This window comes from Piliocolobus tephrosceles, chromosome 17, assembly GCF_002776525.5.
Source record: "Piliocolobus tephrosceles isolate RC106 chromosome 17, ASM277652v3, whole genome shotgun sequence".
NCBI lineage: Eukaryota > Metazoa > Chordata > Mammalia > Primates > Cercopithecidae > Piliocolobus > Piliocolobus tephrosceles.
The window spans coordinates 23001608-23063314 of NC_045450.1; the positions used below are offsets into that span (position 1 = coordinate 23001608).

Below are 61707 nucleotides of genomic sequence, written 5' to 3' on the forward strand. Positions count from 1 at the left end.
TTTTTTTTTTTTTTTTTTTTTTTTTTTTTTTTTTTTTTTTTTTTGAGGCGGAGTCTCGCTCTGTCGCCCGGACTGGAGTGCAGTGGCCGGATCTCAGCTCACTGCAAGCTCTGCCTCCCGGGTTTATGCCATTCTCCTGCCTCAGCCTCCGGAGTAGCTGGGACTACAGGCGCCCGCCACCTCGCCCGGCTAGTTTTTTTGTATTTTTTTAGTAGAGACGGGGTTTCACCGTGTTAGCCAGGATGGTCTCGATCTCCTGACCTCGTGATCCACCCGTCTCGGCCTCCCAAAGTGCTGGGATTACAGGCTTGAGCCACCGCGCCCGGCCTAAGGTATCTATTAAGGTAAGATAAAATATCTCTCTCTCTTTTTTTTTTAGACGAAGTCTCACTTTGTTGCCCAGCATGGAGTGCAGTGGCGTGGTCTCAGCTCACTGCAACCTGTGCCACCCAGTTCCAGGTATTCTCATGTCGGCCTCCCGAGTAGCTGGGATTACAAACGTGCACCACCACACCTGGCTAATTTTTATATCTTTATTAAAGACGTGGTTTCGCCTTGTTGCCCAGGCTGGTCTCTTGAACTCCTGGCCTCAAGTGATCCTTCCCGCTTCAGCCACCCAAAGTGCTAGGATTACAGGCGTGAGCCACTGGGCCAGACCAAGTTTATCTTTTTTATCACCATATATGCCCAGTGCCTAGAACAGTGTGATCATTCGATCAATAAATTTCAAAATTGGGCCGGGCACAGTGGTTCAGGCCTGTAATCCCAGTACTTTGGGTGGTTTGCTTGAGCTCAGGAGTTCAAGGCCAGCCTAGACTACATGGTGAAACCCCATCTCTACAAAAAAATACAAAACAGATAGCCAGGCATGGTGGTGCACGCCTGTAGTCCCGGCTACTTGGGAGGCTGAGGCAGCTGGATCCTTTAAGCCCAGGAGGCAGAGGTTGCAGTGAGCCGAGATCACACCACTACACTCCAGCCTGGGTGACATAGAGAGACCCTGTCTCAAATAAATAAATAAATGCACATTGAATATACCAGATTCTCTTAAGCATTTCACACACCTTAAATACTGTAATATGCAAAATCTACACATTATCACTAGGACTATAAAAACGAATTGCTGAACTTAATACAAAAATATTAATACCACAGGTATGACTTATTTGCCCATCATCTCTATACTTGTTTTTACACTTTTCTGTATTTGTCACATCGCTTCCCTACTAAGAAAACAGAACTGGTATCCCAGGTCAGCTGAGGTTACAAGTCCAGGAACTTCATTTGGGGATTCCAGATTGCAACAAGGGATCCAGAATGTGCTCTCCAGGGTAGGGTAGTATCAGCCCCCACCTTACCAATCTTAGCCCTTTCTCGTGGTTCAGTGGCACCTGGCCTGTCTATGGAGGACGTCAAGCCTGTGTCTTTCCCTAGAATTTAATGTAAATTTCACAACCTAAGCATCATGTACATTTCACATTTAGCAAGCTGGAAAAAAATCTTATTCTCCATACACTGTTTTCTTTCTTCATTTGTTTTGCTGCTGTTGAGACAGGGTCTTGCTATGTTGCCCAGGTTGGTCTTGAACTCCTGCCTCAGCCTCCCAGAGCACTGGGATTACAGGAGTGAGTCACCTTTCTTCCATCCTTCCTTCCTTCCTTCCTTTCTTTCTTTCTTTTTCTTTCTTTTTTCTTTTTCTTTCTTTTTTCTTTTTCTTTCTTTCTTTTTTTCTTTCTTTCTCTCTCTCTTCTTTCTTTCCTTCTTTCCTTCCTTCCTTCTTTCCTTCTTTCTTTCTTTCCTTCTTTTTTTCTTTCTTTGTAATGCCGGAACTCTGTACCCTTCACCTAGATTGTTTTACTTCTTATTCATAAGATTCTGCACCTTTATTTATTTATTTACTTATATATTTATTTGTTTATTTTTGGAGACCTGTCACCCAGGCTTGAGTGCAGTGGCTCGATCTTGGCTCATTGCAACCTCTGCCTCCCGGGTTCAAGTCATTCTCCTGCTCAGCCTCTCAAGTAGCTGGGATTACAGGAGCCCACCACCATGCCCAGCTAACTTTTGTATTTTTAGTAGAGACAGGGTTTCACCATGTTGGCCAGGCTGGTCTCGAATTCCTGACAGCAAGTAATCCGCCTGCCTTAGCCTCCCAAAGTGCTGGGATTACAGGCACGAGCCACCATACCCAGCCAGATTCTGCACCTTTTAAAAATATTTTACTTTCTCAATTGTCTCAGCTCCCAAGATAAACATCACATTTGTTGGTATTCAGGGAAAACAATTACCATTTGTGTATCTGTAAACTTCCAGAACTCTTTTATTATTTTTGAGAGTTTTTTGCATAATTCTCTGAGGTTTTGACACAAAGAAAGATGATGTTTGCCACCTTATTGCCAGTAGCTGTACCTTATATTTTTGTCTCCATGGTTTTTTGTTTTATTTTTGCCTGAGCTTCCAGAAACATCATCAAATGATAGCGGTACCTCACATCCTGGATTTTATTTCTGACTTTAAAGAGACAACGCTGGTGTTTTATTGTTAAGGATGATGCCGTTGATCTGAGATTCTTTTATCATCCATTCCTTAATTCGTTACATATTTATTGGTACCCATCCAAGTGCATTGGATTTGGCAGTATGTAGGGCACTGATCGCCTTGGGGAAAGCAGTTTCAATGGCAGGGTGCCAGCAAAAGCCAGATTGCAGTGGTTTGCAGGGAGGCATGTGACGGAAACCTTCTTCTTTACTGACTGCCAAGGATTTTCATCAGGAATGGGTGCTGGATTCTTTCTTAATGCCTTTTCAGCATTTATTAGTAACATTGTGGGTTTTTTTTTTAACACTTGACCTATTGGGATGATTTAACATATTAATATATTTTCATTCATTCATTCGAGAAATAACTTAAGTGCCTATGATAAGTCAGACACTCTTCTATTATTGTAATGTTAGATTTGTGATTTTATAAAATATGTAGGACTTTGTGTTTTTTTTTTTTTTTTTTTTTTTTTTTTGAGACAGGATCTCGCTTTGTCACTCAGGCTGGATTGCAGTGGTGTGATCACAGCTCACTGCAGCCTCAAACTCCTGGGCTTAAGAGATCCTCCCATCTCATGCTCTTGAATAGTTAGGACTACAGGCACATGCCATTGCACCTAGTTTATTTTTTAACTTTTTTTTTGACAGGGTCTCACTACATTGTCCAGGGTGGTCTTGAACTCCTGGCCTCAAGTGATCTTCTCACCTCAGCTGAGATTACAGGTGGAGCCACTAAGCCTGACTCTTTGTTTTATTTTTACATCAATTTGTAAATATTGAACTGTTTTGACACTAGTAAGATAAATTTGACTCAATTATGGCATTTTGTTCCTCAATTTTTAATTACTAAATCAATGGATGCTTATTATTAAAAATTCAAAAGATGCAAAAGCATATAAATCCAGAAAGTTCAGATATTCCCTATTAGTAGATATTTCTTAACCTTTTTACCTTTTAATTGTCATAGCTTGAAAAAGTTATTTGTAAGCATTTTATGTAGAATTTTCACATCTAATTCATGGTTGTGGCATAGATACTACAGTAACAGAGCCATACCTGGCACCCCATCAGATTGGCCTCTCCTGCTAAATGACATTTTGTTGCAGGGGTTTGTTTGTTTTTCTTTTTGTTTTTGAGACAGAGTCTCACTCCGTGGCCCAGGCTAGAGTGTAGTGGTGGGATCACGGCTGACTGCAACCTCAACCTCCCAGGGTCAGGTGATCCTCCCGCCTCAGCCTCCCTAGTAGCTGGGACTTCAGGTGCACGCCACCATACCTGGCTAGCTTTAAAATGTTTTGTAGAGATGAGGTTTCACCATGTTGCTCAGGCTGGTCTCGAACTCCCGGCCTCAAGCAATCTGCCTGTCCCAGTCTCCCAAAGTGCTGGGATTACAAGCGTGAGCCATCATGCCCAGCCTGTTGCAGTTCTTGAGCCATCTGTGGTCTGGACAGCCTGGTGTTCCCTCCACCCATGGGCATGCTGGATGCCATGTGGAGGTTACTGAGATTTACTTGTTTAAAGAGTACTGAGCATTGATCTGACCATGACTCCATAGTTCTAGTCAAGGGGCAAATAATAAAATAAATAGATTAAATGTACAGTACATTAGATGGTGATCAGACCCATAGAGGAAAAGCAAGGAAGGAGGAAGGGAAATGTTATTGGAAGTGAGAGAACCATAGTTACTGTGGGAAGGAAAGTTCCATGCAGGGAGGTGCAGAGCTTTCTTAAAAGAGGACCCAGGCAGCAGTGAGAATGAGGGCACTACAACTATGCAACACAGTACCAAGGAATCTCACAAATATCACATCCAATGAAAGAAGCAAGGCACATAGAGTACATTCCGTATGATGCCATTTATTTATTTATTTATTTATTTATTTATTTATTTTATTTTATTTTTTGAGATGGAGTCTGGTTCTGTTGCCCAGGCTGGAGTGCAGTGGCCCGATCTTGGCTCACTGCAACCTCTGCCTCCCGGTTCAAGCAACAAGGATTCTCCTGCCTCAGCCTCCTGAGTAGCTGGGACTACAGGCTCGTACCACCACACCTAGCTAACTTTTGTATTTTTAGTAGAGACAGGGTTTCACTGTGTTGGCCAGGCTGGTATCAAATGCCTGACCTCAAGTGATCCGCCTGCCTCAGTCTCCCAAAGTGCCGGCATTACAGGCGTGAGCCACCATGCCTGACTGTGATGCCGTTTATACAAAGTACAAAAACAGGAGGCAAAAATCAATATAATGGCCAGGCACAGTGGCTCACCACTGTAATCCCAGCACTTTGGGAGGCTGAGGCAGGAGGATCACTTAAGCCCAGGAGTCCGAGACTAGCCTGGACAATATAGTGAGACCCCATCTCTACCAAAAATACAAAAATTAGCCCAGCGTGGTGGCACATACCTGCAGTATCAGCCACTCATGAGGCTGAGGTGGGAGGATTGCTTGAACCCGGGAGGCTCATTTGAAGTGAGCAGAGATCACACCACTGCACTCCAACCTGGGCGACAGAGCAAGGTTGTCTCAAAAAAAACAAAAAGCAGAAAACAAAACCGCAAATGAATCCCTGTAATCTCTAAATGGTGTTGTATTTAGTCTCCCTTAAACTGACTGCCTTGGGAAAACTAAAGCAATAACTATTTCTACTGTCATTTTCCTGTTTTAAAAAATCATTTGTCTCCCCTCTGGTTATATAAGAATAATAAACTCAGCAGAACATCAAAATACTGTTAGGACTTAGGAGGTCAAGTAAAACAAGGCTAGAAATCTGTTGCCATTGGATTGGGCAGCATGTAAGATCTTGATGATTGATGATGTTGGTGCAAATAGCTTCACTGGTGTGGAGGCAACAGATCCCACAGTGCAGAGATTTTGGAGAAATAGGATATGAGGAACTGGAAGCAGTCTATCCTCACCAATATTTCAAGTACTTTGACTTTTAAAGTTAAAAGAGGATGTACATAGGGTTGAAAATTGTTTAAGTGTTTGTATGAGTGTTTATCATAGAAGGTGAGAAAGACGACTGAGTGTGGGGGCTCATGCCTGTGATCTCAAAACTTTAAGAGGCTGAGGCAGGAGAATTACGTGAGGCCAGAAGTCCGAGGCCAGCCTGGATGACATAGCAAAAAACTTGTCTCTACAAAAAATTAAAAAAAAAAAAAAAAAAGAAAATTAGCCAGGCATGGTGGCACGCACCTGTAATCCAGAGGTTGGAGGACCTCTTGAACCCAGGAGTTAGAGGCTGCAGTGAGCTATGATCACACCACTGCACTCCAACCTGGGCAACAGAGCAAGACCCTGTCTCAAAAAACACAGGTCTGAGAAAGACTAAGACCTATGTATGTGCTAAAGGAGGAAATCAGTAGACAGAAATAGTTTCATTCACTGATTTCTGCTTTTAATCTTTACATCATTCACTTGTTCACCAACTGCTTACTAAATACCTGTTTTACCAGCCACTTTTTTTGCTTTCTTTTTGAGACAGGGTCTCATTCTATTGCCCAGGCTGGAGTACAGTGGTGTGATCGTAGCTCGCTGTAGCCTCCAACTCCTTAGACTCACTCAAGTGATCCTCCTGCCTTAGCCTGAGTAGCTGGGACTTACAGACATGCACATTGGTTAATTTTTTTTTTTTTTTTTGGGGGGGGAGAAATTAGGTTTCACTATATTGCCCAGACTGGTCTCAAACTCCTGAGCTCAAACAATCCTCCCACTTTGGCTTCCCAAATCTCTGGGATTACAGGCATGAGCCACGGCACTTGGCCCAGTCACTGTTTTTTGATGGTGATAATAGAGCAATGATAGGCGCAATCTCATGTGATTTACGGTCTATCTGAGAAGAGGGAAGTTGCAGACATAGGTGAGAGCAAGAATGATAGTTGGGTGGGGGAGTCTTGAATAAAAGTACAAGATAATAGACCAGCCAGCCGGGCACAGTGGCTCACGCCTATAATCCCAGCGCTTTGGGAGGCCAAGGCAGGTGGATCCCTAGAACTCAGGACTTCAAGACCAGCCTGAGCAACATAGGGAGACTCTGCCCCTGCAAAAAATACAAAAATTAGCTGGGCATGGTGGTGTGCATTTCTAGTACCAGCTACTCAGGAGGCTGAGATAGGAGGATCACTTGAGCCTGGGAGGCTGAGGCTGCAGTGGGCTGTGATTGCACAGCTGCACTCCAGCCTGGGTGACAAAGTAAGACCCTGTCTCAAAAACAAAACAAAAAGAAAAAAGAAAAAAAGAAAAAGAAAAGAAAAAGAAAAAAGGAAGAAAAACAAAGGTATGAGGCTGGGCACAGTGGCTCACACCTGTAACCCCAGCACTTTGGGAGGCTGAGGCGGGTGGATTGCTTTAGCTCAGGAGTTCGAGACCAGCTCAGGCAACATGGCAAAACCCCATCTCTACCAAAAATACAAACACTTATCCGGGCATGGTGGTGCACGCCTGTGGTCCCAGCTACTTGGGAGGCTGTGGCGGGAGGATCGCCTGAGTCTAGGAGGTAGAAGTTGCAGTGAACCAAGATCGAGCCACTGCACTCTGGCCTGGGTGACAAAAAAAAAAAAAAAAAAAAAAAAAGCAGGGGGATGAAATTAAAGTTTGTACCCAGGAGTTTCACATAGATGTGTGTCTCACAGGTAAATAGGCATCACTGGTTGTGTCTGGGAGGGGAATGAAGTAAAAAGTGGAGAATCACTAATCTAATGCAATCTCTTCCTTTCTCAGGTGTGAAAACTGAGGCCCAGAGAGGTGATGTGATTTGCCTAAAGTCATGCAACTAGTGGCAGAGCCAGGCCTAGACGCCAGGTGTCCTGGCTCTCAAGACATTCCGCTGCCCGAGGAATGGAACAGGTAGTATCAGTCACACTGGGGGCCAGGGGTCAGTCCACTCAGCCCAGAGCTGCCTGAGGTTCCAACTAAGGAAACCAGAGGAAACATCCACTCAAAATTCTGACAAGTTGAATGGGGTTGAAATCAGAACTGGGCAAGAGAAAGGGGGCAAGGTTTGAAACTCAGACCTCACGATCCTGAGACAGAGGCCAATGTACCATCACCCCACGTCACCTTCTGAAGGTGGATTGAGCTCTGGCCCTATCATGTCCATCTCTAAACAGCTTGGTGGTGAGTCCTCTTCCAGCCATTCTGCGACCCATACTCTGTCTGATATAATTCACACTATTAGGAAAATCAATGACCACTCGCAGAGGATGTGTGGGAGGATGGAGAAAAAGGGACACGGGGAGACCAGTTAGGAGGCCTTTGGAGAGATCCAAGAGGAAAGTGAAGAGGAAGGGCTGGTAGGAGGGGTCTGCTGGATCCGTATGGCATCACTTGGGTTAATGGTTTGTGAATTTGATCAGCGTGATGGTGGAAAAGCTAGAGAGAAATGAAATCCACATCAAAGTGGGAAGGGAAAGAGTTTCTGTTTTTATATATGTCCATACTTGCTGTTTATACTAAAGGATGTTCTTAAGTCCAGTATTGATCAAACAAAATCTACCTTTGGTACTCTAAGTAAGATATACCCTATGAATTATTTGTAATTCATACAAATTCATACCAAGTCATTGGTAATGTGTATTAACCCCTCTGAATATTCTGGGTTATGGCTTCTTTTTTATTCATTTGATGATTCTTTATTGAGCGTCTACAATGTGCCATGCATTGGTCTGGGCATTTGGAATACATCAGGTGAATTAAACAAACAAATACCATTGAACTCCTAAAACTCAATCAGTGGCAGGTGGCCAGAGAAGCTAGTCTTTGGGAAAAACAATGGGAGAAAAAGCTAAAGAGAAAATTGCTCAATTGACATGGTATTAATCAAAGTAAAAGCTGGAAAGACGTATATTGATAGGCTGGGTTTGACTGGATCCCATGGGGAAGGATTTTTCCAGGCAGGGAGAGCTGAGATAGCAGACTGATCATTTCAGAGCATCTACCTGAATCAGTGGCTACGATAGCATGTCTCCTGACAGGACCAGATTCCTGGGGGTAAAGGGCAACAAAAGAGGCACCACAGGGAGGGGCTCTCAGCAAAGGCAGTGTGAGGAGGCTCAGATCCACAGACAGAACAGAATGCACAATGGAACAGTTAAGCAGGTCATCAGACTCCAAGAAACCAAGCAATGTTGGCCGAAGGTTATCCAACGTGGTGGTGTGGGGAGAAAGCCATGGAAAATCTAAGAGCATCTGATGCCTGTCAAGTTGTCAGGCAGGGATTGAGCAGTGGTCAGTGGGCAGAAAGCAGGGCTGTGGTCACTGAGCTGAGGTTCAAGGAACATTTCCAGCCTCTGGGAGGAGTAGGTTATATCTCATGCAAGGCATTAAATAGGGACAAAGGCACAGGAGGGAAGAAGGAAAAATGACCTCAGAAGTAGAGGATAAGGAATAGGTTAAGAACAGAATCAGGCTGAGTGTGGTGGCTCACACCTGTAATCCCAGCACTTTGGGAGGCCGAGGTGGGGGGATCACTTGAGCCCAGGAGTTCCAGACCAGCCTGGTCAACATGGCAAACCCAGTCTCTACTAAAAATACAAAAAAATTAGCCAGGCGTGGTGGCACGTGCCTGTAATTCCAGCTACTTGGGAGGTTGAGGCAGGAGAATCTCTTGAACCCGGAAGGCGGAGGTTGCGGTGAGCTGAGATAGTGCCACTGCACTCCAGCCTGGGTGACACAGTGAGACTCCATCTCAAAAAAAAAAAAAAGAACAGAATCAGGCCAGACACAGTGGCTCACGCCTGTAATGCCAACACTTTGAGAGGCTGTGGGGGAGGATTGCTTGAGGCCAGGAGTTCAAGACCAGTCTAGGCGATGTAGCGAGACCCTGTCTCTACAAAAAATTTTTTAAACTTAGCTGGGCGTGGTGGTGTGTGTCAGTAATCCCAGCTACTTGGGAGATTGAGGTGGAATGATGGCTGGAGCCCAGGAGTTCAAGGCTCAGTGAGCTATGTTTGCTCCACTGCACTCCAGCCTAGGTAACAGAGTGAGACCTTGTTTCTTAAAAAAAAAAAAAAAAAAAAAAAAAAAAGCAACCATCCCATTCATGAGAACCCCATGGCCTGGACTATAGAGGAAGTAGGATGTGGAGACAGGAAACAGGTAGGGCCCATCATTCCTGCCCCACGCAGAAGGAAGGAGGGAAGAAATCATGCCTATTGCTTCTTTCCTTTTGTCAGCAGGAATCTCCATGAGTGCCATGACACTGAGGTTTCCAGAGAGTGCTTTTTCTTTAATTAATCCAGGTATTCATTCCAAAACTCAGAGAATGGTTTTCTTAGGGCTGAGGATTAGGGCAGGATAGGGTTCTAACCTATGTCTTAATCTTTTGCTTTATGTGGTTTCTTTTAGCTGTGACCACCTCCATCCACCATTCATTCTTAGTCCAGACATCTCTCTGCACAGCTCACTCTCCACTCACGCGCTATTTTCTTCCATCTTCCTGGCTTCCAGCCTTACTGCTTATTCTTCTGTTTGGAGGCTAACCTAGCCCATCAGACCTGAGGCTTGGCCCCGTCTTCGCCTGAGTCAACATCTTCTTCTAATAATACTTCTGTAGTGGACATTCTATCTGATTCTCCACTGTCCCTTCCACCCCCCCGCCCCTTTAGTAGCAGCAATACAGTGGGGGAGAATTTACAAGTCTAGGCCACACACTGACGCTGATCCTATGCTGAATTTGACTTCCAAATAATGTTTCTTTCTCTGCACCACTTACTCCAGAATCTAAGTCCCAGGAGGAGGGATCTAATTGCTCAGCTTCACAGCTAACTTCTTGAACCTGGCTCCTTCAGCTTCTACAGTGGATGATGAGAGGGGAGGCAAGTGACTTACTTAGATGGCCCTCTTGTCGGACCTAATCACAGTGCATAACTCTCCCAGCGGGAACACTGGTGCAAATAAGAGGGCAGGCAATTCTAGATCATCACTGGGTTTTGTTTTGTTTCTTTTTAATTTTTTTATTTTATTTTATTTATTTTTTTTGAGACGGAGTCTTGCTTTGTCGCCCAGGCTGGAGTGCAGTGGCACGATCTCAGCTCACTGCAAGCTCTGCCTCCCGGGTTCATGCCATTCTCCTGCCTCAGCCTCCCGAGTAGCTGGGACTACAGGCGTCCGCCACCACACCTGGCTAATTTTTTTTTTTTTTTTTTTTGTATTTTTAGTAGAGACGGGGTTTCACCGTGTTAGCTTGTTTCCTTTTTTGAGACAGGGTCTTACTCTGTCCACCAGGCTGGAGTGCAGTTGTGCAATCACAGCTCACTGCATCCTCAACCTCCTGGGCTCAAGTAATCTTCCCGCCCCAGCCAAGAAGCTGGGACTACAGGCACATACTGCCACACCCAGCTAATTTTTAATTATTTTGTAGAGATAGGGTTTCACTACGTCACCCAGGCTGGTCTCAAACTCCTAGGCTCAAGCGATCCTCCCGCATCAGCCTCCAGAGTAGCTAGGACTATGGTTCATGACACTAAACCAGGCTAATTTGGGTTTTTTTGTAGTTTTTTGTTTGTTTGTTTGTTTTTTGTAGTGTCAAGGTCTCACTATATTGCCCAGGCTGGTCTCAAACTCCTAGTCTCAAGCAATCTGCCTGCCTCGGCCTCCCAAAGTGCTGGGATTACAGGCATGAGCCACCACACCCGGCCCATCACTACTGAATAGAGTAATAACACAAACCACATATGTAACTGTAAATATTCTAGTTGCCGCATTTTTAAAAGGTAAAAAGAAACAGATGAAATTAATTTTAACATTATAATTTATTGAACCTAACATTTCTAAAATATCATCATGTCAACCTGAAATCAATATAAAAATTTGTAATGAGGTATGTTCCTTACTTCCTGTTGTTACTCTAAATCTTTGACATCCAAGGTGTGTTTTACACATTACGGTACAGCTGTCACTGAAAACATTTGATCTGTATTTATAGTTACATTTGAAAAAGTAGAACAGCATACACAGGTTGGTCCAAAGATACTTAAATATTTCCCAAGTACCAAAAAATCACTTTCCTGTATTATTCGCTTCCACATTGACGAAGCTAGTTCATCTTCTTTGGAATAATGGTTTGACTTTGAAGCAAAGCCAATCAGTTTTAAAACTACTTCTGTCCAGGCTAGGCGCAGTGGCTCACACCTATAATCTCAGTACTTTGGAGGCTGAGGTGGGTGGATCATTTGAGGTCAGGAGTTCAAGACCAGCCTGGCTAACATGGTGAAACCCCATCTCTATTAAAAATACAAAAATTAGTCGGCTGGTAGTGGTGCACGCCTGTAATCCCAGCTACTCAGGAAGCTGAGGCAGGGAATTGCTTGAGCCTGGCAGGCAGAGGTTTTGATGAGTCAAGATTGCACCACTGCACTCCAGCCTGGGCAACAGAGTGAGACCCTGTCTCAAACAAACAAACAAACAAACAAACAACAAAAAAAACCCTACTTCTGTCCAACTTACAGCAATTCACCACTCCTCATGTCAATTCAGTATTAACGTGGAATGTAAAGGGATGCAGTATAAATTGAAAAGTAATTCTAAAGTTTATCAATATCAACAACATTCTTCAAATTTTTCTTGTAAATTTTGCAGATAATTTACATAATGCTGGTGATTACTATTAAAAATATTTTGCGGCCAGCTGCAGTGGCTCACACCTGTAATCCCAGCACTTTGGGAGGCTGAGGTGGAGAAGATCACTTGAGCTCAGGAGTTCGAGACCAACCTGGGAAACATGACAGGACTCTGTATCTACAAAAAAAACTTAGCAGGCGATGGTGGTGCGTGCATCTGTAGTCCCAGCTACTTGAGAGGCTAAGGTGGGAGGATCACTTGAGCCTGGGAGGCAGAGGTTGCAGTGAGCCAAGACAATGCCACCGCACTTCAGCCTGGGCAACAGAGCAAAACCCTGTCTTTAAAAATATATATTTTGCATATTGATTCATGTTTAAAAGTATGCAAAATCATTATTATTGATTTGTATTATGAAATGTTTTCATTTCAATGTAAATTCTTATACTTTTCTAGCTAGATCACAGGTTTTTATTTCTTTAGAGCTTGGAATTTATCTCATTTCATATACACTGTGATATTGCTGAGAAAACATAAATCACACTGCCATGTTTATTTTTGATTATTAAATATTTGGCAAGCATTCCCTTTGTTTCAAGAAAATCTTGAATTGGAATTGACAGTACAGTAAATCTTTGTAAAAGTCTTCCATGACTCAACCAATGAACATTGGCAAAGACCCAAGACCACCCCATTCATTGCCTTCTATTTCTTTCAAAAGTCCCATGCACTGGTGGTGATTTACAGCATTTGTACGTATACACTGAACAGTTTTAACAACTGTACCCATGACACTTTCCATGGGCCTGCTTCCAAAAGCAGCACAAATATGTTCAGTATTTATCATACAGTGGGGTGAAGCAATAAAGAAAACATCAGTCTCTTGTTTTGAAACTCCGATAAAACCAGATTTTTGACGAAACATAGCTGGAGGACCATCTGGCATGATAGAAACTAATTTTTTCATGTCTAAGTGAAATTTTTTTGGTCAGATGTAAAAGATTTTTTAAAATCTGTGCTACACTTTTGTAAGCCATGAATTGACAATATTTTTTCATGAATTTGGAAGTCTTTTCTGAATAAATATACGCAGGCTATTAGTTGGATGGTGTCTCATGGCATGACTCAGCCAAATTGTGCAATTTTCCAAAATTTGAATCCATTTAGCTTTAATACGTTCTTTCATTCTATGGGCAATTGTTTGGTGGCTTAATTGCAGATTATTCACTTTCTGTAAAATCTTTATATTTATTTATTTATTTATTTATTTATTTATTTATTTTTGAGAGTTACCCTCTATTTCCCAGGCTGGAGTGTGGTGGTGTGGATTGACCCCACTCCAGTTTTGACCTCCCCAGGCTCAGTGATCCTCCCACCTCAGCCTCCTCCTGAGTAGCTGGGACTACAGGGGTGCATCACCACACCCAGCCATTTTTTTCTATTTTTCATAGAGACAGGGTTTCACCATGTTGCCCAGGATAGTCTCACACTCCTGCGCTCGAGTGATCTGCCCACTTTGGCCTCCCAAAGTGCTGAGATTACAGGTGTGAGCCACCACACCAGCCTAAAATATCTTTTTAGTCTTTTCCTCATAATTTTCTAACAAAACTTTTACAACTTAAATTTTTTTTTACCATATTTCCATTAAAAATTTTGTACATGTGTATACGCACATGCATGCAAGAATCCAAGTCATTTTTATAGCCAGCTAAAGTTATAATCTCTAATCCTGATAAACTAAAATCTATTTAAAAGGTTTTTACTCTACATTTTATTCTGATTTCAACTAACTAATTTCATCGGATTTTCTTATTGTGGTAAAATATATACAACATAAAATTTACTATTTTAATCATATGTTAAGTATACATCTCTGTGGCATTAAGTACATTCACACTGCTGTGAACCATCACCACCATCCATCTGTACAACTTTATCTTTCCACACTGAAACTGACCCCATTAAACTCTAACTCCCCCTTTCACCCAGGCTAGAGTGCAGTGGTATGATCTCGGCTCACTGCAACCTCTGCCTCCCGGGTTCAAGGGATTCTCCTGCCTCAGCCTCCCGAGTAGCTGAGATTACAGGCACGCATCACCACACCCAGCTAATTTTTTTGGTAGAGATGGGTTTTCACCATGTTGGCCAGGCTTGTCTCGAACTCCTGACATCAAGTGATCACCTGTCTCAGCCTCCCAAAGTGTTGGGATTGCAGACGTGAGCCTCCGTACCCGGCCTATTTTCTATATCTATGAATTTGACTGCTATAGGAAATTCATGTGTGTGGAATCACACAATATTTATCCTCTCGTGTTGGGCTTATTTCATTTAGCTTAATATCTTCAAGGTTCGTCCATATTGTAGCAAGTGTCAGAATTTCCTTCTTTCTTAAGACTATATAATATCCATTCATCTGTTGATGACCATTGGAGTAATTTTCACCTTTTGGCTATTGAGAATAATGCTGCCATGAACTTGAGTGTACAAGTATCTATTCGAGTCCCTGCTTTCACTTCTTCTCGGTATATACTGAGAAGTGAAATTGCTAAATCCATGGTATTTCTTTAATTTTTGAGGAACTGTACCATTTTCCACAGCAACTCTTTTTTTTTTTAAATGGAATCTCGCCCTGTCGCCCAGGCTGGAGTGCAGTGGCACAATCTTGGCTCACTGCAAGCTCCACCTCCCAGGTTCAAGAGATTCTCCTGCCTCAGCCTCCTGAGTAGCTGGGACTACAGGCGCCCACCACCACGCCTGGCTACTTTTTTGTATTTTTAGTAGAGACGGGGTTTCACCGTGTCAGCCAGGATGGTCTCGATCTCCTGACCTCATGATTCACCCGCCTCAGCCTCCCAAAGTGCTGGGATTACAGGCGTGAGACACTGTACCTGGCCCACAGCAACCATTTTACAGTCCCACCAGCAAGGCACAAGGGTGGAAAGGTTCTAGTTTGTCTACATCCTCACCAACACTTGTTTCCCGTGCTGTTTTGTTTTGTTGGTAATTGCCATCCTAATGGGTATGAAGTGGTATTCTGAGGTTTGGACTTGCATTCTCCTAGCATCAAGGGATGTTGAGCATCTTTTCACGTGCTTTGTTAATTCTTTCTTAAATATGGAGAGAAAACTTATCAAACTCACTATGTATTTGCTGAAAATGTCTCGATAGTTTCCATCTTATTATCTTAAAAATTTTTTTCACAACCAACATGCAGCTTTTTTGTTTCGCTCTACCACAGCAAATTGCAACTGACATCCATCGTGAAATCGGTGGTGCATCTTCCTACAGTCTCTTGAGCTTTTCCCTTTTTAAAATAGACAAGCAGGCTGGGCACAGTGGCTCATGGCTGTAATCTCAGCACTTTGGGGGGCTGAGGCAGGAGGATCATTTGAGCCCAGGAGTTTGGAACCAGCCTGGGCAACATAGTGAGACCCCATCTCTACTTAAAAAAAAAAAATTAGCAAAAAAAAAAAAAATTAGCCTACTCTGCCTCAAAATAGGTAAATAATTGACAAATAAAAATTGTATACATTTATGGTGCACAATTGATGTTTTTACATATGTATAAATTGCGGAATGGCAAAATCAAACTATTTAACATATGCCTGTTACCTCACATACCTCTTTTTGTTTTCTTTGGTTTTTTTTTTGTTTGTTTGTTTTTTGTTTTTTGTTTTTTGAGACAGGGTCTCACTCTGTGGCCCAGGCTGGAGTGCAGTGGCACAATCATGGCTCACTGAAACCTCGAACTTCTGGGCTCAAGCCATCTTCTCACCCCAGCCTTCTGAGTATCTGGGACCACAGATGTGCACCACCACACCCAGCTGATTTTATTATTTTTTGTAGAGACGGGTCTCCTTATGTTGGCCAGGTTGGTTTCGAACTCCTGGGCTCGAGATCCTCCCACCTCTGCCTCTCAAAGTGCTGGGATTACAGGCATGAGCCACTTCATCCAGCTCTCACATACTTCTTTGTGTGTGTGTGGTAAGAACACGTAATATCTACTCTCTTAGCAATTCTCAGATATACAATATGTTACCAACCATACTCACCATGTTGTACAATACATCTCTTGAACTTATTCCTCCAGTCTAACTGAATTTTTATATCCTTTGACTAGCATCTCCCCAATTTCCCCATCCCCCAGCCTCCAGTCTCTCTCTCTCTCTCTCTTTTGTTTTTTTAGATGGAGCCTCGCTCTGTTGCCCAGGCATAATAGTGGCACAATTTCGGCTCACTGAAAACTTCACCTCCTGGGTTCAAGTGACTCTCCCGCCTCAGTCTCCCAAGTAGCTGGGATTACAGGCATGCACTACCAAGCCCAGCTAATTTTGGTATTTTTAGTAGAGATGGCATTTCACCATGTTGTCTAGGCTGGTCTCGAACTCCTGACCTCAGACAATCTGCCTGCCTTGGGCTCCCAAAGTGCTGGGATTACAGGCGTGAGCCACCGTGCCCAGTCTCCAGTCTCTTAATTTACTATTCTTGTCATAGCACTACCATTTGCATCTCCATTTCATTCTACATAAGTCGCCTGCCTTTATTTTAAATTGGAAATTTTGTTCATGTATAGAAAAATAATTCAATTTTAATTAAAATAGTATGCATTTTTCTTTAATGAACAATGTGATGCAAAGGTACCATGCAATTCATACTGTCTAGATAAAATATTCAGATAAACACATTACAATGTCGTGTCAATGCACAGAAAAAAAGGATTTGGCCAGGTGCAGTGGCTCACGCCTGTAATCCCAGCACTTTGAGAGGCCAAGGCAGGTGAATCACTTGAGGCCAAGAGTTTGAGACCAGCCTGGCCAGCATGGCAAAACCTCGTCTCTACTAAAAATACAAAAATTAGCCTGGCACGGTGGTGGGCCCATGAAAGCCCAGCTACTTGGGTGACTGAGGAAGGAGAATCGCTTGAACCTGGGAGGCAGAGGTTGCAGTGAGCCGAGATTATGCCACTGCACTCAAGCCTGGGTGACAGAGCGAGACTCTATCAAAAAGAAAGAAAAGAAAAGAAGAAAGAAAGAGAGAGAGAGAGAGACAGAAAGAAGGAGAGAGAGAGAGGGAAGGAAGGAAGGAAGGAAGGAAGGAAGGAAGGAAGGAAGGAAGGAAGGAAGGAAGGAAGGGGAGAGAGAGAGAGAAAGAAGAAAGAAAGAAAGAAAGAAAGAAAGAAAGAAAGAAAGAAAGAAAGAAAGAAAGAAAGAAAGAAAGAAAGAAAGGATTCAAACCAAATGAATTGACATCTATTAGATGAGTGATAGGTTCACATACGATCTGAGAAAACACACACACGCCTGCCATGTGCACTGGCAATATAAGAATATTGTATGTGATGCACTTAGGAGAGAGAAATGTAATCCTACCAAAGCAAAATTGAACTTAATAGAAAAATATTTTATACTGGTTTGGTTTTAAAATTTTAAAAATTAAGGAAACGTAAAAAGTTGAGCTCCCCATTCACATTAGCTACATTGCCAGTGATCATTCGCCACACGTGGCCAGTGGCTACTGGATTGAACAGTGTAGCTCAGTGCAGATCTGTCAAACAACAACAAGTTGTCTATGCAATTCCACTGTTCAGTTTCTTCTCTAAAGAAACTCTGCCCGGGTGCACAGACGGTATGTAGGAAGATGTTTCCCGCAACATTGTTTATAACAGTCACTAAGGAGAACAACCCACATATCCACCAACTGGGTATAGCAAAAAAAAAAAAAAAATTGTGGTGTATCTATTCTAAGGAATTGTATGCCACAGTTCAAAATAGACACATTCGCTGGGTGCTGTGGCTCACGCCTGTAATCCCAGCGTGAGCCACAGATTTGGGAGGCTGAGTCGGGCAGATCACCTGAGGTCAGGAGTTCGAGACCAGCCTGACCAACATGGAGAAAACCTGTCTCTACTAAAAGTACAAAATTAGCCACACATGGCGGCACATGCCTGTAATCCCAGCTATTCAGGAGGCTAAGGCAGGAGAATCACCTGAACCCGGGAGGTGGAGGAGGTTGCCATGAGCTGAGATCATGCCATTTCACTCCAGCCTGGGAAACAAGAGGAAAACTCCGTCTCAAAAAAAAAAATAAAAACATAAAATAGACACATTTTATGTCTCTATAAAATGTCATAAAATAGGACTCCCTCCTGTAATCCCAGCATTTTGGGAGGCCGCAGTGGGAAGATCATTTGAGCCCAGGAGTTCGAGACCATCCTGGGCAACATAGTGAGACCTCCCCCCCCCTCCATCTTAATAAAAGAAAAAGAAATTTAAAAATAAAAAATAAAATAAAATAAAAATGGGCACATGGTTAGATTGCTAAGTCATATTAGTAGGTGAGGAGGAAAAGAGAAAGTTGTACAATGTGATGTCATTTTAAAAATTGATGATAGATGCCAGGTGTGATGGCTCCCAAGGGAGGATCGCTTGAGGTCAGGAGTTTGAGACCAGTCTGGGCAACACAGAAAGATCCCCTCTCTAAAATATATATATATATATATTTTTTAAACTTTTTGATTATAGATAGAGACACAGAAAGATACCAGAGAGTGGTTCTCTCTGTGCCTCTATGAAAGGAGAGAGGGAACTTAGATGAACTTGGATTTAATAAGAAGAATGCATATATGTATTACTCATATAATTAAAGTTAATTTAGAATAAAATAACTTGGAGAGAGGGAACTTAGATGAACTTGGATTTAATAAGAAGCATGCATGTATGTATTACTCATATAATTAAAATTAATTTAGGATAAAAGAACTTAAGAAAGGAAACTCTTAATCAAAATGAAAAGATGAGCAAAAAGCCAATTAAGTAGAATTCACTGCAATCCAGATTATATGGTGGCTAGATAGGTATTATCCCATGGCGTAATATTTAATGCAAATGTCAAAAGTAATTCTCCAAAAAGAAGATACAGAAATTATATGGTGGCCTTTCCGTAAACTGAAACTGGGAAATGCTAGTAATCAAAACTAATTCACGAGCTTTTCTCCACCAGTGTTTTGGCTAATATCCAGGTTACCCATCCCAAGCTGCTATTACATTAAAACCTCCAGACCTCAGCACCGATTGGCATCCAACCCACTGACCACAACGTTTTCCAGCACACCAATTGTTCTTACAGCACTTGTTTTCATAATCACTGTTCTTTTCTTTGGTGTTCTTCCTTTATCCCATAAATACATAGGCTGATTAAGTGGTAATTATTAGGCAACTAGACCCAACAACATATGAAAGACGGAATAAGAGGGGGAAAGATCCAGGAGTGTTTTGGGATCCTCAACGTCTCCTTCTTTACATTACAGAAACCGAGTTTTAAATGAATAGTGCTAGTTCTCTACCTCCGTGTAGAGCAAGTTTACCTCAGGGACAACGGGACGTGGATTGAACATTTAATCCTTATCCCAAACTCAAAATTACCCTTGCACTATCTGACATTGACTGAGTAAACAGATTAGCCAAGGAAGACAATTCAATCAGCAGAGAGGCCTGAGAATTCTCTTGAACTTTGTTTAAAAGCACCCTGAAATTGGAGCTTCTTGGGAGCATTCGCTTCCAACCATTTTCTAAATTGAAATTGCATTCCACTTCCCTAAGACCACAGCCTTTTTCTAAGACAGGCTTATGGGAACTCTGAACTATCTAAGCAGAAGACGTGTGTCTGAGAATAAAACTGGAATGAACAAATCTATAAAGCAGTAGAACAATAACCCCGACAAAGACAGCATGATTCACATTGCAAATGACAGGAAGAAAAAATAAACAAGGGAGCATTCACCTCAGAAAAGACAACCACGATGACAATGATGAGACCTGAGATGACAAAAATAAAAGGACAGCAAGCCCTGTGGAAAACAAAGCCCTTCGGAATAGATTTTTAAAATCTAGCTACGTCCTGTTTCCAAGAGACAAGCCTAATGCAAAGTGAATCAAAAGTATTGAGGGGAAAAAAGTGGGGGTGATCTAAAATACATCAGAAATACAAAGGAAATAGAACAGTAATACTAATTTTAAAAAATACTTCTATTAACGGCCAGGTGCGGTGGCTTATGCCTGTAATCCCAGCACTTTGGGAGGCTGAGGGGGGCAGATCACCTGATGTCAGGAGTTCAAGACCAGCCTGGCCAACATGGTGAAACCTCGTCTCTACTAAATATACAAAAATTAGGCATGTGTGGTGGTGCACACCTGTAATCCCAGCTACTTGGGAAGCTGAGGCACAAGAATCACTTGATCCCAGGATGTGAGGGTTGCAGTGAGCCGAGATGGCACCACTGCATTCCAAACTGGAGTGACAGAGCGAAACTCTATCACAAAAAAAGAAAAAGAAAAAAAAGCCTAGTTAAGGTGATACTTTAGACTAAAGGACTGTACTTTAGATTGAAGACCTCTCTGAAGAGATAATACTTTGAGCTGAGATCTTAGGGAAAAAAATTATTACCTTTTTTTTTTGGCAGGGGCAGACAGAGACTTTCTCTGTGGCTAGAGTGCAGTGGCTCAATCATGGCCCACTGCAGCGTCCACCTCCCAGGCTCAAGTGATCCTTTCACCTCAGCCTCCCAAGTAGATGGGACAACAGGCATAGCCACCACACCCAGCTAATTTTTTAATGTTTTGCAGAGATGGGGTCTCAATGTGCTACCCAGGCTGGTCTCAAATTCCTAACCTCAAGCAATCCTCCTGCCTTGAACTCCCAAAATGCTGGGATTACAGGTGTAAGCCACTGCATTTGGCTTATTAGCCAATGTTAACATATTAAATAAATCTATATATTGCTAGGCAGAGCAGCTTACAAAATGCCAGAATGCATAATCAAACTGGACAGGCTCAATGAATGATTACACTGTGCTTAATGGTTAAGCTCAACACCTTGATATAGCTTTATGATTTGCAGAAAATTTTTAATAATGGTCCCTACAAGAATCACCTGTAGGCCAGGCATGGTGGCTCATGCCTGTAATCCCAGCACTTTGGGAGGCCAAGGAGGGCGGATCACCTGACATCAGGAGTTTGAGACCAGTCTGACCAACATGGTGAAACCCCGTCTATACTTAAAAAATACAAAAATTAGCCAAGCGTGGTGCTAATTTCTGTGGCATGTACCTTTAGTCCCAGCTACTCCGGAGGCTGAGGCAGGAGAATCACTTGAACCCAGGAGGTGGAGGTTGCAATGAGATGAGATCGAGCCACTGCACTCCAGCCTGGGCGACAGAGTGAGACTTCTCAAAAAAAAAATTAATAAAAAATAAAAAAAAATGACAGCAAAAAAGAATCACCTGTAATTTAAAGTAAATTTCAGTAATTTTACTAAATTACTAATTTTAACCTAAAACTCGCCAATTTTGGACAAAATCAGACACATAACCAAAAACGTTTTGGACAGAATATAATTTCACGGTAAATGGTATAATCTCCCCCAAAGATAAAAACATTTATAAACGTCTATGAGGTAAAGAAAAGGCTGGGCACGGTGTCTCATACTTGTAATCCCAGCACTTTGGGAGCCCAAGGCGAGTGGATCACTTGAGCCCAGGAGTTCAAGACTAGCCTGGACAACATGACAAAACCCCATCACTATAAAAAATATAAAAATTTAGCCAGGCATGGTGGCAGACGCCTGTATTCCCAGCTACTCAGGAGGCTGAGGTGGGAGGAACACCTGAGTTCAGGAGGTAGAGGCTATAATGAGAAGTGATCGTCCCATTGCTCTCTAGTCGGGGTGACACAACAAGATCCTGTCTCAAAAACAACAAAAACAAAACAAAACAAAAGGGGGAGAAACACGCTGATAGAAAGAAAAAAAATATTTTGTCAAAAAACATGAAATTCTGCTTTGTAGTTTTAAAGTATTTTCACTATAATCGCCATTTATTTTTATTATAGGACTTAAGTAAGGAGAAAAGTCTTTTAAGAGTTATTCCTGGCCAAGCATGGCGGCTCATGCCTGTAATCCCAGCACTTTGGGAGGCCAAGGCGGGTGGATCACCTGAGGTCAGGAGTTCGAGACCATCCTGGCCAACATGGTGAAACCCCGTCTCTACTAAAAATAGAAAAGTTAGCCAGGTGTGGTGGCACATGCCTGTAATCCCAGTTACTCGGGAGGCTGGAGTAAAAGAATCGCTTGAACCTGGGAGGCGGAGGTTGCAGTGAGCCAAGATCGTGCCACTGCACTCCAGTCTGGGCAACAAGAGTGAAATTCCATCTCAAAAAAACAGTTGTTGACAAAACTAAAATTGTGCTAAAGATTAACAAACTATTCTCATTTTGACAGAACAAAATACAAAAGAACAGGATTTAAATAACAGAATTAATAAATGTTAGATAATAGACACATAGCAAGAAATATAGGCCTGGTGCCATGGCTCATGCCTGTAATCCCAACACTTTGAGAGGCCAAGGCAGGAGGATCACTTGAGGCCAGGAGTTTGAGAGCAACCTGGGCAGCACAGGGAGACCCTTGTCTTTACAAAAACTTTAAAAAATTAGCCAGGCACGGCCGGGCATGGTGGCTCAAGCCTGTAATCCCAGCACTTTGGGAGGCCGAGACGGGTGGATCACGAGATCAGGAGATCGAGACCATCCTGGCTAATACGATGAAACCCCGTCTCTACTAAAAAATACAAAAACTAGCCGGGCGAGGTGGCGGCGCCTGTAGTCCCAGCTACTCGGGAGGCTGAGGCAGGAGAATGGCGGGAACCCGGGAGGCGGAGCTTGTAGTGAGCTGAGATCCGGCCATAGCACTCCAGCCTGGGCGACAGAGCCAGACTCCGTCTCAAAAAAAAAAAAAAAAAAAATTAGCCAGGCATGGTGGTGAGTGCCTGTGGTCCCAGCTACTTGGGAGGCTGAGGTGGGAGGATCACTTGAGCCCGGGAAATGGAAGCTGCAGTGAGCCATGCACTACCACTGCACTCTAGCCTGGGTGACAGAACAAGAACTTGGAAAAAAAAAAGAAAGAAAGCAAAGGAAGAAAAAGAAAAGAAAGGAAAAGAAAAGGAAAGGAAAGAAAAATGAGGCCGGATGCAGTGGCTCAGGCCTATAATCCCAGCACTTTGGGAGGCCAAGGCAGGTGGATCACCTGAGGTCAGGAGTTCAAAACCAGCCTGGCCAACATGGCAAAACCCCATCTCTACTGAAAATACAATAAACAAAAAAAAAAATTAGCCGGGCATGGTGGTGCGTGCCTGTAATCCCAGCTACACAGAAGGCTAAGGCAGGAGAATTGCTTGAACCCAGGAGGCAGAGGTTACAGTGAGCCGAGATTGTGCCACTGCACTCTAGCCTGGGCAACAGAGCGAGACTCCATCTCAAAAAAAAAAAAAAAAAAGAGAAAATGAAATACGTATGCTTTTCAAAAATACATAGAACATATATTTAAAATGGTAATATATCAGGCCAAATAAAAACTTTAAAAAATTCCAAAAGCAGAAATTGTACAAGTCAAATTATCTGATAAAAACAAACTATAAATAAATAACATCAGGTTAACAAAAAAACAAAATATTTAGAACTTTTAAAAATCATTTATAGAAATTATTTTGGGGGAAAGAGGAAATTAAAATGGCAGTTTCTGTTTATGTACAAAATAACAAAGGAACTCTGTCTTTCAAAACTGATAAGATGTAAACAACCCTGTAATCAGAGGCAAAATTGTTATTTTAAGTATTTTTATTGAGAAAGAATTTTAAAAATAAAATGTTTCACATAAAAGAAGTATGAAAAAGAACAAAATGACCCAAAGTAGCAAGTAGACAGAATCAAACATAATAAAAGCAGACATTACTGAAACAAATAATATAAATAAATGCTAAATAAAACCATGACCTGGGTCTTTGATAAGATCAATTACATAAAACTCTAGAGAGGCGGGGAGTGGTGGCTTATACCTGTAATCCCAGCACTTTGGGAGGCCAAGGCAAAAGAATCATTTGACCCTGGAAGTTGGAGGACGGCCTGGGTAACATAACAAGACGCTGTCTTCTACAAAAAATACAAAAATTAGCCAGGCATGGTGGTGCACGCCTGCGGTCCCAGCTACTTACTTGGGAGACTGAGGCAGGAGGATTGATTGAGCCTGGGAGGTCAAGGCTGCAGTGACCGATGGTCACACTACTGCACTACGGCCTGGGTGACACAGTGAGCCCCTATCCCCACCCCCCCCACAACAAATAAAGCAAACCTCGGAGAGACTTATCAAAGAAAACAGAGCACATATTTCAAAATTTGGAAATAAAGGCTGGGAATGGTGGCTCATGCCTATAATCCCAGCACTTTGGGAGGCCGAGGTGGGTGGATCACTTCAGGTCAGGAGTTCAAGACCAGCCTGGCCAACAGGGTGAAACCCCGACTCCATTAAAAATACAAAAATTAACCAGGCATGATGGCGCGCACCTGTAATCCCAGTTATTTGGAAGGCTGAGGCAGGGGAATCGTCTGAACCCAGGATGCAGAGGTTGCAGTGAGCCGAGATCGTGCCACTGCACTCCAGCTTGGGTGACAGACAAAGAAAAAAAGAAAAAAAAAGGAAATTAAAAAGGGATTTTAGCCAAAAATACAGTGGAGACTTAGAAAGCTGTAAGAGAATATTTTGTCAATTCTATGCTAATAACATTACATTTTTGAGATAATTTTATTGCACTTTTTTTTAAAGCCAAGTTATATGGTGAATGTTGCTTACTGGTATATTTCCTAAAACAGCGTTTCCTACATTCCTAAAATATGCTGGGTTTTCTTTGGTAATATCTTATTTAAGATAAGATATTCATAAGTGAATTTTGTTATGTAGTTGTTCTTTGTGACATGATTTTCAGGTTTTGATGTGGCTTTGACAAAAAGTATGAGCATCTTTTATTTCTCCATGCCTGGATACAATTTATATAGAAGCAGAATTGCTTATTTCTTGGCTCTTTGGAAGACTTTATCTAAAACTCCTGTGGGTCTGGTGTGGTGGATTTGGGGTGGGAAGCTGGTTAACATTCACAGTTTTGTTTCTGCTTACTGTTATTTCAGGGTTCTAAAACTGTAGACAATTAGTTACATTTTTCTAGAAAACAATCTACTTCATTCAGATTTTCAAATTTAATTGCTCAGTTTTGCAAGATACAAAGTCATTTCATTTTCTCTTTGTTATGTTATTTCCTCCACCCTGTTTCTTTTTTGTTTGCTTGTTTGTTTTTGAGGCAGAGTCTCAGTCACTCTGTTGCCCAGACTGGGGTGCAGTGGCATGGTCTCGGTTCACTGCAACCTCTGCCTCCCCAATTCAAGCAATTCTCCTGCCTCTGCCTCCCAAGTAGCTGGGATTACAGACACGTGCCACCATAACCAGCTAATTTTTGTATTTTTAGTAGAGACAGGGTTTCACCATGTTGGCCAGGCTGGTCTGGAACTCCTGACCTCAAGCGATCTACCTTGGCCTCCCAAAGTACTGGGATTATAGGTGTGAGCCACAGAGCCCCACCCACCCTGTTTCTAACGTCGTGTTTTTGAGCTTTCTTCCTTTTTCTCCCCCCCGATTAGTTGACTTTTCAATTATTTATTTTACTCTAACCAACTCACCCCAAAGAGTTTGCTCTTACATTAATCAATTCAATTTTTTTTTTTTTTTTTTTTTTTTGAGACAGAGTCTTGCTCTGTTGCCCAGGTGGAGTGCAATGGCGCAATCTCCGCTCACTGCAAGCTCCACCTCCCGGGTCCACACCATTCTCCTGCCTCAGTCTCCCAAGTAACCGGGACTACAGGCACCCGCCACCACACCCGGCTAATTTTTTGCCTTTTTAGTAGAGACGGGGTTTCACCGTGTTAGCCAGGATGCTCTCGATCTCCTGACCTCGTGATCTGCCCGCCTTGGCCTCTCAAAGTGCTGGGATTACAGGCATGAGCCACCGCACCCAGCCTTAATTCTTTTTTTTTTTTTTTATGTATTTTCTTTTTTTGTTTTGTTTTGTTTTGTTTTGAGTCAGAGTCTCACTCTGTCACTCAGGCTGGAGTGCAGTGCAGATCATTGCTCACTGCAACCTCTGCCTCCCTTACTCAAGCAATCCTCCCACCACAGCCTCCCGAGCAGCTGGGACTACAGGTGCACGCTACCACGTCCAGCTAATTTTTGTATTTTTTGTAGAGTTGGAGTTTTGCCATGTTGCCCAGGCTGGTCTTGAACTCCTGAGCTCAAGCAATCCACCTGCCTCAGTCTCCCAAAGTGCTGGGATTCCAGGCAGGACCCACTGCACCTGGCTATTATCTTATTTTCTCATTCACCAATTTATTATTTTCTTCCTTCTTATTTCTTAGAATAATTTGTTGTTTTTCTAACTTATTTGAGTGAATACTGAATTCACTTACTTTCTTTGTCCTTCGTTAATTATGCCTTTGTTTAGGGCTCTGTTCTACTTAACAATCCAGCTTTAGCCATAGGACAGAGGTTTTGCTATGTATTAACTTTCATTATTCAAGATGTTGAGAAATTTGGGCTTAAATTTTTTCTTTGATCTGTCTCTCTGTGTCTGTCTCTCCTCATGCCCTCAAAACATGCTCCCTTTTACCAAGTGGTGGGTGGCAGAATTTTCCCCTTCTAATTTTGTTGGTGTTGCTCTGTTACCCAGGCTGGCTGCCGTGGTACGAACATGGCTCACAGCAGCCTCTATCCCCTGCGCTCAAGCAATCCTCCTCCTTCAGCCTCCCAAGTAGCTGGAACTACAGGTGTGCACCACTATGCCAGGATAATGTTTGTATTATTTGTAGAGATAGGTTCTTGCTATGTTGTCCAGGCTGGTCTCAAACTCCTGGGCTCAAGCGATCCTCCTGTCTTGGCCTCCCAAAGTGCTGGGATTACAGGCATGAGCCATCACACCCAGCCCTACCTTTCTTGTATTGTGACTAGAAAGTGGTCTCTACTCTTTCTCCATTTTGAATTTTGTTAAGATTTTCTTCATGGCCTGATACATCATCTATTACCATGAAAATTCCATAGGCACATAAAAGATGTATCCTCTATTATTAGTGTTTAGCGTTCGACATACACTACAAAGTCAGCCTTATTAAAAATACATTCAGGCCGGGCGCGGTGGCTCAAGCCTGTAATCCCAGCACTTTGGGAGGCCGAGACGGGTGGATCACGAGGTCAGGAGATCGAGACAATCCTGGCTAACACTGTGAAACCCCGTCTCTACTAAAAAATATAAAAAACTAGCCGGGCGAGGTGGCGGGCGCCTGTAGTCCCAGCTACTCGGGAGGCTGAGGCAGGAGAATGGCGTAAACCCGGGAGGCGGAGCTAGCAGTGAGCTGAGATCCGGCCACTGCACTCCAGCCCGGGCGACAGAGCAAGACTCCATCTCAAAAAAAAAAAAAAAAAAATACATTCAGATCCTCTAAATTTTTATTTTCAATGTTTTTATCTACTTCGGGATGGGAGAGGTGAGCTATAGTCATATGTTAGTCTTTGTGTCTGTTGGAAGCTGATGCTGTAATTATTTTGATGCCATTTTCTTTTCTTTTCTTTTAACTTTTTATTTCTGTAGGTTTTGAGGAACAGGTGGTGTTTGGTTACACGAGTAAGTTCTTTAGGGGTGATGTGTGAGATTTTGGTGCACCCATCACCCAAGCAGTATACACCGAACCCAATTTGTAGTCCTTTATCACTCACCCCCTTCCCACCCTTTCCCCTGAGTCCCCAAAGTCCCTTGTGTCATTCTTATGCCTTTGCATCCTCATAGCTTAGCTCCCACTTATGAGTGAGAACACATGATGTTTGGTTTTCCATTCCTGAGTTACTTCACTTAGAATAATAGTCTCCAATCCCATCCAGGTTGCTGGGAATGCTATGAATTCATTCCTTTTTATGGCTGAGTAGTATTCCATCATATATATATCAGTTTTTTTATCCACTCGTTGACTGATGGGCATTTGGGTTGGTTCCACATTTTTGCAGTTGTAAAGTGTGCTGCTGTAAACATGCGTGTGCAAGTTTGATGCCATTTTCTGTTGCGTTCTCACATTGAAGCTTTAGCCTAACTCTTGGTGCCCTTTGTCACTATGAAATGCCCCCATTTGTCTAGGTCACCTCCCTTAACCTTAGATCCAATATTGTGTGATATTAATATCATGAATTCAGCTTTCTTTTTCTCTCTCTCTCTCTCTCTTTTTTTTTTTTTTTTTTTTTTTTTTTGAGACGGAGTCTCTCTCTGTTGCCCAGGCTGGAGTGCGGTGGTGCAATCTCGGTTCACTGCAAGCTCCGCCTCCTGGGTTCATGCCATTCTCCTGCCTCAGCCTCCCGAGTAGCTGGGACTACAGGCACCCGCCACCATGCCCGGCTAATTTTTTGTATTTTTACTAGAGACGGGGTTTCACCATGTTAGCCAGGATGGTCTCGATCTCCTGACCTCGTGATCCGCCTGCATTGGCCTCCCAAAGTGCTGGGATTACAGGCGTGAGCCACCACGCCCGGCCAGGTCTCTGATCATTTCTATACATCATTCTTTTACTTGTAGGGCTGGCCTACAACCTTATTCTTTACAGCATAATCTGTAGTGTAAATGTATCACACTTTACCATACTCTTATTGATGGTGCAATTAACTCATTAATGGAGCGAGTAATTAATGCCCAGTGTGGCAAGGAAACAGAGACACGATCATGTTTCTACAGTACTGGTAGAGTTTTTAACTGAGACAGTCCCCAAAAGGTATAATCTATCAAAGATCTTAAAAACATAGGTATTCTGCAGTCCTAGCTGCTTGGGAGGCTGAGGAAGGAAGACTCTTAGAACCCAGGAATTCAAGGGTGCATTGAGCTATGATTGCACTACTGCACTCCAGCCTGGGCAATGGAGTGAGACACTGCCTCTAAAAACCAAGCAACCAACAAACAAAAATCTGTGCTTTTTAATTCAGAAATTCCATGTATAGAAATTTATCTTAAGATAATTATATGGCTGGGCACAGTGGCTCATGCCTGTAGTCTCAGCACCTTGGGAGGCTGAGGCGGGAGGATTACTGGAGTCCAGAAGTTCCAGAACAGCCTGGGCAACATGGTGAGACATCATTTCTACAAAAAAAAATACAAAAAAGTCCCCGTCTCTATAAAAAGCACAAAAAGTTAGCCAGGCATGGTGGTGCACATCTGTGATCCCAGCTACACAGGAGGCTGATACTGTGGAATCACTTGAGCGTGGGAGGTCGAGGCTGCAGTGAGCCATGATCGTGCCACTGTACTCCAGCCTGGGTGTCAGAGCAAGACCCTGTCTCAGAAAAAAAAAAAAAAAAAAAAAGTGGGGGGGATAATTAGATAATTATAGAAGAGCCTAATGATTACTCTGCAAGAATCATTTTGGGTGCCTTATTTGGAAGTGTAAAAATGTTGGAAATAACCCAAGTATCCAACATTAGGGGAAATGGTTTAGAAAATTACAAATCCATGCAGTGGAATCTACAGGGCCATTAGCAGTGCGAGCAGGTAGTGAAGGGAGGCCACATGTAGGCATGCTGGCAGGTGTATTTTTCATCGTACTTTCACTGACCTTACAATATGTGGAAATGATTCTTCAATTCTGGCAATAGAGTAACTCCTCATCCTGGTTCTGGTGAAGGCATGACAGCTGTGAGCATGCATGTACGTGCTGGTGTATAGGCACACACACATACGTGCTCAAACTCTTAAACAGGAGCTTCTGCAAACGTATGTAATAAGCTGGAGAAAGTCATTTTCACCAGCATCACCTCCATGAAGAGCACTGGGTTTATTTGAAAGAAATTTCTTGATGAATTGCTTAGAAGAGGATATGAGATCACAAATGATCTCAGTGTGTTCAGAACTGCCTTGCAAAAGGCAAGCAGGGGCCTCTTAGTTTACTCCAGAGGAAGCAAGAAGAGAGAAGAGGGAGTGGGAAGATGTGTCAGGGAGTCCCCAAGACATGCTCAGGTTTGACGATTTGCTGCAAAGACTCGCAGAACTCAAAAAAGCCGTTGTATTCACAGTTACAACTTACTACAGTGGAAGGATATGGATTAAAAATCGGCAAAGGGGCGAGGCACGGTGGCTCATGCCTGTAATCCCAGCACTTTGGGAGGTCGAGGCCAGCAGCCTCGTCACTTGAGCTCAGGAGTTCGAGATCAGCCTGGCCAACATGGCAAAAACTCATCTCTACTAAAATACAAAAATTAGCCAGGCATGGTGGCTGGCACCTGTAATCCCAGCTCCTTGGGAGGCTGAAGCAGGAGAATCACTTGAAAGTGGGAGGTGGAAGTTGCAGTGAGCCGGGATCCAGCCTCTGCACTCCAACTTTGGCGACAGAGCGAGACTCCATCTCAAAAATAGATAAATAGATAAATAAAATCAGCAAAGGAAAAAGGTGCTCAGGGCAGAATCCAGGCAGGAGCTTCCAGCTGTACCCTCCTAGAGAGTCATATGTGCAGTGCTTAATTCTCCCAGCAATGATGTGTGACAACACACACAAAACATTGCCAACCAGGGAAACTCACCTGAGCCATAGTATCCATGGCTTTTATTGGGGATGAGTTACCCAGTATCCAGCCCCTCCAGAGGTCAGGCTGATACAGCATGACTCCGGGCACCCACCATAAATCATGTTCTTAGTATCAACTATCTGGCATGGCCCAAGGCCCCAGATATACAGAAGTCTTCTTATCAGGCAGAATATTTTAAGCCGTTAGCAGTTATCTTACAGGAACAGGTGAAGGGCCAGTCCCTCCTCTGAGATGTGCAGGGTTTAGCCATCCCAAGCCTCTTGAGTTAACCCTGTAGTGAACAGAAGAGAAGGGGAAATGAAGGTAAGGAGCCTGGGGGTGGTGGCTCACACCTATAATCCCAGCACTTTGGGAGGTGGAAGTGGAGGTGGGTGGATCACCTGAAGTCAGGAGTTCGAGACCAGCCTGGCCAACATGGCGAAACCCCATCTCTACTAAAAATACAAAAATTAGCTGAGCATGGTGGTGCTCACCTGTGATCCCAGCTATTCAGGAGGCTGAGGCAGGAAAATCCTTGCACCTTGGAGACAGAGATTGCAGTGAACTGAGATCGTGCCATTGCACTCCAGTGTGGGGGACAGAGTGCGACCCTGTCTCCAAATAATAAAATAAAAAAATAAAGTAGGAAGATATCAGAAGACGCTTGTGTATAGGGTGCCTTGCAGTAATCCCCAAATCTCACACACACACACCACAAAAAAAAAAAAAAAAAAAAAAAAAAAAACCAAACTATAAGAAGTCCAGAAACGCTTTCTGCAAATGAAGGTCTTATGGAAATCTGTGAGCAGGTAGAGTTTTGCATCAGAGAAAAAGTGTTTGATTGAGGCAAGGGTGGTGGAGAACAGAAGTGACAACAGACAGAAGACAGGAGAAGTAAGGTACGAGGCTCTGCAGGATCACGGGGATGTTTGCAGCCAGATTCTGACATCAAAGGGGCAAGATTTGAAGTGGAGAGGCTGATCTGATGAGGAGGAAGGACAAACTAGCTTATTTATTTATTTATTTATTTATTTATTTATTTATTTATTTTAGAGACAAGGTCTCACTCTGTTGCCCAGGCTGGAGTGCAGTGGTGCATGCAATCATAGCTCACTGCAGCCTTGAACTCCTGGGCTCAAGCCATCCTCCCACCTCAGCCTCCTGAGTAGCTGGGACTACAAGCACATGTTTTTAAACCTGGCTAATTTTTAAAAAATTTTTCTTATAGAGACAGGATCTTGCTATGTTGTCCAGGCTGGTCTTAAACTCCTGACCTCAAGCAGTCTTCCTGCCTTTGTCTCCTAAAGCGCTGGGATTACATGAGCCACCACATTCAGCCTGGAGAGAATTGCTAAATGGCCCCATGCCAGTTGAGTCAAAGACTCAGAGAATCAGGGTGGAGCATTAGGTTTTCATTGCTTTCTAATTCATTGGGTAAATCTAATGTGTAACCAGGGTCGAGACCCACTGCTCAAAGGTGTTTTCTTCACAGTCTTAACAATAGCCTTGTTCCATATTACCTTAAAATAGTTTCTCAACCTTAGCACTATTGACATTTTGGGTAGGATAATTCTTTGTTCTGAGAGGCTGTTTGGTACATTGTAGGATGTTTCTTTGGCAGTATCCCTGGCCTTTAACCCACTATAGGCTGGTAGCACTCCCTTCCCAGTTATGACAATAAAAAATGTCTCCAGACATTGTCAATGTCCCCTAGCTGGTCAAAATAACCTCTGGTTGAGAACTACTGCCTTGCAAGAATTATTGAAGGTGTCACTTGTGGAAAATTTGCTTGCAGTGACAAATCTTTCCCTGCAACTCGTCTATCTATGTTCTGCTAGTATATCGATCATACTTTGTGAGGTGTTGGTGGTGGTGCGGGGCAACTGATTGCGGTTCCTTTTCAGTGGAAAGTTGTGAGTGGTTATACTGAAGAAATGGTACATACCAACATAAATGGGAAATCTTCTGAGTGTTTGTGAGAAAAGATGTTCAAGAGAATAAATGGGCCAGGAGCGGTGGATCACGCCTATAATCTTAGCCTTTGGGAAGCTGAGGTGGAAAGATGGCTTAAAGTCAGGAGTTTGAGACCAGCCTGAGCAGCATAGCAAGACCCCATCTCTACAAAACTTTAAAAATTAGATGGACATGGTGACACATGTCTGTGGTCCCAGCTACTCAGTGGTAGGTGGGAAGATCACTTGAGCCTCGGAGCTGCCAGTGAGCTATGATCGCACCACTGCACTCCAGCCCAGATGACAGAGCAAGACCCTGTCTCAAAAAAAAAAAAAAAAAAAGTATATATAGGTATATACAGCAGGGGCAGTGGTGACAGCTGGAACAAATCTCAACTGCAACATTTACTCACTGGCTTATCTTGGTTGTCTAATTAGCTTTTACTAACTGAAGCCACTCCAAAACTTAATTGCTTAAAAGAACACCACTCTTGGCTGGGTGCGGTGGCTCACACCTGTAATCCCAGCATTTTGGGAGGCTGAGGCGCGTGGATCATTTGAGATCAGGAGTTCGAGAGCAGCCTCGTCAATATGGCGAAACACCATCTCTACTAAAAACACAAAAATTAGCAGGGCATGGTGGCACGTGCCTGTAGTCCCAGCTACTCAGGAGGCTGAAACAGGAGAACTGTTTGAACCCAGGAGGTGGAAGTTACAGTGAGCCGAGATCGTGCCACAGAACTCCAGTCTGGGTGACAGAGCAAGACTCCATCTCAAATAAATAAATAAAAATAAAAAGAACACCACTCTTTACCGCTTATGAGCCCATTGGTCAGTGGGAGTGGGTTTTCTGGTCTCATCTGTACTTTCTAAGTACAGATCAGCTGCAGGCTGGAGTGGTGGCTCTGCTGGTCTTGGCTAGGCTCTGTCCCATGCCTGGGCCTCAGCTGGAACAAATGGACTCCTCCCATTCTGCAGAAGACAGGCCTGGCCCCGTGCACATGGCAACAACAGGGTTCCCAAAGAATTCCCAGGAAACTGACGAGGCCTCTTGAGGCCCAGACTTGGAACTGACCCATCATGCCATCTGCTGCACTATTGTGGTCCGAGTAGATTACAAGGCCAGTGGGCAGGACAACGGATTTCTCTCTTAATAAGAGGAGCTGCAAAGTCACTTAGCAAAGTGACCGCACTGTCACAGATAGGGAGGAGAGGAGAATTGTCATCAGTCTACCACATTTGGAAAAACTACTGAACCTCATTAAGCCTCAGTTTTCTCATCTGTAGAACAGGGATGGTATTACCTACCCAGAGTTGTTATGAAGATTCAATGACTAGTGAGTGCATAGTGCACTACTAATGATAGCTATTATTGCTGTCATGTCATTCCACTGTTTAATATATTTCAGTAGGCTGGGCATGGTAGCTCACACCTTTAATCCCAGCACTTTGGGAGGCTGAGGCAGGAGGATCACTTGAGGCCAGGAGTTCGAGACCAACCTGGGCAACATACCAAGAAAATTTTTTTAGTTAGCTGGGCGTGATGGCCCATGCCCATAGACCCAGGTACTCAGAAGGCTGAGGCAGGAGAATCTCTTGGGCCCAGAAGTTTGAGGCTGCAGGGAGCTAGGATTGCACCACTGCACTCCAGTCATGGCAACAGAGCAAGACCCTGTGTCTTAAAACATTACATATATAGGCTGGGTGTGGTGGCTCACGTCTGTAATCCCAGCACTTTGGGAGGCCAAGGCTGATGTATCACCTGAAGTCAGGAGTTCAAGACCAGCCTGACCAACATGGTGAAACCCCGTCTCTACTAAAAATACAAAAATTAGCCAGGCATGATGGCACATGCCTATAATCCAGCTACTTGGGAGGCTGAGGCATGAGAATCGCTTGAACCCGGGAGGTGGGGGATACGGTGAGCCAAGATCACGCCAAGCCAAGATCGCACCATTGCACTCCAGCCTGGGCCACAAGAGCAAAACTCCATCTCAAAAAAAAAAAGAGAGAAAAGAAAAAAAATACGTATATATATATGTATGTATATTTCAGTGCTTGCACTTTACTCAATGAATAAGTGCAATTTACAAAGCCTTCATGATCTGGACCCCTCCCTCAGCTCTACTGCACTTCCCCCACTGGGCTTCTGTGCCTCTGAACTACTTAAGCAGTCTGAAAGTGGTATCACGCTTGCCTCCATTTTTATCACCAAGGCCGCGCTTTCCACCTGGCATTGGCTACTGGAATAATTAGATGCAGCAGAGATGCTCTGCTGTAGGGCCTACTTCTTGCCCTGCCTTTCCCACTCCCTCTGAGAAGAGGTAATTATTCACCCTTAATTAAGGCCATCCATGACGTTAGGTGGGAAAGAACATGGAACATTTGATGTCATTGAATTACACAGTGAAAAAGTCATTCTTCCTTTGGTTGCTTTGCAGCACTTCTGATTAAAAAGGAAAAGGTTTCATTTTGTGCTAGTGTGCCTTTAAACACCTCTCTGAGCCTTGCCAACCTCCCTTTTCAACAGAGTGAGCCTGAGTCTCTGAAAGTTCAACAGGAAAAGGATATTAGCTAAAATGTGACGACGCACAATTAGTCTCGTTTTTATTTTTATGGGTTTTTTTTTTTTCATGGCAAGTGACGCTAATTTCACATTTTCCACAGTGCGATCCAGATTTCTTCAAACCACATTTATTTGACCAATGAAAGGGGGATCAACTTAAAGGGAAATAAAGCCTTAAATAAATAACAATGTGAGTGGTACTCAGGACCAAAATAGAGAGGGGAAACTTGAGGGATGAGTTTGGGAAAATCCTGAAATAGATCAGCTGTACAATCTCTCCTAATAAAAATTCTGGCCAGGCACTCATGTTTGTAATCCCAGCACTTTGGGAGACTGAGTTGGGTGGATCGTTTGAGCCCAGGAATTCAAGACCAGCCTGGGCGACATACTCTCTACAAAAATTTAAATATTAGTTGAGTGTGACAGCGTGCCCCTGTAGTCCCAGCTACTCAGGAGGCTGAGGTGCGAGGATCACGAGTCCAGGAGACAGAGGCTACAGTGAGCTGAGATTGCACCACTACACTCCAGCCTGGGCAACAGAGCAAGAGTCTGTCTCAAAAAAAAAAAAAAAAAAAATCCTATAGCTCTTCTAGGATTCCCTGGTTGTTTGAGTCATGCCTTTGTTGGACACAAGATTCACAGTCTGTGAGGGCAGTGACCGTGTCTTCTCAGCCTTTGCTCCCAGCTCCTTACAAAAGTGCTGGCAAATTCAAGCACTCCAGTACCATTCGTGGGAGAGGACTGAGTCGCCAGTGAGTCATCATCCCGTCCTCAGCTGAATTGTGTAATCCCCATGGTGCTGGCAGGAGGAGGAATAACAGTAGTTGTTGCAGTAGTAAGAGTAGTAATAGTAATAGTAGCACCAATAGTAATATGAGTAGTTGTTATAGTAATAGTAGCAACCATTTATTGAGTTCATTATATGAGCCAAGTATTAGGCTTAACGCTATATGCATCCATTCATTTTGTTCTCATTATGACCCTATGAGGCAGCTCTTTTTTTGTTGTTGTTTGTTTGTTTGTTTGTTTATTTGTTTTCTGAGACAGAGTCTCACTCTGTCACACAGGCTGCAGTGCAATGGCATGATCTTGGCTCACTGCACCTCTGCCTCTCAGGCTCAAGCGATTCCCATGCCTCAGCCTCCCTAGTAGCTGAGACTACAGGTGCATGCCAACATGCCCAGCTAATTTTTGTATTTTAAGAAGGGACGGGGTTTCACCGGGCTGCCCAGGCTGGTCTCGAACTCCTGAGCTCAAGCGATCCACCCACTTCGGCCTCCCCAAAGTGCTGGGATTACAGGTGTGAGCCACCACACCCAGCCAGCTATTCTTATTATCTCCATTTTACAGATGAGGACATTGAGGCTTAATGCGGGAAAATAATTTACCCAAGCCACCTTGCTGGGAAGTGGCAGAGCTGGGAGTCTAAGGTCAGTCTCACTCCCAGGTTGGTGCCCTTCAGGACCGCAGAGACAACCCTTCCCGCAAGGGTCTCCGAGATGCAATGCGTTGCACCTTTCTGGAGGCTATGGGGCTGCCGCTTCAGCAATTCATGTATAATTTAAGGGAATTCTGAAGCAGTCTGGATGTTTAAATGATGTCTTAGTAATGTAAAAATCTGCTTCTCTTCAATCTGTATTCTCTCCAAATTCAGTAGACTATCTGAGAACTCTCCTATCTGTACTCCCTCTCCAAATACACACTTGGCCCCACCTGTGCCCTGCCCAGCCTCTGATCTCTCTCATTTCACTGAAGAAATGAGATTCGGATGGAAAAATACTGGTACAAGCTTGACCGAGCTTCTCTAACAGACACTGTGCATCACGCATCAGCTGCTGCTGTTGCTATGGTGACAGCCACAATTTCTCCCAGACAGCTTGGGTCTGAAGGGAGGGTGGACCCTTGGGGAACAAGTGGATCTCTCCAACCTGTCAGTCCCTCTCACCTTGCCCGTTTCTCTCGCCTCCCCCACTCCCACCAGCCCCCACACTTCCTTAGATGATGCTGACAGGGGGTACCAGCACCCCCAGGCCATCATAATTAGCATCTGGCCGTGATCCCAGTCTGCTGGCAGCACATTCCTCATCTTCCTCGCCAGCCAATCTCCTTTCCCCGGCAACCCTCCGACAGCACTGCAGCAGCTGCCGCACCGACAGCCTCCGCGCCAAGGTCACCCACCACCAGCACCAGCAATGACAAAGCACCCGCCTGCTCCCTGGGTGGACATGACACCGTTAATGCCTCACTGTGTCTAAACCATTTGGGGTCAGAAAATTGTGATTCTGAAAAAAAGAGAGGTTGTCCTTAGGAAGATGGGTGAGGCTAAACTCCTGTTGCTAGAGGGGCTAAGAGATTCATACGGCTTAAGTTTCATCACTTCAGTTCTCCAGTAGAGAGGGAACTGAGCAAGAGGGGCATAAGACATTCCAGAAGAGTGAGGAAAGAATGAGAAAAGTTTGCGCATTGATGCGGCTTGGACTCTGGGGTGCTGAAGATGCTGGTGGTAATGAGGTGGAGGATGCTGGTTGGAATGATGGTGATGACAACATCTCATTTATTCAGCATCCGTGATGTGCCAGACACTGCTGTAGGCACTGTGCAGGCACTATGCCCTGTAGTTCTCGCACTGCCTGGGGAGTAGAATGTGGTACCCATGTGATGGCTACTGTCACTGCACCCATTTCACAGATGGGGAAATCGAGCCTAGAAATCACCCCGAGGAAACAATCACACGAATCCAAAATGTGAGACATTTCCATGACAACTAGCCTGGATGAACTCTTTAAAATATCAACGTCAGGCCAGGCATGGTGGCTCATGCCTGTAATCCCAGCGCTTTGGGAGGCCAAGGCAGGAGGATCGCTTGAGCCAAGGAGTTCAAGACCAGCCTGGGCAATATAGTGAGACCCTGTCTTAATAAAATTAAAAAATTAAAATCAGTGTCATTTACAAAAGGATAGAAATCTTTTCTAGAAAAAAAGAGTAAAGAGGCAAAAACCAAATGCAATTTCTGATCCTACATTGGATCCTGACCAGAAAAATTAAAATAGTCATAAAAGACATTTGAGGGACATTTGGTGAAATTTTAATATGGACAGCATGTGAGATTGTGTTAGGAAATCATTGCTAATTTTCTTTAAGAGTGATTCGGGAGTTGTGTTTGTGTAGGAAAATGTCCTTTGTTTATTTTTTTATTTGTTTGTTTGTTTTGAGACAGGGTCCCACTAAGTCACCCAGGCTGGAGTGCAGTGGCATGATCACGACTTACAGCAACCTCAGCCTCCTGGGCTCAGGTGATTCTCCCATCTCAGCCTCCAGAGCAGCTGGGACTACAGGCGTGTGCCACCACGCCTGGCTAATTTTTGCTATTTTTTGTAGAGACAGGAGACTTCCCATATAGCTGAAGCTGGTCTCCAACTCCTGGGCTCAAGTGAACCTTCCACCTCAGCTTCCCAAAGTGCTGGGATTACAGGCGTGAGCTACTGTGCCCGACCTGTTCTTCTTAGATGATACAGGCTGAAGTATTTAGAGAAGAAGTGTCATGACGCCTGTAACTTACTTGTAGATATAATTACATACATATACATGTATTTACATATAAATACAGCAAAATATTAACAATTTTTGAACCTAGATAGCTCATCATTGGGTCATCAATAGTACCATTCTGGCTGGGCACGGTGGCTTATACCTATAATCCCAGCACTTTGGGAGGCCAAGGCAGGAGGATTGCTTGAGCCCAGGAGTTCAAGATCAGCCTGGACAACATAGTGAGACCCCAACTCTACAAAAAAATTTTGAAAAACTTAGCCAGGCGTGATGGCACACACCTGTACTCCCAACTACTCAGGAGGCAGATGTGGAAGAATTGCTTGAGGCCAGGAGTTTGAGACCAGCCTGGGCAGCAAAGCAAGACTCCCTCTCTACAAATTTTTTTTTAATTAAAAATAAAAAAGGATGGTACTATTTTTTCATCTTTTCTGCATGTGTAGAAACTTTAATTATGAGTCCTGGGGATAGGTAGAAAAGTTAGTAACTTGCCCAAGATTGAAGGCCACACAGCTATCAGATTTCGTAGTGAACTCAAATCTGGTCCACTGGGCTTCAAAGCTATGTTCTGGAACTCAGCCTTCCCAGAGACAGGGCTTCACTCACCGAGGGATGCCAGTGGGCCCACTTTGCAAGGGGCCATGTCCCAGGCAAAGATAAGGAAGTAGATTCTGGCAGTGTGAGAATCCCACCAGCTCTAGCAGTGAAACAATTTCAACAACTCATTCAGGAAATTTATTTTATTTATTTATGTTTTTGAGACAGGGTCTCACTCCATCACCCAGGCTGGAGTGCAGTGGGACAATCACAGCTCACTGCAGCCTCAACCTCCTGAGCTTAGGTAATCCTCCCACCTCAGCCTCCCAAGAAGGTGTGACTATAGGCACATGCCCCTGTGCCCAGCTAATTTTTGTAATTTTTGTAGAGACAGAGTTTTGCCAGCCCAGGGCTGGTCTTAAACTCCTGGGCTCAAGCAATCCAGCCACTTAGGCCTCCCAAAATGCTAGGATTACAGGTATAAGCCACCATGTCCGGCCTCAAGAAATACTTTTGTGAGACAACTGCATAACGGGTACTAGCCGAAGTGATGCAGTTGTGAATGACAAAAGTCCTCACCCTTGTGCAGTTTGGTGCATCCATGTCAGGTAACATTCTCAGAAAGGCTTGGCATCAGATACCATCCAAAACATTTCTATCACAGTTACAGCTGAGGAAAGGAAGCTGAGAACCATGGTCTATAGTCTATGATCTTTTTTATTTTTTCTTTTTTTGAGACAGGGTTTGGTTCTGTCACCCAGGCTCGAGTATGGTGGTGTGATCATAGCTCATTGCAGCCTCGACCTCCTCAACTCAAGTGATCCTCCACCTCAGCCTCCTGAGTAGCTGGAACTACAGGCTTGTGCCACCACGCCAGCTATTTTTTTATTTTTAATAGTGACAAGGTCTCGATGTGTTGCCCAGGCTGGTTTCAGTTAAATTAAGTTTAAATTCAATAGAGGATCGCTTGAGCTCAGGAATTCAAAGCTACAGTGAGCTATGATCATGCCACTGCACTCCAGCCTGGGTGACAGAGCAAGATTCTGTCTCAAACTATATATATAAATAAAATAAAATAGTATTACATGATTCAGAGTACCCTAAACAGTGAATTATCAGTTTGCCAGGATGGCATTAATAATCTAGAACTAATTGGAAAGAGACTTTGCAAGTTATAGAATCTGGATTTTAGGTGAAAGTGGGCCATCCTTTCCTCTCCATTGCAGCGGAGTTCCACATAAAAGCAGGCAAATTCGATGTATTGTAACAGAAGCTGAGGCTCCGTAAAGTAATCCTTTGAAATATTATTTATTCTCTTACAACACTGCCCCCACCACACACACACGCGCACGCACACACACACACACACACATCTTTGTCTAAGTCTGAACAACCATGTGAAGAAAAACTTTTCTTAAAAGGATCACAAGGCCGGGCGCGGTGGCTCAAGCTTGTAATCCCAGCACTTTGGGAGGCCGAGACGGGCGGATCACGAGGTCAGGAGATCGAGACCATCCTGGCTAACCTGGTGAAACCCCGTCTCTACTAAAAAATACAAAAAACTAGCCGGGCGAGGTGGCGGGCGTCTGTAGTCCCAACTTGGGAGGCTGAGGCAGGAGAATGGCGTAAACCCGGGAGGCGGAGCTTGCAGTGAGCTGAGATGGTGCCACTGCACTCCAGCCTGGGCGACAGAGCGAGACTCCGTCTCAAAAAAAAAAAAAAAAAAGGATCACAAGAAGGATTATGGAAAGATTGCCAAAGTAACCATCTCTGTCAAGTCACCCAAATTCTCCACCCACCAGGCAGTGGTGGCTTACACCTATAATCTCAGCATTTTGGAAGGCCGAGGCAGGAGGATCACTTGAGCCCAGGAGTTCAAGACTAGTCTGGGCAACATATTGAGGGCCCTGTTTCTACAAAAATAAAATTTCTTTAATTAACCAGGTGTGGTGGCATGTGCCTGTAGTCGCAGCTACTCAGGAGGCTGAGGTAGGAGGATTGCTTGAGTCCAGGAGTTCAAGGTTGCAGTCAGCTATCATGACACCACTGCATTACAGCCTGGGTGACAGAGCAAGACCCTGTCTCCAAAAATCAAAAACATTCTCCAACCAACACCAAGTTTATGTAATTTTACAATCCCAACATGGGGGAAATAATCAAAGAAACACAAGCCATGTCGTGGACAGAGAGAACATATTAGAATGAACTGCAAGAGAAGTACAAAAAGATATTTTGCATGAGAAATGCTGTAATTCTTATGTAGTGCATGCCTGAATTTCCTAAGATTTCAGGCTGCCAAAGGATACAGATGCATTTTCGCTTTAAAAGAGGCTTTCCAGACCAGGCGCAGTGACTCACATCTATAATCCCAGCACTTTGGGAGGCCGAGGCGGGTGGATCACCTGAGGTCAGGAGTTCGAGACTAGCCTGACTAACATGGTGAAACCCCGTCTCTACTATAAATAGAAAAAATTAGCCGGGCATGGCGGTGCGCACCTGTAATCGTAATCGTAGCTACTCGGGAGGCTGAGACAGGAGAATTGCTTGAACCCAGGAGGTGGAGGCTCTTTCTCTCTCTCTCTCTCTCTCTCTCTATATATATATACACACACACACACACATATATAATTATATATAAAATATATTTTTAGATACAATATATAATAATATAACATATAATGTAATATATAATATATATGGAGACTATTCAGTATCTAAATGGGGGGGACTCATTTTGATATACGAGTACCCACATAGGGTCTAGGAATTCATACTACTTATCTTTTGCATTCCTGGAGACCTTTGCTGCTCTGTCTACTGGAGGTTACACAACTTCATCACCACAGAGTCCAGGATGTCCCACCCTTGGTTTTTCTTCCTACTCCTTTCCCACTTGTCCCAAGCAATCCTGTTTATCTTGCCTAATGGAACTGTTCCCCACCAATGCATTAGGGCTAAATGGAAAAGGAAAGGCTGGCAGCCTCCCAGAGACTGAAATAACCTCCAGAATGGACACTTAATTCTGATAATGCCTCAGAATTCATATATGTGCCAATAAGATAAAAAGAATAAAAAATGATTTACACCTACTTATCTCCATTTTCTCACCTCTCAGTCACTCCTCAACCTTCTCCCCTGCCTACTCCCTGCTTCTAAAATTGTTCTCATCAAGGTCACTGAAGGCCTCCTTTTTGCACCAATGGAGACTTCTTGATTTCTTTCATTTTGTATTTTATTGTATTTATTTATTTATTTATTTAAGATGGAGTCTCTTGCTCTGTTGCCCAGATTGGAGTGCAGTGGCATGCTCTTGGCTCACTGCAACCTCCACTGCCGACATTCAAGCAATTCTTTTGCCTCAGCCTCCCATGTAGCTGAGATTACAGGCATGCACCACCACGCCCAGCTAATTTTATTTTTAAACAAGTTCTCACTCTTTCACCCAGGCTGGAGTGCAATAGCATGATCATATTGCAACCTCAACCTCCCAGGCTTAAGTGATCTTCCCACCTCAGCCTCCCAAGTAGCTGGGACTCAGGCACACGCCACCGCGCCTGGCTAATTTTTTATTTTTTGTAGAGACGAGGTCTTGCCATATTGCTCAGGCTGGTTTTGAACTCCTGGGCTCAAGCAATCCACCCCAGTCAGCTTTCCAAAGTACTGGGATTATAGGCATGAGCTACCACACCCAGCTAAGACTTCTCGATTTCTTGACTGCATTTGAGCACTCTCCTTCCTTCCAATTCTCTTCTCTGCAGATTCCATGACATCCCACTCCTATATCTCTGACTGTTCTTCATCTTTTATTTTTACTTTTTCCTTTTACTTTCTGTTTTCTTTTCCCCATGCCTTAGAAGTTCCTATTCCTTAAGGTTCCTCTAGCCTTCTTTTCTCTCTGCTTTCACTGGTATGGCTTTAAATATCGCTGCGTGCCACTAACTTTTTATTGTCTGTCGCCAATTCAGACATCACTTCTGGGCTGATGTTCAGTTACCTCCTGAAAGTCATCTGGTTGTCCTCCAGACTCCTTAAATTCAACATGTCCAACTCTGGCCTTCTCATCCTTCCTTACTTCTATTCCCTGTCCAGTTTTCTTTTTCTTTTCTTTTCTTTTTTTTCTGAGACAGAGTCTCACTCTGTTGCCCAGGCTGGAGTGCAGTGGTGCAATCCTGGTTCACTGCAACCTCCACCTCCCAGGTTCAAGCGATTCTCCTGCCTCAGCCTCCTGAGTAGCTGGGATTACAGGCACCCACCACCACGCCAAGCTAATTTTTGCATTTTTAGTAGAGATGGGATTTTGCTAGGTTGGCCAGGCTGGTCTCAAACTCCTGACCTCAAGTGATCCACCCACCTTGGCCTCCCAAAGTCCTGGGGTTGCAGGTGTAAGCCACAGCACCCGACCCCCTGTTCAGTTTTCTTTTGCTCATAGAAAGGCATCAGAATCTACCAGTTGCCCAAACTTGAAACATGGGAGTTCATCCCAAGCTCCTCCCATCCACTCACTCACTGCCTGCAATCAGTCGCAGACCATGTGAGTCTCCCTGTGAAACAGCTCGTGAATTACATAGCAACTGTCTTGTTTCTTATGCTCATGATCTCTCTAGTGGCCTTGTCTTGTCTCTTCTCTGTAGTAAACTCCATGAGGGTTTGAGCTTTGTCTGTCTTGTTCCCCCTTTATCCTCAGTACCTAAAATAGTGCCTGGCGCAAAGTAGGTAGTCAGTACATATCTGTTGGATGAATGAATAATCGTCTATCACCTCCTCCCTTGAACTGTTTGTGTTTTCTCTGTTCCCTCCTTTCATATCCATTGCCCATGTGATTGCTGGATGATCTTTGCTTTAGTAGGTGTCCTGCAAGATGGCACCAGGGATTCTTCCCTTCTGATATTCACACCCTTGTACAATCCCCTCCCAGTGACATAAGTGTGGGCTGGATGAGACATTTCTAATAAATAGAATATGGGACTGGGCACAGTGGCTCATGCCTGTAATACTAGCACTTTGGGAGGCCGAGGTGGGCAGATTGCCTGAGCTCAGGAGTTCGAGACCAGCCTGGGCAACATGGCAAAACCTCATCTCTACTAAAAATACAAAAGATTAGCCAGGCATGGTGGTGCATGCCTGTAATCCCACATACTCCGGAGGCTGAGGCATGAGCGATGCTTAAGCCCTGGAGGCAGAGGTTGCAGTGAGTTGAGATAGTGCCACTATACTCCAGCCTAGGCAATAGAGTGAGACCCTATCTCAAAAAAAAAAAAGTCTATAGCAAAAGTGATGGAATGCCGCTTCCAGTATTAGGTGATAAAAAGCTTCTGTCATGCATGTCTTTGCTTCCTTGTCCCTCTCTGAGAGAAGACAGCTATTATGCTATGAGCTATCCCATGGAAAAGCCCACCTGGCAAGGATCTGAAGGGAAATCTCCAGCCAACAGCCATCAGGGAGGCCTTCTGATGACCAGTGCATGAGCTTAGAAGTGGATTCTCCCAGCCAGGCATGGTGGCGCATGACTGTAGCCCCAGCTACTTGAGAGGCTGAGCTGGGAGGATCACTTGAGCCTGGGAGGTCAAGGATACAGTGAGCCAAGATTACACCACTGCACTTCAGCCTGGGTGACACAATGAGACCCTGCCTCAAAAAAGATTCTCCCAACTTGAGCCATCACATGAGACTGCAGTCCTGGCCAACACCTTGATTGCAACCTTGTGAGAAACTGTGAGATAATATTTGCTGTTTTAAGGTGCTGAGTTCTGGGGAAAATTGTTATGCAGATATAGATAACTAATAAATGACCCAAGGCTCCATTTCAAACTGCGAACTCTAAACCCTCTAATGACCTGAATTAACTGTGTTAATATACACACTAGTGGTTCAGAGAGACTAAGTCAATCTAAAAGTACCAATATGAAAAGACCTTTACAACATTGAATTTTTTTTTTTTTCTTTTGAGACAGGGTCTCTCTCTGTTGCCCAGACTGGAATGTAGTGACACAAACTTGGCTCGATGCAGCCTCCATGTCCGGGGTTCAAGCAATCTTCCCAACTGAGCCTACTAAATAGCTGAGACTACAGGCACACACCACCACACCTGACTAATTTTGTTTTTCTGGTTTTTTTTTTCAAAGACAGAGTCTTGCTCTGTCGCCCAGGCTGGAATGCAGTGGCATGATCTCAGCTCACTGCAACCTCTGCCTTCTGAGGTCTAGCAATTCTCCAGCCTCAGCCTCCCAAGTAGCTGCGACTACAGGTGCCAGCCACCATACCTGGCTGATTTTTTGTATTTTAATAGAGACAAGGTTTTACCACGTTGCCCAGGCTGGTCTCGAACTCCTGAGCTCAGGCAATCCACCCGCCTCAGCCTACCAAAGTGCTAGGATTACAGGCGTGAGCCTCCGCACCCAGCAATTTTATTTTTTTAGAGACAAGGTCTCACTATGTTGCTCAGGCTGGTCTTAAACTCCTGGACTCAAGCAATCCTCCCGCTTTGGCCTCCCAAAAGGCTGAGATTACAGGTGTGAGCCACTGCACCTGGTCCACTGGATCTTTAAACAAGATTCAAAACAATATTCACTGCAGCATATCATCCATGTAAAATAAAATACAACTTAAAACATTACATGTCTTCTGTAGCTACACATAAATGTATGTAAACGCATTTAAATAAGTCTGGAAGTAAACATATCACCTGATAGCTCGTGATTTCCTGGGGGTGCTTAAGAAGGAATTAGCTTTTGTCCACAATTTTAAAAAATTTTATATGAAGAATATATTTGACCAGGTGCAGGTGCAGTGGTTCTTGCCTGTTACCCCAGCGCTTTGGGAGGCTGAAGGCAGGAGGATCACTTGAAGGCCAGGAATTTGAGACCAGCCTGGGCAACATAGCAAGACCCCATCTTTATGTAGAAAAAAAAAAAGGTACCTGGGTATGGTAGTATGTGCCTGTAGTCCTAGCTACTCTGGAGGCTGAGGAGGGAAGATTGCTTGAGTCCAGGAGGTCCAGGCTACAGGGAGCCATGATCATGCCACTGTACTCTAGCCTGGGTGACAGAGTCAGATGCTCTCTCTAAAAAAAAAAAAAAGAGGAGGCCGGGCACAGTGGCTCACACCTGTAATCCCAACAATTTGGGAGGTTGAGGCAGGCAGATCACGAGGTCAGGAGTTCAAGATCAGCCTGGCCAACATAGTGAAACCCCGTCTCTACTGAAATACAAAAATTAGCCTGGCGTGGTGGCACGCGCCTGTAGTCCCAGCTACTCAGGAGGCTGAGGCAGGAGAATCACTTGAACCCAGAGGCAGAGGTTGTGGTGAGCCAAGATCGTGCCACTGCACTCCAGCCTGGGCAGCAGAGTGAGACTCCATCTAAAAAAAATAAAAACATATTTAAAAAAGAAATATTATTTATTTAGTTTGTTTTTTTTTGAGATGGAGTCTGGCTCTGTAGCCCAGCCTGGAGTGCAGTGGCCAGATCTCAGCTCACTGCAAGCTCCGCCTTCCGGGTTTACGCCATTCTCCTGCCTCAGCCTCCCGAGTAGCTGGGACTACAGGCGCCCACCACCACGCCAGGCTAGTTTTTTTTTTTTTTTGTATTTTTTTAAGTAGAGACAGGGTTTCACTGGGTTAGTCAGGATGGTCTCGATCTCCTGACCTTGTGATCCGCCCGTCTCGGCCTCCCAAAGTGCTGGGATTACAGGCTTGCGCCACCGCGCCCGGCCAGAAATATTATTTATTAGGAAGGCTTTTTTTTTTTTTTTTTTTTTGGACAGGATCTTGCTCTGTCACCCAGGCTGGAGTGCAGAGGCATGATTTGAGCTCACTGCAACCTCTGCCTCCCATGCTCAAGCAATCCTCCTCAGCCTCCCAAGTAGCTGAGACTATAGGCATGCACCACTCAGCTAATTTTTTTAAAAAAGTTTTCTTTTTTGGAGAGACTAGGTCTCATTATATTTCCCAGGCTGGTCTCAAACTTCTGGGCTCAAACAGTGCTCCTGCCTCAGCCTCCCAAAGTGCTTAGACAGTAAAGCTTTTTGTAATAAAACCGAAATAACTCAGAACTGTATCAAACAGAAAGTAAAAGTACACGTTAGCCCCATCTCTCCAATTGATAATTATTAAAGATTTGTTTTATATTCTTCCATATCTTTTTTCTAAATCTAATAGATAAAAAGGATCCTATTTTATTTACTGTTTTTTAACCTACCTGGTGTTTTTTGTTTGTTTGTTTGTTTGAGACAGAGTTGCTTTGTCGCCCGGGCTGGAGTGCAGTGTGTGATCTCGGCTCACTGCAGCCTATACCTCCTGGATTCAAGCTATTCTCCTGCCTCAGCCTCCTGGGTAGCTGGGATTACAGGCATGTGCCACCACGCCCAGCTAATTTTTGTATTTTTAGTAGAGACAGGGTTTTCCCATGTTGGCTAGGCTAGTCTCAAACTCCTGACCTCAGGTGATCTGCCTGCCTCAGCCTCCCAGAATGCGAGGATTACCAGACGTGAATCACTGCACCTGGCCTAACCTGTTTTTTTCTATTAGTAATATATCGTGGACATATTTTCATAATCATTCATAGTGAGCTACTAATTTTTTCTGCACAGTTGCATGTCATTCCATTGTATACATGTGTTGTAATCAGTTCAACTGCTAAAATATAAGCTCCATGAAAATAGGACATTTTCAGATTTATTTGCTGCTCTATCCTTAGGGGTTAGAACAGTGCTTGACACTTAATAGGCACTGAACAAATGGGAATTAATTAATTAGTCAACTACTGATAGACAACTGGTTTGACTGTACCCCGGTACATTACTATTTTCACACTAATTATTTCCTTGAGATAAATTCCTAAAGATGAAACTGCTGAGTCAAAAGGGATGCATATTTTAAAATGTTGCAACATGTTGCCAAACTCCTCTGCATATAGCTTGTACTATATTATATTCCTACCCATCTGTCGATGAAAGCACCTCTGTTCCCCACTGCCTCGCCAGGATGAGTGTCATTCCTCTCTGATGTGAGTTGTGATGGGAGAGTCAACTGTCTGTAAATGCTGCATAGGGGAATTGGAGAGTGGCTATTTTGTGAAACTGGGCAGAACGCATAGAGTCTACCAGATCTGCTTGAGAAATTACCGTAAACAAAGAGTGCATCAGTCAAGGGAAGGAAAGAGAAGACACGTTCAAATTAGGTCATTGAAGGAGGACTTGTTTGATTTTTATTTTTATTTTTATTTTTTTTAAGGCAGGGTCTCGCTCTGTCACCCAGGCTAGAGTGCAGTGGAGTGATCTCAGCTCACCGCAGCCTCAGCCTCCCAGGGTCAAGTGATACTGTCACCTCAGCCTCCCAAGTAGCTGGGACTACGGGCGTGCACCACCATGCCCAGCTTTTTTTTTTTTTTTTTTTTTTTTTTTTTGTGGTTTTTGTGGTTTTTTGTTTTTGTGGGTTTTTTGTTTGTTTGTTTGTTTGTTTTCGTAGAGATGGGGTTTTGCCGTGTGGCCCGGGCTGGTCTCAAACTCCTGGACCGAAGGGATCTGCCTGCCTCAGCCTCCATCAGTGCTGGGATGACAGGCATGAACCACCACACCCAGCTGAAGGAGGACTGAATAGAGGAACTATACAAAGGGAGGACAGAAAACCGCAAGGATCCACAGGACTAATTAGGCTGGCTTCTGTTACCACCCCTATGCCTGAGATGCCAAGGGGACGGATGGCCACTGTAACCTGGAGACTGAGAAGCCTACAGACCGAGGGCCACCAAGGTGGGAAATGTGACTTTAAGGCAGCCAGCACCCAGAATCACTGCAGAGAAGCAGCCAGAGAATAAATGCCCCAAGCCCAGTCTCCTCCCTCTCTCAGTCATCTTCTGGGGCTCCCTATTGGTCAAAACCAATGGGAAGCCAGAAGACAAGGGGGCCCTTTGAACAGTGTATGCAGTCAGCCTCCCAAGACACAAGGCATACACCAAAGTGTTCAATAAATACATCATTGAATTTAACCCTCACAATAATCCTTCAAGATAGTTGTTTACATTCTAACGAAAAACTGAGGCTCACAGAGATTCATTAACTTGCCCAAGGTCACAAGCTAGTTTTGGAGGCCCCAATGCCCTGGGCTCATATGTGCTATGAAGCTTGGAACTGAGAGCAAGGAGACCCCATGACGAGCACAAACTCTTATCAGATGCTGGAAGCCCCCGGCACAGCTCTGGTGGCAGGAAAAGGCTCTCCTGCAGTTTTTTGGGTTTTGGTGTTTTTTTATTGCTGTTACTATTGTTGTTTTTGAGACAAGTTCTCACTCTGTCACTCACTGGAGTGCAGTGGCACAATCATAGTTTACTTCAGCCTCAACCTCCTGGGCTCAAGCAATCCTCCTACCTCAGCCTCCCAAGTAGGTGGGATTACAGGCACACACCACCATGCCCAGCAATTTTTTAAATTATTTTGTAGAGATGGAGTCTTGCTATGTTGCCCAGGTTGGTTTTGAACACCTGTGCTCAAGCGATTCGCCCACCTTGGCCTCCCAAAGTGCTTGGATTGCAGGCGTGAGCCACCGTGCCCAGCCCCTATCCTGTGGTTTTCATGACATGTGAGATGGTAGCTCAGGCAAGGCTCAGCAGACAAGCCACAGCTGTGTTCATCTCCAACATAAACCACCCTCTTCCCCATGGGAGGTGGCATAGCACCATGCTAACAGCCCAGAACTGGAGGCAAACTGCCCGAGTTCAAGTCCTGTCTCGGCCGCTGACTAGCTGTGCAACGTTGGGCAAGTTCCTTAGCTCTTCTCTCGGTCCTCAGTTTCCTCATCTGTAAAGTAAGGACAGCCATAGGCCTCAGGACTTAATGAGTTAAAATAAGGAGAGTGCCCTGCACCTAGTGAGCGCTAGTAGGTATAAAGGTATTATAGGCATCAACACTCACTCACAAGGAACTGTTGCTTCCCAGTCTCTCTTCCCCTTCAGAGGTGCTGATGTATGAGCTCTCCCTAATTAGACTGTGCACCCTAAAGCCAGGAGTGGCTTGTCCAAGCCTCAGTGAGCTTCTGTACAGAGTAGTAGTAAATAGTTTAGTCTTTGTGAATCATACATCTTTGTCACCACTATTCGACTCTGCCATTGTGGTGCAAAAGCACCCATCGACAATCCTTAATGAATGGGTGTGGTTGTAGGTCAATAAAACTTTATTTATATGGCTGGGCACAATGGCTTATGCCTGTAATCCCAGCACTTTGGGAGACAGAAGTGGGAGGATTGCTGTGTGTCAGTAAAACTTTATTTATATGGCTGGGCACAATGGCTTACGCCTGTAATCCCGGCACTTTGGGAGACTGAGATGGGAGGATTGCTTGAGCCCAGGAGTTCAAGACCAGCCTGGGCAACATAATGAGACCTCATCTCTACAAAAATAAATAAATAAACAATATTAGCTAGGTGTGGTGGTGGCACGTGTGGTCCCAGCTACTTGGGGGGCTGAGGTGGGAGGATCACTTGACCCCCAGGAGGTCGACGCTGCAGTGAGCTGAGATTGAGCCACTGCATTCCAGCTTGGGCAACAGAGCAAGACCCTGTCTTAAAAAATAAAAATAAAACAATTGTATTTATAAATGCTGAAATCTGAATTTTACCTAATTTTTACGTGTCACGAAATAGTATTTTTCTTTTGATTCTTTTTCAGTGGTTTAAAATGTAGGGCTGGGCACAGTAGCTCACACCTGTAATCCCAGTGCTTTGGGAAGCCAAGGTGGAAGGATCACTTGAGGCCAAGAGTGCAAGACCAGCCTGGGCAATGTAGTGAGACCCCCAACTCCACAAAAAATTTAAAAATCGGCTGGGTGAAGTGACAGATGTCTTTAATCCCACTTACTCAGAAGGCGGCTGAGGTGGGAAGATAACCGGAGCCGAAGAGTTCAAGGTTACAGTGAACCATGATCACATCACGGCACTCCAGCCTGGACAACAGAGCGAGACTGTGTCTCTAATAAAAATAAAAACTAAAACCATTTTTAGTTCGAGGCCCATACAAAAGCAGCCAGTGTCAGGCAGGACGGACCCTCTAACAATGCACATGAAACTTCACTGTCTTCTGAACTCACTCTGAGTCAGGCCTGGGAAGACCTTTTAGAGATAAAAGCTACCCTGGTCCCTACGGAATCCAGCTTCTGACACTTGTCTCCGTGCTCCTGGGAACTTCAGCCCCTCGGGCCTCCTTGCACTTCTTCCAAGAGGCCAAATCCTTCAAACTCAGGGCTTCCAGAGAGTCCTTTCTCTCTCTCTGAAACGGAAGCACCTGCCCATCCACAGGCTGTGTGATCCTGGAATTGTGTTTGTCTTCTTTTCCATGATGCTTCCAGGGCCCAACATAGTGCTTAGCATAGAGTAAGTGCTCAAAAAATGTACAGGAAATTTAACCTCACAACAATCTTTCAAGGTAGTGGCGTATACACCAGTGGGGAAACTGAGGCTCAGAAAGACTAACTTACCCAAGGCCATATTGTATTCTTTTTTGGCAGAAAGGAAGAGACAAGGCCTTTCTCTGTTGCCCAGGTTGGAGTGCAGTGGCACCATCTTGGCTCACTGCAACCTCCGCCTCCCGGGCTCAAGTGATCCTACTGCCTCAGCCTCCCAAGTAGCCACACACATGCGTAAGTTCTGGTTGGACTTAACCCCCACAAAGCCAGGTCCAGGAGGTCCTGGTTTTCACTAGAAATGTCAGTGGGCTCTCCTCCAAGGCCCCTCGATATCCTCAGCACCACAATGCCTGGCGAATTTTGTTTATTTTTTGGTAGAGATGAAGTCTCACTTTGTTGCCCAAGCTGGTCTCAAACTCCTAGACTCAAGCGATCGGCCCGCCTTGGCCTCCCAAAGTGCTGGGATTATGGGCGTGAACCACTGTGCCCAGCCATATTGTATTCTTCAGCACAATGATCTGTTGCCCAAGTACTCTGAAAATGTCTTAAATTCTGGTGCCACTACCAACTATCTGGTGCCCTTGGGCGAGTTACTCCATCTCTGTGTGCCTCAGTTTGCTCATCAGTAAAATGCGTATGATAGTAATAACTAGGTGTTCTCTGTTGAGTTGTTACGAGGATTAAATGAGTTCTAGATCCAAAATGTGTAGAAATGTACCTGACACAACAATTGTCTATTCAGTTCCCAGCTCTGAAGGAGACAGAGATCTTAGGTCTGGGCACAAAATGGATTCATCCTTCAGCCCTGGGTTGACACGACCCCTAGAACTCTTTGTGGGCTAGCATAGCCATTCAGCCCTTAGGGCTGAGGATGTCGAGGGGCCTTAGAGGAGAGCTCACTGACATTTCTAGTGAAAACCAGGACCTCTTGGACCTGGCTTCGTGGGGGTTAAGTCCAACCAGAACGTGTTTATTTTCCCCTGTGTCTGGAAGGGCCTCTCTGGTCTCCATGGCAACGCGATTTCCTGTCCTGGTTTTCTCTTGGATGAGATACCTGCTGAATGCCGAGGCGTCTGGGCAAAAGCTTGGGGTGGAGACGGGCTCTGGGGCAGTTCACTTTAACCGCTTCCCCCACGTGAGCCGAGAGGCCGGCCTGGCCAGGGCCCGTGTCACCAGAGCCTTTGTTCACCAAGTCCAGACATCCAATTTAGGATGACATCATGGAATCCAGCCTGGAATCCTTGTTACGCCCCATTTTCTTTCTTTCTTCCTTTCCAAGGGTTTTGTTTCTTCTTGAGGCTGCAGAAACAGAGGCTCACGCACATCCCCAATTTGCTAAGAATATTTCTAAACCCTTCTCATCACAGGCCATCCCCTGTGTCTGGGCGCTTCATAAATAATTATTTACTCATTCTTTCTTTCATTTGTCAGTCATTTGATTCATTCAACAAACATTTGCATAGTAGATTAAGCGCCAAAATGATGTTGGAGCTGAAGAAGCAGAGAACAGATCTGTCTTCTCTCAAAGAGCCTCTACTTGGTAAATGGAGACAGGCGTGTAAATAACTAAGCACTACACAATAGGATCGGTGCCGTGACAGAGGTCTCTGCAGGGGTGGTATGACGTCACCATGGGAAGCCCGATCTCTGCTTTCTGCCTGCGTTTGGATTCCCCTCCTAAACCCCATGGCCTTAGGTAAATCTTACCCTGAGCCTCGGTATTCTCATCTGTAAAATGGGGGTAATGATGGCACCTACTTATATGGTTGGGAGTCTGCAGTTGGAGTGGGACAGACGTTCAGATTTCAGCTCTACCACTTACTAGCTCTGTGTCCTTGGGCAAGTTACTTATCCTCTCTGTTAAATGGGGACTGTCCTAGTACCCACTTCACAGAGCTTTTTGAGGTTTAAATAAGTGAATGCATGCACTTAGAACAATGCTTTTAGACTTGCCTGTCTTAACTACCGCTACCCCAAGGAACCCTGTGAGCCCATAGGAGGGAGATACTAGGTCTCCCTGGGGAATTAGAGGATGGGCCCTTCCAGAGGAGGCAGCATCTAGATAATTAGCTACTTACATAATATCCGTTCAATGTCTACATCTCCCCTACTTGAGTGATGTTAGAGATCTTGTCTGCCTCCTTTCTCCATCTTATCTCCACCTCCTAGTAAAGCCCAAGGAGGTGGAACTCAATGGATGTGTGGATGATGAATGACTAAAGGATGAATTCTGGCCTCTTTATCATGGCACTTAAGGTCTTTTACAATTTGGGTAAGATCCTCTTAGTCTGATTTCTGGAAATTCTTCTTGGCCCTACTGCCTTGGGCTCTAATTGTAACAAACCTTAATAAGCCATGCATGGCCAGGTACAGTGGCTCATGCCTGTAATCCCAACACTTTGAGAGGCCAAAGCAGGAGGATCCCTTGAGTCCAGAAGTTCAACATCAGCCTGAGCAACATAGTGAGACCCCCCCACCCCGATCTCTACAAAAATATTTTAAAAATTAGCCGGGTGTGGTGATGTGTACCTGTAGTCCATGCTAGTCTAGAGCCTGAGGCAGAAAGACCACTTGAGCCCTGGGGAATCCAGGCTGCAATGAACTATGGTCACGTTACTACACTCCAGTCTGGGTGACAGAGCGAGAGAAAGAGAAGGAGAAGGAAAGGAAAAGGAAGAAGAGAAGAAGAGGAGGAAGAAGAAGAAGGAGAAAGAAAAGGAAAAGGAGAAGGAGAAACAGAAGCCTATTCCAACTTTCTTGGACATCCTTCTTTTCTTAGCTAGTAGGTGAAACCCTACTCATTCTTGTATTCATATACTCACACTGTATCAAAATAGCAATTGTGATAATTGAAGGGATGCTGTGCAGGCTTCTACAAGCTACACTGTGAATGAGATGGTGTCCTCTCACCAGGATCCTTTCCACCTCCTCTCCACCCTTCTGGAGCCACTTGAGGCATTGACCCTCACCTCCGGGAAGCAGAAAAAGTGTGGAGCCTGATGGATAAAACCAATTCTATGTCATCCTCCATGTCAGCGATTGATTCAGAAATCCAGGCTTAAGTCAATGGCATTTGCCTGGAGATACAGATTGATTTTAAGACTGGGCAATGACCCAACTAGGTCCAGTGAGGTCCAGACGGAAGTCAGGCAAGGGGCTCCTGATCCTTAAGAGGAAACCTCAAGATGCACACATCTCTCCCCTTCTGGATTTCGCTAAGTGTAGAAGTGAGGCCAGCACTGTAGCTGCTTTCTCTCTATGAGCCTAGGAATGCAACCTATATAGGAATGAACCAGGGGCAATGCACCCAGAGCCACTGGGTCATATCAGACTTGAACTCTACTCAGAATCAGGACTTTATGGATACAGTGAATTTCCACATTGGTTAAGCCAGTTAGAGGTATGTTTTGGTTTTAAAAAAAAAATTGTCATGGCCAGGCACAATGGCTCATGCCTGTAACCCAGCATTTTGGGAGGCTGACGCTGGAGGATCGCTTGAGCCCAGGAGTTCGGGACTGTCGTGCTCTGTATTCATGTAACTGCACTCTAGCCTGTGCAACAGAGCCCAGACCCTATCTTCAAAAGACAAAATCAACAAACAAAAAAGAAACACAAACAAACAGAAAGCCAGGAACATCCTAACTATGCTAATTGATACAAACGTAACGAACTATCGTAACTGATATAAACGTGGGAATCTGACCTGGACAGAGGGTTGGCATCCAACCACTTGGAGATAACTAACCATCAAGCTGCAACACAGACACAAACAAACAAGCAACATAGGTTCTTCCAGAGAAGAGTAACACGATCAGAGCCAATGCTTTAGGAAGAGCCCTCTGGTGGCAGCCAGGAAGGTGGACAGGATTTGAGACCGGAGGCTTGGCCATGCAGCAAGAGGATGTCTGATACGGACATGGATCAAGGGCAGATTGAAGAAGACATTTAGGAGTAGAGGCTGAAATCCACACATTGATGAGAGTTCTTCCTCAGACTCCAAATGTTCTTAGTCCGTGAAACCACATGACAGGCCTGGAGAAAATTTAGGAATATCCATTCATTCGTTCATTCATTCATTTATCCATTCAGCACATTTTTACCGAGCTCCTATGTGCTGGCGCTGGGCTAGCCGCTAGGGATACAGCAATGAACAAGACAGATAAATTGCTGCCCTTATACAGTGCACATTTTAGTGAAGGAACAGACAATAAACAAAATGAATAAGTACACATAGAAAGTCAGTTATATGGTGATACATGCTATGAGAAAAAAAGTTTTTTGAGACAGGGTCTCACTCTGTTGCCTAGGCTAAAATGCAGCGGTGCAATCATAGCTCACTGAAGGCTCGAACCCCTGGGCTCAAGCGATCCTCCTGCCTCAACCTCCCAGTTAGCTAGGACTACAGGCGCCTACCACCATGCCTGGCTAATTTTAAAAAATTTTGTAGAGACTGGGTCTCATTATGTTGCCTAGGCTGGTCTCAAACTCCTAGGCTCAAAGTAAAAAAAAAATTTTTTTTTTTTTTGAGATAGGGTCTCATTCTGTCACCCAGGCTGGAGCACATGGCTCACTGAAGTCTCAACCTCCTGGGCTCAAGCAATCTTCTTGTCACAGCCTCTTGAGTAGCTGAAACTACAGGCACATGCCACCACGCCCAGCTAATTGTTGTATTATTTGTAGAGATGGGATTTCTCTACCAGCCTAGGAATGCAACCTATATAGGAATGAACCAAGAGCAATGCACCCAGAGCCACTGGGTCAAATCAGACTTGAACTCTACTCAGAATCAGGACTTTATGGATACAGTGAATTTCCACATTGATTAAGCCAGTTAGAGGTATATTTTGGTTTAAAAAAAAATTGCCTCTGAAAATTGCATCTAATGGGATGCCCAGGCTGGTCTCAAACTCCTGACCTTAAGTGATCCTCCCACCTCAGTCTCCCACAATGCTGAGATTACAGGCATAAGCCACAGTGCCTGGCCAAGAAAAAGAAACATTTTAATGGAAAATGAATAGGAAATAACAAGGAAGGGAAATTATTTAGCCAGAAGTTCCCAATATATGGTCTTCAAAAGTAGAGTTGTTTTTTTTTTTTTTTTTTTCCCAACAAAAAGCTTCAAGGGATGGTATCTTTCTGTATTCTATGACAAATCAGATGCACAAAAATGGGTGCCTACTATATGAAAGCAAAAAGCATTGTTCTAATCTGTTCACAAGTATTATTTTACTTCATCTCCATTTCATAGATAAAGGAAACAAAAGTCAGTGATGTAAAGAAAGTCACCCAAGATAGCACAGTGGCAGTAGTTCTGAACCCAAATCTATTCAACAACAAATACTTTGCTTTGCTTTTTGACTGTATGCCAACCCGGTAGGCATACACGAGTTCTCACCATATTGGTCAGGCTGGTCTTGAACTCCTGACCTCAGGGGATCCACCCGCCTCGGCCTCCCAAAGTGCTGGGATTATAGGCGTGAGCCACCGTGCCTGGCCCCTAATGAAATCTTTCAAATGTGTTTCATGGGAAGAAATACAAGGTCTTTGGAGGGTAAAGATAGTTAAGCCTGCTCTCAAGCCCTGACTAGCCTTTTCTCTAATCAATATTCTTTAATATTCTTTTCCTTTTTTCAAAACAGAGTCTTGCTCTGTCACCCAGGCTGGGGTGCAGTGGTGCAATCACAGCTCACTGCAACCTCGAACTCCTGGCCTCAAGTCATCCTCCTGCTTTGGCCTTTCAAAGTGTTGGGATAACAGGCGTGACCCACTGCGCCCAACCCATTTTACATTTTTAAATAAAGCATCAAGCGCACAGACAACAATACAATGTAGATTCTGGAGAAAAAGGAAACATTTAGAAAAACATCTGAAAGGGACTGAAAGGGCCAGACAAGGTGGCTCACGCCTGTAATCCCAGCACTTTGGGAAGCTAAGGTGGGCAGATCAGTTGAGACCAGGAGTTGGAGAACAGCCTGGCCAACACGATGAAACTCATCTCTACTAAAAATACAAAAATTAGCCGGGCGTGGTGGCGCGTGCCTCTAGTCCCAGCTACTCAGGAGGCTGAGGTGGGAGGATCACTTGAACCCAGGAGGTGGAGGTTGCAGTGAGCTAAGATTGTGCTACAGTACTCCAGCCTGGGCAACAGAGCGAGACTCTGTCTCAAGAAAAAAAAAGAAACAAAAGAAGGAAGGGAGGGAGGGAGGGAAGGAAGGAAAAAAGGACAGACATCTGGAAGGATACACTATAAATTCGGTGAACTGAGCAGAAAAGAGAAGCCCAGGACTGACAGTGGCAGTTGAAGGCCCCTTCGCCCTTATCTGCTAGGTTTTACCTTTTTTAAAGGAGGATATATTCATATATTATGTGTGCAATTAAAATAATTTTCTAGGGCCGGGCACGGTGACTCACGCCTGTAATCCCAGCACTTTGGGAGGCCGAGGCGGGCGGATCACGAGGTCAGAAGATCGAGACCACGGTGAAACCCCGTCTCTACTAAAAATACAAAAACAGCTCAGCGTGGTGGCGGGCACTTGTAGTTCCAGATACTCAGGTGACTGAGGCAGGAGAATGATGTGAACCGGGAAGGCAGAGCTTGCAGTGAGCTGAGATCGTGCCACTGCACCCCAGCCTGGGTGACAGAGCGAGACTCCATCTCAAAAGAAAACAAAATAAAATAAAATAATTTTCTAGCAAGTTAACTTACAATTTAAAATAAAGAATGAGTGAATAGGAGAGGAGCGAGGCAACACCAAGTCACGGTGTCCACAAAGTATACTTGGCTTTGCTTTTCGACCTTTGGGTCTCTAACATGGGGTTTCCATGCTACAGGGTTTCTTTTGTACAAGAAAGAGACCGGGAGTCATTTCTCTGAAATCTGGTTGAGTCGTGGCTCTAAGTAGCAAAGATCTTCACACTTCTTGGTCTATTTCAGGCCTCCAACAAACCTTAGGGAACCTCTGGAGATTGTAATTTTAAAATACAAAAGGGAGGCCGGGAGTGGTGACTTGCGCCTGTAATCCCAACACTTTGGGAGGCTGAGGCGGGTGGATCACTTGAGGCCAGGAGTTCGAAACCAGCCTGGTCAACATGGTGAAACCTGTCTCTACTAAAACTACAAAAATTAGCTGGGCATGGTGGCGGGCACCTGTAGTCCCAGCTACTCGGGAGGCTGAGGCAAGAGACTCACTTGAACCCAGGAGATGGAGATTGCAGTGAGCTGAGATCGCACCACTGCACTCCAGCCTGGGTGACAGCACAAGCCTCCATCTCAAAAAATAAAATAAAATAAAATAAAATAAAATAGAAAAGGGGAGATAAGTAAAATAAAATAGAAAAGAGGCTGCAGTGAGCTGTGACTGTGCCACTGCATTCCCGCCTGGGCGACAGAGCAAGACCCTGTCTTAATTATGTATGTGTGTGTGTGTGTGTGTGTGTGTACGTATGGTTTCATGCTATACATGTAACTCTGAAATTTACACTCTTTGTCTAAGAGGTGGTCAATTCTAGACATCTAACACCTCATCAGGAGCTGTTCTTAGTGAAAACTACGGGAGGAAAAACAGGTGCACTAATATTTATCACAGTTCCTGTAGGCACTAGACACTGCACTAAACTACTTATCACAAATCTCAGAGGTCTCAGATTTGAGCCAAAGTCATATTTACATTCGGGTAAATATATTCCCAACTGTAGTATACTTAAAATAATAATTTAATAAGCAGAATGATCCTATGAAAAATAATAATAAATACACTCATACCATTAAGATGATATAGTGAGATATTGACTCATTTTATTTCCAGTGGATTTCCCTCCCTTGCTCTAAGAAGGAAACCAAACTTTGTGTTCTCTCACCAGAATAGGGTTGCAGTGGCTCACACCTGCAATTCCAGTACTTTGGGAGGCCGAGGTGGGAAGATCGCTTGAGTCCAGGAGTTCCAGACCAGCCTAAGCAAAGTGAGATCCAGTCTCTACAAAAAATAAAAAATTAGGCCAGGCACAGTAGCTCATGCCTGTAATCCCAGCACTTTGGGAGGCCGAGGCAGGCAGATCACTTGAGGTCAGGAGTTCAAGACCAGCCTGGCCAAGATGGTGAAACCCTATCTCCACTAAAAATACAAAAATTAGCCCAGCATGGTGGTGCACGCCTGTAATCCCAGCTACTCGGGAGGCTGAGGCAGGAGAATCGTTTGAATCTGGGAGGCAGAAGTTGCAGTGAGCCGAGATCACAGCACTGCACTCCAGCCTGGGCGACAGAGCAAGACTGCATCTCAAAATACATAAATAAATAAAATATAAAATTATCCAGGTGTGGTGTCATGCACCTGTCATCCTAGCTACTCAGGAGACTGAGATGGAAGGATTGATTGAGCCCAGGAGGTCAAGACAAGCCTGGGCAACATGGCAAAACCCCATCTCTACAAAAAACACAAACATTATCTGGATATGGTAGCATGTGCCTATAGTCCTAGCTATTCAGGGGGCTGAGATGGGAAGATCAGTTGAGCCCAGGATGTCGTGGCTGTAGTGAGCCAAGACCGCCACTGCACTCCAGCATGGGTGACAGAGTGGACCCTATCTCAAAAAAATTTTTTTAAAAGAGGGTTGATTAACATGGAAGAAAGCAGAAGTAACCCCGAAAACAACGCTTATTTCTGGCTTTGTTTTTCAACATATTATTGTCCTAGGACATCTATGGGGTCATCCCCAAGGACAAGAGGAGAAACACAAGTATCTCAAAGGGAGGAAGGGCAGAGCAGTGACAGCCAAGGGGAGCAGAAGAGTCCCCAGGACTAGAAATGGGCCAGAGACTGGCAGACCCCACAAGAATAGAGGATCTATGTCTCTCCTCTTACAACACCCTGGGAAAGTGACAGTGCTTTAGAGGGAAAGGACCTCTTGGCGGACACTTGGTCTCTTGCCTGAGGCTCCCAGCGTAGCCAGGCCCCCGTGTCTGACCCTTAGCACAATAGCAGCCAAGCCCCCTATTTCCAAAAACCCAACACGTGGACACAATGACCCTAACTGCAGTGATCCAAGTATAAGACTAGTGAGCCTTGCTGGGCACGGTGGCTCACGCTTGTAATCCCAGCACTTTGGGAGGCCGAGGCGGGTGAATCACGAGGTCAGGAGATCGACACCATCCTGGCTAACATGATGAAACCCCGTCTCTACTAAAAATACAAAAAATTAGCTGGGTGTGGCAGCATGTGCCTGTAGTCCCAGCTACTCAGGAGGCTGAGGCAGGAGAATCGCTTGAACCTGGGAGGCAGAGTTGCAGTGAGCCGAGATCGCGCCACTGCACCACTCTAGCTTGGGTGACAGAGCAAGACTCCGTCTCAAAAAAAAAAAAAAAAAAAAAAAAGGCTAGTGACCCAGGGGAAGCCCAGTCAGGAGGATCACTTGAGGCCAGGAGTTTGAGATCAGCCTGGGCAATGTAGGAAGACCCTATCTCTACAAAAATGTAAAAATTAGCTGGGTGTGGTGCTGTGCACCTATAACCCCAGCTACATGGGAGGCTGAGGCAGGAGGATCATTTGAGCCCAGGAGGTCAAGCCTGCAGTGAGCTATGATCACACCACTGCACTCTACCTGAGTGACAGAGCAAGACCCTCTTAAAACAAATTTGGAATAATTGTGAGCTGTCTCTGGGCCACTGCCCTCTGATGGCTGAGCTGAAACTTTCTCCAGACCTGTTGGGCTGTTGGGGCCCCTCAGCTTTAATTTGTTTCAGAAAACCCACATCGGATAATATGACATTGCTCGCTGGCACTGGAGGGTACTGGGTGGGCCCTGTGCTAAGTTCTTCATGTGCACCATCTCATTTAATCCCATAATAAAGGCGTTTCTGTTTTCCTCCTGTTGTAGCTGAAGAAACAGAAACTCTGGGAAGTGAGGTCAGGCAGTGAGCCAGTGGTGGAAGGAAATTGTACTCCAAGGGTATGTGATACTGATTGAAGGGTGTGTATAAAATCATCCCAAGTTATGATGGCTACCTGTGTCAGCTATGGTGCTTTCCAGCTGCAAGTCACAGAAGCCCAGTGCATAAAAGCCCAGAAGCTTTTATGTTTTTACTTTGTATACATACATATATACATACACACACACACACACACACACACACACATATATATATACACACACATATATATATATATATATATATA

The 61707-nt window shown here is 44.4% G+C and overlaps 1 pseudogene; it reads right to left on the reverse strand.

Annotated features, from left to right (window-relative positions):
- Window positions 1-29622: 29622 nt before the first annotated feature.
- On the reverse strand, window positions 29623-30225 carry LOC111526894 (annotated as a pseudogene).
- Window positions 30226-61707: the final 31482 nt, after the last annotated feature.